A 72,089-nucleotide genomic window follows, 5' to 3' on the forward strand; every position below is an offset into this window, starting at 1 on the left:
ATTTTATTCAGAATTTATTCAGCATACTTAGTTTCATGAAGAAGATATCAAAGTATGATTTAATGGATTCATGAATCTCTAAATGTAGTTTTATGTTGTATTGTTTGTTTCACATTGCTGATTTTCTATGTGGATCTGACTACAAAGACTTAAAAATTATCCATATAAGGAAACATCTCTCCCTCATAAACCATCACTGTTTTTTCAGGGAATGCTTTCTTATGACCATTGCCTTCCCTGAGAATCTCATGACCATTTGCTGTGACAGCATTTTTTTCTAGTTTTTAAATATGTGAAATCTGGGGACACTCTTTATGGATAGGGCATCTATTCACTTGTGTAAGAAGACTAAACTAAGAACATCCAAGACAGTTAATAGAGGGAAAATGTCCATGTGGGAAACGTGGTTGGATCACAGAAGCTTGTTACCCAAAGAATTCCTTCTTTTCGGAAAACTCTCACTCATCTCACTGTTACCACCAGTTGTGAGAATATCCACTAGTTCTCTTTACCGCATGAAACATTCCAGATCATCCAAAGTTATCAATGAGAGATAGGAACCTAAGATTGAAGTTTTCCCTGTACTACCAATGCTTGAAAATCAGTGCTCAGTTTTATTAATGAGCCAGGGAATTTACTCACGACTCCTCTTTAATTGGAAGCCAAATACCAAGATTCAGGCAGCAGTAGAATGATCCAAATTGAGAGGGTAGAATAAGAAATCATTGAAAGGAGCCTCTGTCCTTTGGATTGACAGGCTTCATAATTTTAGCCCTTCTAGTGGGTATGTTGTGGTATCTTTGTGGTTTTAATTTACAATTCCCTGCTCTGATGACTAACGATGTTGAATATCTCTACACACGGTTATGGGCTGTTTGTATGTCTTCTTTTGTGAAGTATCTCTTCAAGTCTTCTGCCAATTTTAATTGGGTCATTTATCTTTTATTTTGGATTGTAAAATATTTATATATTTTGGATAAAGTTCTTTGGTCTGATGTATGCATTGGGAGTATATTCTTCAAATATATTGTTTATCTCTTCATTTTTCTAACTGTCTTGCAAAAAGCAGAGATTTTAATTTTAGTGAAGACCAATTTGTGAGTCATAAGACCATACTGATTTTTTTGCTACATTTTCTTCTGAAATTTTTACACTTATGATCCCACTTCAAAAGCTTTGAAGGTGGAAAAAATATTCCTATCAACAGCTTGTCTCTTAGACTTACTTTTCAATTATGCAGCATGTTAATTTTTTCTTTTTTAAATTTTTATAGTCACTTGTAAGACAATTAGAAGTCCTTTTATGACATGTTAGCTATTTGCCACTCTAAATGAAATATCTGGTGCCTTTTAAGGAAGTTTTATTTATTTTTAGAATTATCCTGGCTTTGATTAGGTTCTGGTAATTTTTGATTATAGAAATAATCCATTTTATCAGTCAGATTTATTAATATAATTTTGCATTAAATATGTTTTATCTTACTCTATTAGGTATGTATTATTATATCACCTTCCTCTACTCCAGATTTTTGTTTTTATGTATTAGTTGGATTTGAGTATTATTTCTCATATATATATGAGGAGTAGTATATATATATATTTTATATACTATATATGTATATTTAAATTTATATTTAATATATAATTATATTATATAATATATATAATTTTATATATATGAGAACATATATATATATTTTTTTGGATTTACAGGCTTCTTAATTTTAGCTATTCTAGTGGGTATGTTGTGGTCTCTGTTTGTGGTTTTAATTTGCAATTCCCTGAGCCTATGACTAATGAAGTTGAGCATATCTGCATATAGTTATGGGCTGTGCAGATATATATATATATACATATATATATATGAGAAAAAATATACATATATCATATGTAGGAGCACTAGCTCTTAAACTCATTTACCAATTCAACTCTTTTTCTCTTACCATCTAAATAGAAAAATGAAACTGTTTCTGAAGGTCGCTTTTCATTAGAATAAGCTAAAAAAGTAAATCATGTGCCATTTTTTTTAATATTTCATGTATGTAGACATATGTAGAAAACATCTTGGTTTTCAATTTAAGTATCAATTTCATTTAAAAATAATACCATTTATTTTCAGGAAATAAACTTTAATAATTATTTCAATTCAAGTGTTAGCATTCAAATAAATCTCACTAAATAAATAGAGTGAAATTGGCATAATTCAATGTGATATAGGGAAAACAGGAGTTAAGAATCAATAAGTTGTTCAGTTTGAGATCTCATCACTAAGTGATTTGTGGTACACTTATCTTTCTTCAATCTACATCAAACTCTATTAACAGGTAATGGGATTTTATAGATTCTTGAGAAAATAATAAGCATGTCCTGAGAGGTTTGAATGTATTTATTTATAAATCATTGTTTAGAAACTAGCTTAGTTTCAGCAAAATAATTTCTTGGAAATACATCATGGCTTGATGGTTGGAAAATGATTGGTTATTTTGAATTTTATAGTGGGGGCCTTACATTAGAAAAGAATAAGTTTTTATGTGAGTATTAATGACCAAAGTAGAATATCCAAATTAAAAAACAAAAACAAACACACACAAGAAAATGGCTTCCCTGGTGGCTCAGACTGTAAAGAATCCGCCTGCAATGTGGGAGATGTGGGTTCAATCCCTGGGTTGGGAAGATCCTATGGAGAAGGAATGGCTACCTATTCTAGTATTGTTGCCTGGAAAATCCCATTACAGAGGAGCTTGGTGGGCTATGGTCCATGGGGTCACAAAGCATCAGACATGACTGAGCAACTAACACTTTCACTTTCAAATTATTAAGGTGAAAAGACAGCCCTCCGAATGGGAGAAAATAATGGCAAATGAAACAAGTAACAAAGAATTAATCTCCAAAATATACAAGCAGAACATGCAGCTCAATACCAGAAAAACAAACAACTCAATCAAAAAGTGGGCAAAAGACCTAAACAAACATTTCTACAAAGAAGACATACTGATGGCTAATAAACAACTCAAAAGCTGCTCAGCATCACTCATTATTAGAGAAATGCTAATCAAAACCACAATGAGGTATTATCTCACACCAGTCAGAATGGCCATCAGCAAAACGTATAAATAATAAATGCTGGAGAGGGTCTGGAGAAAAGGGAACCCTCTTATACTATTGGGAATGCAAACTGGTATAGCTATTATGGAGAAGAGCATGGAGATTCCTTAAAAAACTGGGAATAGAATTGCCGTGTGACCCACCAATCACAGTGCTGGGCATATACCCTGAAGAATCCAGAACTGAAAGAGACAAATGTACCCCAATGTTCATTGCAGCACTATTTACAATAGCTCAGACATGGAAGCAACCTAGATGTCCATTGGTAGATGAATGGATAAGGAAGTTGTAGTACATATACACAATGGTATATTACTCAGCTATAAAAAGGAATGTGTTTGATTCAGTTCTAATGAGGTGGATTAGAACCTGGAACCTATTATACAGAGTGAAGTAAGTCACAAAGAAGACAAATACTGTATATTAATGCATATATATGGAATCTAGAAAGATGGTACTGACCATTCTACATGTAGGGCAGCAAAGGAGACACAGACAAAAAGAACAAACTTTTGGACTCAGTGGGAGAAGGCAAGGGTGGGATGATTTGAGAGAATATCATTGAACCATGTATATTATCATATTTAAAATAGATAACCAGTGCAAGTTTGATGCATGAAACAGGGCACCCAAAGCTGGTGCCCTGGTACAACCCAGAGGGGTAGGATAGGGAGGGAGGTGGGAAGGCAGTTCAGGATGGGGGAACACATGTATACCTGTGCTCATTCATGTTGATGTATGATAAAAACCATCACAATATTATAAAGTAATTATCCTCCATTTAAATAATTAAAAAAAGAAAAAATATCAGGCAACTCAAATAGTTTACTTTTAATCCATAATTTTGTGTACAGCTTAATTTAAAATTCCTGAGAAGTGCTTTGAATATCTTTCCATATCAATTATTTTTAACATATATTTTCCAGTTCTGTATGATTGTCATTTCTCAGTAATCTAAGAATCCCTTAGAGATATGAAATGCAGTAAAATTGTTTTATATTGTGGTACAAAGAAGATATTTAATTTTCTGAGTTTTCATAGTCAGGTATATTTAATCAAAGTTTAGGTAGAAGAGTGTCATAGTAAAAAAGTGGCAGAAGTAGTCAAGTTTTGAACCTTCCTGTTTTTTATAATCACCCTCAAAAACATAGTAATTCAGTTCATAAAATGGCAAAACAAGCCAACAATAGTCAAAACCCTAAATTGCATGGATGTTATTAAAACTAAGTGACAAAAGAAACTCCCAAATAATAGTACTTAGGGCCAAACTACTGATATATTTAAGATTCAATTGTATGAAAAATTGTGCAGGAGAAAGTGTGAAAAGCAAAGAAAACTATGGTGACCTTGAGAAACAATCTAACAACTAAGTCACAACAAAGTGTCTTCCCCAAACTAAAGGGTTCCCTGTCAGGGTGGAAATCATGGGTGAATCAACAGAAGAGCAAACTCTGTGGCCGTGCAGGCTCTAGGTAACTGTGGAGAGACTAGGAAAAGTTTGACCAACACCAGGTGGTTCCAACTGATGTTTTGAAAGTGCTAGTGTAAGCTTACACTATTACAATAAGCTTACGCATTGAAAAGAAATTGCTAAGAGTAGAATCTGGATTGACTTACAGAGACATTCTGGGCAGAAGGAAAAGAAGAGCTGCATAAAAGAGGGTACGTGAGACAAAGATAAGAAACTCTCAGACAGTAAAAGACCCAATTGCTGGGTAGCTCTAAAGGTAGCCCAGCAAATGTTGACAGCTTCTATTATTCAGAAAAATAATCAAAAGAGTAATCTTAAATCTCCCTATCCTATAGCAGTCAAAAAAATTTCATCTCATATGAAACAACATAAAAGGATTATGTTTGAATCCTACAGAAATTAATTAATGAAAACAGTAATAATAATGATAAAAAGACTGGTTTATAGACCATGAGAGTATGAAAGAACAACATGCACACAAAAAATGAAAATTTTATCACAGTACTTTGAAAAAGATATAAAAGTCATTAATGATAGAGATAATGAAAAAAGCTTAATTCATAATTAGGCAAATTCTGAAATGATATGATGTAATATAAAAAGACATCTAGAGAGAATTGATAATTGGGTTGTTTGTTTTTGTGATATTGAGCTGTATGAGATGTTTATATATTTTAAATGTATTTTGTGTATCTGTTAATTCCTTACCAGTCATATCATTTGCAAATATTTTCTGCTGTTTTGTATTTTCTCCCATTTAATAGGGTGTCTCTTTGTTTTGTGGATGGTTTCCTTTGCTGTGTGAAACCTTTTACATTTAATTAAGTCCCATTTGTTTAATTTTTGCTTTTGTTTCCTCTGCATTAGTATACAGATCCAAAAATATATTGCTGTGATTTATGTCAAAGGGGATTCTGACTATATTTTTCTCTAGGAGTATTTTGGTATCCTGTCTTAAACTTAGACCTTTAATTCACTTGAGTTAATTTCTGTAAAGGTAATGCCAAAGAATGCTCAAACTACAGTATAATTGCACTCATCTCACACACTAGTAGAGTAGTGCTCAAAATTCTCCAAGCCAGGCTTCAGCAATACCTGAACCGTGAACTTCCAGATGTTCAAGTTGGTTTTAGAAAAGGCAGAGGAACCAGAGATCAAATTGCCAACATCTGCTGGATCACTGGGAAAGCAAGAGAGTTCCAGAAAAACATCTATTTCTGCTTTATTGACTATGCCAAAGCCTTTCACTGTGTGGATCACAATAAACTGTGGAAAATTCTTAAAGAGATGGGAATACCAGACCACCTGACCTGCCTCTTGAGAAACCTGTATACAGGTCAGGAAGCAACAGTTTGAACTGGACATGGGACAACAGACTGGTTCCAAATAGGAAAAGGAGTATGTCAAGGCTGTATATTGTCACCCTGCTTATTTAACTTCTATGCAGAGTATATCAGGAGAAATGCTGGGCTGGATGAATAACAAGCTGGAATCAAGATTGCCAGGAGAAATATCAATAACCTCAGATATGCAGATGATACCATTCTCATGGCAGAAAGCAAAGAGAATCTAATGAACCTCTTGATGAAGGTGAAAGGGGAGAGTGAAAAAACTGTCTTGAAACTCAATATTATAAAAACTAAGATCATGACAAACAGAAGGGGAAAAAGTGGAAGCAGTGACAGATTTTATTTTCTTGGGGTCTAAAATCACTGTGGATGGTGACTGCAGTCATGAAATTAAAAGATATTTTCTCATTGGAAGGAAAGTTATGACAGCCTAGACAGTATATTAAAAAACAGAGACATCACTTTGCTACCAAAGGTCTGTATTGTCGAAGCTATGATTTTCCCAGTAGTCAAGTATAGATGTGAGAACCATAAAGAAGGCTGAGCACTGAAGAATTGATGCTTTTGAATTGTGGAGGTGGAGAAGACTCTTGAGAGTCCCTTGGATGACAAGGAGATGAAACCAGTCAATCCTAAAGGAAAATAATCCTGAATATTTATCAGAAGGACTGATGCTGGAGCTGAAGCTCAAATACTTGGCCACCTGACGCAAAGAGCTGATTCATTGGAAAAGACCCTGGTGCTGGGAAAGATTGAAGGCAAAGGAGAAGAGGGGTTTCAGAAGATGAGATGATTAGATAGTATCATTGATTCAATGGACATGAATATGAGAAAACTCCAGGAGATAGTGAAGGAAGAGGAGCCTGGTGTGCTGCAGTCCGTGGTGTCTCAAAGAATGTGAATCAATTATCAGAGAAAATGATAACATTCAAACATATAAATAAAAATTAAATTTAAAATAAATGCCTTCACACTGAATCCAAAAAGAAAAGTATCTCAAGAAAAATGCAATAAATTTAAAAAGAAAGAGGACAGAAAAAAATTAATAGAAAAATATTGTTTATATAAAAAATATTGCACCTAAAAAATCTCCGTGGAATGAAGAGTTTGACAGAGTTTTACAGCTTATAAAAAACCTAACCAAAGAAAAGAGAAGACACAAAAATAAGTTATTTCAAAATATAAGGCTACTTTACACAATTCTATGCAGACTCTTTTGAAAATCTACATGATATATATACTTTTCTGGAAAAAATGCTTTTCGAAGTGACTCTGAGATTAAAATTCTAAAGAGAGATTTAGCTTAGAAAATATAAAAATTAGAGTACTTCTCATCAAATTTCTCATTTCCAGGTAATTTCAAAAGGGATTTATCCCAATAAATAATTCCAATATTGCTTAAAATATTTGCACCAAAAAAGTAGGAAAAACACAAAAAGAAAACTCCAAGTTTTTTCTATAATGTGAATATAAATGTAATTCTAAAACTTGACAAGACTGGACTATAAAGAAAGCTGTAGGCAAATTTTATTCATTATGCATATTGATAAAAATAAAGTATTGGCAAACAGTCTACTGACCCATTAAAGATAAAATATCATGAGTTACTGGGGTTACTTCTAGTACTGCAAGAGTAGTTCATTATTTGGAAACTCATTAAGATAATTTGTTATATATAGTATAAGGAGAAAATTTTAGAGTGATTTAATTATATATAATAAATATGACAAATTTAAATACCTATTCATTTTGGAAAATGTAAATTGGTGTATGTTTCAATAACATAATGAAATACATAAACCATGGTCCCTAACATAGTCTTTTCAGTTCATTTCAGCTCAGTTGCTTAGTTGTATCCAACTCTTCGTGGCCCCATGGACTGCAGCATGCCAGGCTTCCCTGTCCATCACCAACTCCCAAAGCTTGCTCAGACTCAAGTCCATCAAGTTGGTGATGCCATTCAAGAAGAGAATCTCTCACTTACTGTGGAAATACTAAAGGCTTTACTTATGAAGTCAAGAATAATATCCCATCTCTCTTTAATACAGTATAGGGAGTATTACTCAATGTTGTTTTGAAAGTATCAGATTAGGAAAAAAATAGAGTTATATATTGGAAAGGAAAAAGTAAAGCCACCTTTATTTGAAACTGATATGATAATCATTCATATGTTACATTCTAATCAATAAGCTCAGCAGAATCAATGAAAAACTGTTCCAAACATGAAGAGAACTAGAAAAATTAGCAAGTTATAGAGCTGAGATTAAAAAATCAATAATTTTCAAAAGTAAAACAAAGGTCAACTAGAAGACATTTAGAAGTAAAAATCTCATGTAAGATAAAACAAATCAACAAATCATTTAACAAAGAACGTAACCTAAATTTAATAAGAGAGGGAGTATTAAAAAAAAAAAAAAGTAAAAGACTCTAGAAAGACACAAAGGTAGACTTCTGTGTGTTTACTTTGTTCTTGACATACCATGTTTTTGAAAGAAAAGTTGACAGTATAAAGATAATAATAAGGCTGATTGGCAACTTTGACAAAATCACAACTAACAAGTCTTTATGATGCTGTTTTTTTTTCTGGAGCCAGACAAACATATTGAAAGTATATTTATAGTAACAAGGAAATGTGCTTAACCTGGAAACCCATATAAAGATGAGAGATGAAGGGGGATAGCCTAGCTCTACTATACATTAAAATGTACATAAAAATTCTCATAAGAGTGTGTTATGTCACATAGAGACATGCACACACCAAAGAAGTGCAATAAAATTTTTCAGATGTAGGCTCAATTGCAAGGAGATATGTGCTCCTACTTATCATCATATCATCAGGAGAGAGAGGAATTTTTTATTCATGGATACTGTAATAGATGGATGATACAATGGACCCCAAATTTATATGTTGATATTTTATCCTCAAGATTTTTGTATTAGAAGATGGAGTCTTTGCTAGGTGATTAGTTTCTACAGGTAGAACCCTCATGAATGGGACCAGTGTCTTTATAAAAGAAAACTCAAAGAGATCTCTTACTCTTCCATCATCTGAGATTAAAGTGAGAAGATGCCCATCCATTAGCAGGAAATTAGGCCCTTAGTAGACAAGAAATCCATCAGCACAATGATCTTGGGCTTTCTAGTCTCCAAAACTGTGGGAAATAAACATTTGTCATTCATAAGTCACTTCATGTATAGTATTTTTCAGTAGCAGCATGAAAGAACTCAGACAGACAGTGAAATATGGCTCATTCTAAACGATAGAACTGTTTCCATAAGAGTCAGACTGTGTAGTGAAGAAAAAAAAAATCTTAGAAGATATTAGTCATATAATTTGGAAGTACATAAACTTTCCTAACTATGATTCTAAATTTAGATTCAATAGAGGAATCTAATATATATTACTACATTTAAACAAACATTCATGGCAATAGTAAAGACCAAAAACCATAACAAACTTTTTAAAAGATAAACAGAAAATTTTGGCCATAGATAACTGACAAAACTCTAATTTAATCCGTTAAGTTCAGCCTTGTTGCCTGTTTTTGTGTAGCCCATAAGCTTTGAACGATTTTTGCATTATTAAGTTGTTGACAAAAATCAAGGAAAGAATATGATACATGAAATTTAATTGTAATCCAAATGTCAGTGCCCTTAAGTGTTTTAGAAACACAACCATGTTCATTTTTTATGTGTTGTCTCTTGTTACTTTTGTGCTACAGTAGCAAGGTTAAGTGGTTTGACAAAGATACATTATTTATGAAACTTAAAATATTTAGTATTTGGCCCTTTACATAAAAAGTTGTTTATTTGCCTATCCTTGTTTTATAGAAAGGGATGGTGTTCCTAATATATAAAGATCTTTTAAAATAAATAAATACAAAGAAATACAGAAATACAAAGGATCATAAGAGAATACTATCAGCAACTATATGCCGATAAAACGGGCAACTTGGAAGAAATGGACAAATTCTTAGAAAAGTACAACTTTCCAAAACTGAACCAGAAAAAAATAGAAAATCTTAACAGACCCATCACAAGCATGGAAATTGAAACTGTAATCAGAAACCTTCCAGGAAACAAAAGCCCAGGACCAGATGGCTTCACATCTGAATTCTACCAAAAATTTAGAGAAGAGCTAACACCTATTCTACTCAAACTCTTCCAGAAAGTTTCAGAGGAAGATAAATTTCCAAAGTCATTCTATGAGGCCAACATCACCCTAACGCCACACAAAGATGTGTGACAAAGATGCCACAAAAGAAGAAAACTACAGGCCAATATCACTGACGAACATAGATGCAAAAATCCTTAACAAAATTCCAGCAAACAGAATCCAACAACATATTAAAAAGATCATACATCATGACCAAGTGCGCTTTATCCCAGGGATGCAAGGAATCATCAAAATCCACAAATCAATCAACGTAATACAGCACATTAACAAATTGAAAAATAAAAACCATATGATTATCTCAACAGATGCAGGGAAAGCCTTTGACAAAACTCAACATCCATTTATTTCCCCTAAAGTCAGGAACAAGACAAGGGTGCCCAGTCTCACCACTACTGTTCAACATAGTTTTGGAAGTATTGGCCACAGCAATCAGAGCAGAAAAAGAAATAAAAGGAATCCAGATTGGAAAAGAAGAAGTAAAACTCTCACTGTGTGCAGATGACATGATACTCTACATAGAAAACCCTAAAGACTCCTCCAGAAAATTACTAGAGCTAATCAATGAATATAGTAAAGTTGCAGAATATAAAACCAACACACAGAAATCCCTTGCATTCCTATACACTAACAATGAAAAAACAGAAAGAGAAATTAAGGAAACAATTCCATTCACCATTGCAACGAAAAGAATAAAATACTTAGGAATATATCTACCTAAAGAAACAAAAGACCTATATATAGAAAACTATAAAACACTGGTGAAAGAAATCAAAGAGGGCACAAATAGATGGAGAAATATACCACGTTCATGGATCAGAATAATCAATTTAGGGAAAATGAGTATACTACCCAAAGCAATCTATAGATTCAATGCAATCCCCATCAAGCTACCAATGGTATTCTTCACAGAACTAGAACAAATAATTTCACAATTTGTATGGAAATACAAAAAACCTCGAATAGCCAAAGTAATCTTGAGAAAGAAGAATGGAACTGGAGGAAGCAACCTTCCTGACATCAGGCTCTACTACAAAGCCACAGTCATCAAGAGAGTGTGGTATTGGCACAAAGACAGAAATATAGATCAACAGAACAAAATAGAAAGCCAAGAGATAAATCCACGCACCTATGGATATCTTATCATCGACAAAGGAGGCAAGAATATACAGTGGAGAAAAGACAATCTTTTTAACATGTGGTGCTGGGAAAACTGATCAACCACTTGTAAAAGAATGAAACTAGAACACTTTCTAACACCATACACAAGAATAAACTAAAAATGGATTAAAGATCTAAACGTAAGGCCAGAAGCTATTAAAACCCCTAGAGGAAAACATAGGCAGAACACTCTCTGACATAAATCACAGCAGGATCCTCTATGACCCACCTCCCAGAGTATTTGAAATAAAAACAAAAATAAGCCAATGGGACCTAATTAAACTTAAAAGCTTTTGCACAACAAAGGAAACTATAAGTAAGGTGAGAAGACAGCCTTCAGAATGGGAGAAAACAATAGCAAATGAAGCAACTGATAAAGAATTAACCTCAAAATTATACAAGCAACTTCTGCAGCTCAATTTCAGAAAAATAAACGACCCAATCAAAAAATGGGCCAAAGAACTAAACAGACATTTCTCCAATGAAGACATACAGATGGCTAACAAACACATGAAAAGATGCTCAACATCACTCATTATCAGAGAAATGCAAATCAAAACCACAATGAGGTACCATTTCACGGCAGTCAGAATGGCTGTTATTCAGAAGTCTACAAGCAATAAGTGCTGGAGAGGGTGTGGAGAAAAGGGAACCCTCTTACACTGTTGGTGGGAATGCAAACTAGTACAGCCACTATGGAGAACAGTGTGGAGATTCCTTAAAAAACTGGAAATAGAACTGCCACGTGACCCAGCAATCCCTGGGCATACACACCAAGGAAACCAGATCTGAAAGAGACACGTGTACCCCAATGTTCATTGCAACACTGTTTACAATAGCTAGGACATGGAAACAACCTAGATGTCCATTGGCAGACGAATGGATAAGAAAGCCGTGGTACATATACACCATGGAATATTACTCAGCCATTAAAAAGAATACATTTGAATCAGTTCTAATGAGGTGGATGAAACTGGAGCCTATTATACAGAGTGAAGTAAGCCAGAAAGAAAAACACCAATACAGTATACTAACACATATATATGGAATTTAGAAAGATGGTAATGATAACCCTGTATGCGAGATAGCAAAAGAGACACAGATGTATAGAACAGTCTTTTGGACTCTGTGGGAGTGGGCGAGGGTGGGATGATTTGGGAGAATGACATTGAAAGGTGTATATACATGTATATATAATATACATGTATATCATATATGAAACGAATCACCAGTCCAGGTTCGATGCATGAGACAGGATGCTCGGGGCTGATGCACTGGGATGACCCAGAGGAATGTGAAAGGGAGGGAGGTGGGAGGGGGTTCAGGATGAGGAACACATGTATACCCATGGTGGATTCATGTCAATGTATGGCAAAACCACTACAATATTGTAAAGTAATTAGCCTCCAATTAAAATAAATAAATTTGTGTTAAAAAATAAAGAAATAAAAAAACTTTAAAACAATAAAAAATTGGGAAGAGATTTTACAGAAAAAAATGCAAATAGTTGTGAAAATATGTAAAGATGTTCAGCACACACACAAAAAGTTAAAATTAAACTGGGAAGAGTGTAATATTGGCAATAATCCAAAGGTTTGATAACATACTCTTAGTGCCATAGTAGTGTCAGGAGAGTGTGTAATTTCCTCACTTCTGTCTCGCTGCAGCAAAGAATTGAAATGGAGGACCAGTATTACAGCTCAATTACAGCTCAGAGTTTTGTTAGGAGAGCAAAGGAAAGTACAACCTCGAGGCGTGAGGGCCGGCTGACCTCAAAGGAGAGGCTCGATCTCCTTTTGGCTTCCTCCTTTTATTCATCTATCTCCTTCCCCCCTTGAACCTGCGCTATGCAAATTGGGCAAGCCAAGAAGGGGGCATGTTTGTTTCCCCCAAAGTTCTCACTCCATTTCTTGGATTTTCTTTTGTACCATTTTTGCAGGTTTTTCCCTTTCTTTGTCTTTTAGCCATCACAATTTTGGACTCCTTTTTCCTCTTCTAACTACATAACTTTCCCTCCTCAAGATATGGGAGGTCCAATTCTTTGGGAATAGGGGCATCAAGGTCTCTTGGCTATTTGGCTACTTCCTACTGATCTGGGATGGCAAGGGGCAATTGGGCCTCCCTCTCTTGATAGTCTCAAGCCTCAGAGTCCTTATAGTTGTGTCCATCTAAGGGTGAGTGATATTTTCTGTGGCCAGGTATAGTTTTATATATCCTTGTTGAACTGGCACTGCATGTTGTAGTTTGTTGACCTGGGCAGGACAAAACGTGTTAGACAATTGATGATACATGGAGCAATCATGAGCAGCATCAATATGGTGATAACAGGCATTAGTAGGAGCATTAGCCAACTCAAAATCCCCCCTCACCATGAGAAGGATCCCCCAAAGAGAGATTGCAGCCACCCTGAGAACTCTCCAGCTCATTCTTTGAGATCCTGTAGGATCTGAATGTTTTTCTTGAGGACCGTGAGACTTTAACTTGGTTAAAGGTATTTATCCAGAAACAACACGTCTCATTCAAGATGGCTCAAGTCCCTCCTTGTTCAGGGATCAGGAGATCTATCTCCTGTCTATTTTGGAGTACAACCCCTGCCACGCTGTGTTGGCTTTTTAGAGCAATCCTGAGAAATCTTATCCCCATAAACTTAATTTTTCTGCCATCATTAGGATGGCAGTAATTTGTAGTCCTGAATAGGTATCAGATCTCCCAGGGCTTCACAGGTGTATTGAATGTCCTCTTCTGTTTTCTTCCACAGCTTGACTCGTGTGTAGTGAATCCAGGAGTCATGTTCTGGTACCTTGACTTCTGTGGGAGTAGAAAGTATTACAGGGTAGTGGCCCTTCCATATGGGCTGGAGTTGAACCTTTGGGGACCCATCTTTCTAGACTTTAATTAGGGCTTCAGTCCCTGGGGCATTTAGCACTGGCTATTTAGAATCTTTTGGTTCCTGGTTGATACTCCACAAGCATATATCCTGTTGGAATTGCCCAATGGCCATAGTATAAGACCGGAGGGTCTGAGCCTCTGGATCTAGGAAGACATAAACAAAAGGTCTCCCATATACCATCTCATAAGGATTAAGACCAACGTGTTCCTTAGGAGCAATATGGGTGTGGAGGAGAGCTATTGGTAAAGCCTCCTTCCATCCCAGGGACGTCTCCTGGGTTACCTTTTTGTCACTAATTTTAAGAATTGGTTGGCTCTTTCTACTTTTCCTGAAGACTGAGGACTTCAGGCACAATGGAGATAATAAGTAATAAGTAATGCCCAATGCTTTAGAGACTCCTTGGGTGACCTTAGAAGTGACCTTAGATGTTCCATTGTCACTTTGTAATGACCTGGGCAGGCCAAATCTTGAAATGATTTCATGGAGAAGTTTTTTTTTGTTTTTTTTTTTTTTACCACCTCCTTGGCCTTCTCAGTCTGGGTGGGAAAGACTTCAATCCATCCTGTGAATGTATCTATCATGACTAGTAGGTATTTATACCCTTGAGAAACTGGCATCTGGGTGAAGTCCATCTGTCAGTCCTCTCCTGGGTAGGTGCCATGCTATTGGACGGGCTGGGCCAGCTGGGGTCTTTGAGGTCCTTGGGGGTTGTTTAATTGGCAAGTGGAACAAGAGGAGACCATTTGCCTTATAGTTGTTTGGAGGCCTGTTTCTTTGAAGGACCTTTCTAGTAATCTTTGGAAGACCTTCTCCCCTAGATGAGTGGTGGCATGTAAGGAGTAAACCAACATCCAGTGGAGGTCCCCAGGCAGAAAAAGGAGTCTATCCTTTTGGAACCACCCCATATGATCTTGAAAGCTCTCAATCTTAGCTTTCAGAGTCTCACCTTCAGTATATGAAGGAGTTTCTGGCAAATTAGTCTGTGGAACTAAGGTGGCAACCCCTATTAGGTCTTGGTTCTGTAATGCTGCTCTCTTAGCTGCTTAATTGGCTGCTTGGTTCCCTCATGCCACTTCTGTGCTCCCTTTTTGGTGTCCTTTACAGTGGGAGACTGAAACATAGTAGGCAGATGGACTGCCTCCAAGAGTCTAAGGATCTGATCACCATACTTGATTGGGAAACTGTGGGTAGTCAAGTGGCCTCTTTCTTTCCAAATAGCAGCATGTGCATGTAGCACCAGAAAGACATACTTGGAATAAGTATAAATGGCTACTTTTTTTCCTTTTACCAGCTCTAAAGCTTGAGTCAGGGCTATGAGCTCAGACAACTGGTGAAATAACTGGTGGCAAAGGTTTAGCCTCTGTGGTCTCGAAATTGGAGACTACTGCATGTATAGCTCATATTTTTCCTTCTAAGACAAAGATGCTTCCATCAGTGTACAGGATTTCTTCAGGATTGGTCAGTGGATCTTCTGACAATCCTTCTCGGGGTTTTGTCCAATGGTCCAAAGCTTCTAGGCAGGAGTGAAAGGGGAGAGAGCCTTCGGGGGTAGGCAGGCGGGTAGCTGAGTTAAGAACCTCATAAGGGGATATAGTCAGGCCTGGATTTTCCATCAGCGCTACTTGATATCTGAGGATCCTTTGATTGGACATCCGTAAATGGCCTCTCCCATTCAGGAGTTGTTTTACTTGGTGGCTGGTAAAAATAGTTAGTTTGCCCCTAATAGAGAGTTTTAAAGCATCTTCTCTCAGGACTGCAATAGCTGCAAGATTTCGAAGGCAGGGAAAGATCTCTTCCCAATAAGGGAGTAGGGCACCCAGGGACCACCAGAGACTGGTGGTAAAATATCTGTGGGACATATTTGTCCATCCCAGCAACAAAGAAGTGCTTGGGTGAATTTTTTTGTAATTGTTTTTCCTATTGCACCCGAAATGGTACAGGTTTGAGGGGAGAAGGCTCTGGAGCAGGAGGTCAAGACAGAGTAGGTAGCCCTGTGTCACCACGAAATTCTCGGACCTACCTGCCACATCCAGTTTCACACTAGACTCCAGCCCCATGATGGTTATCTGTGACAGGTGGACTGGCTGGAGTGGACTGCTTCAGTCCTGTTGAACCATCGTGAGGGAAGGCTTGGCACTTGACTTTGAGGCTCTTGGATCCCGAGGTCAGAGTACTGTCCAGTGTCCCAACTGACGGCATTTTTAACAAACTGTTTTAGGAGACTTGTCACGGTTTGGACATTCTTTGGCCCAATGTCCTGCCTGTCTACAGATTAGGCATTTGCCTCATGCTTTGTCTTTCAAGGACTTAGGGTTGCCATAGGGCTTCTCTGGAGGGTGGCCAGCATCTGGGCTTGCTTGTCTCTTTCATTTTCTCCCTTTCCTGGGCCTTGGCCTCCCTCTTCTGTTCTCTGTTATAAAAGATATTGGTGGCTATCTGGACCATCTCATCTAAAGAGGCAGCAGGGTTCTGTTGCTGTAGCTGTTGTAACTTTATTCTGATGTCTGATGCACATTGGGACAGGAATTTGTCCTTTAAAATCACCTGTCCTTTGTAAGAGTCTTAAGTCCACATTGGTAAACTTTTGGAGGGCTTCTTTTAGTCTTTCCAGAAAGGCAATGGGGTTCTTGTTGGACTCCCGAGTTATAACTGAGACAGGGTACAGTCCCACAACCAATAGGCTTCCTTCTATTTCCATGGGTGGACTTTCTTAGGGGTGAGTGTTTCTGAAGTTTATCCTACCCAATACTGTTGCAACCAGAGAGCCAGGCATCCCCGGGTCAGGGTGCAGATCCCCAAGCAGGTTGAGTTGTGACAACCTCCTGGAGATCGAACCCCCAGGCAGGTTGAGGCAAGTTGGCCTCCCAAGGATTGGGTCCCTGGGCAGGTCGAGGCATGTCAACCTCCTGGAACCCTTGGATTGGTGGATCCCTGAGCAGGTGGAGGTGTGACAAACTCCCAGGGACCAGATACCTAGGCAGGTTGAGGATGCCCAGGCTGGAGTTGGGGGTCCCCAAGGTCTCCAGCATGACTAGTGCTGGGGAGTATTAAGGAGTTGTAATTTTAACTCTTTTCAGAGCTATTTGGAAGGCCTCCTCAGACAGTCATTTTGCTTTTTTGCATTCTTTTTCGTGGGGATGGTCTTGCTTCCTGTCTCCTGTACAATGTTATGAACCTCCGTCCATAGTTCATCAGGCACTCTGTCTATCAGATCTACTCCCTTATATCTATTCCTCACTTCCACTATATAATCCTTAGGGATTTGATTTAGGTCATACCTGAATGGTCTAGTGGTTGTCCCTACTCTCTTCAATTTAAGTCTGAATTTGGCTATAAGGAGTTCATGATCTGAGCCACAGTCAGCTCCTGGTTTTGTTTTGCTGACTATATGGAGCTTCTCCATCTTTGGCAGCAAAGAATATAATCAATCTGATTTCAGTGTTGGCCATCTGATGATGTCCATGTGTAGAGTCTTCTCTTGTGTTGTTGTCTATTTGTCTCTTACAAATAGCTATGAAAAGAAGAGAAGCCAAAAGCAAAGGAGAAAAGGAAAGATATACCCATTTTAATGCAGAGTGCCAAAGAATAGCAAGGAGAGATAAGAAAGCCTTCCTCAGAAATCAATGCAAAGAAATAGAGGAAAACAATAGAATGGGAAAGAAGAGAGATCTCTTCAAGAAAATTAGAGATACCAAGGGAATATTTTATGCAATGATGGGCACAATAAAGGATAGAAATGGTATGGGCATAACAGAAGCAGAAGATATTAAGAAGAGGTGGCAAGAATACACAGAAGAACTCTACAGAAAAGATCTTCATGACCCAGATAATCATGTTGTGATCACTCACCTAGAGCTAGACATCTGGAATGTGAAATCAAGTGAACCTTAGAAAGCATCACCACGAACAAAGCTAGTGAAGGTGATGGAATTCCAGGTGAGCTATTTCAAATCCTAAAAGTTGATGCTGTGAAAGTGCACTCAATATGCCAGCAAACTTGGAAAACTCAGCAGTGGCCACAGGACTGGAAAAGGTCAGTTTTCATTCCAATCCCAAAGCAAGGCAATGCCAAAGAATGCTCAAACTATTGCACAATTGCACTCATCTCACACATTAGCAAAGTAATGCTCAAAATTCTCCAAGCCAAACTTCAACAATATGTGAACCATGAACTTCCAGACGTTCGAGCTGGATTTAGAAAAGGCAGAGGAACCAGAGATCAAATTGCCAACATCTGCTGGATCATTGAAAAGCAAGAGAGTTCCAGAAAAACATCTATTTCTGCTTTATTGACTATGCCAAAGCCTTTGACTGTGTGGATCACAATAAACTGTGGAAAATTCTGAAAGAGATGGGAATACCAGACCACCTGACCACCTCATGAGAAATCTGTATGCAGGTCAAGGAGCAACATTTAGAACTGGACATGGAATAACGGACTGGTTCCAAATAGGAAAAGGAGTACATCAAGGCTGCATATTGTTTAACTTATATGCAGAGTACATAATGAGAAACGCTGGACTAGATGAAGCACAAGCTGGAATCAAGCTTGCTGGGAGAAATATCAATAACCTCAGATATGCACATGACACCACCCTTATAGCAGAAAGTGAAGAAGAACTAAAGAGCCTCTTGATGAAAGTGAGAGAGTGAAAAAGTTGGCTTAAAACTCAACATTCAGAAAACAAAGATCATGGCATCCAGTCTCCTCACTACATGACAAATAGATGGAGAAACAGTGGAAACAGTGGTAGATTTATTTTGGGAGGTTCCAAAATCACTGCAGATGGTGACTGCAGCCATGAAATAAAAAGATGCTTACTCCTTGGAAGAAAAGTTATGACCAACCCAGACAGCATATTAAAAATCAGAGACATTACTTTGCCAACAAAGGTCTGTCTATTCGAGGCTATGGTTTTTCCAGTAGTCATGTATGGATGTGAGAGTTGGACTATAAAGAAAGCTGAGCACTGAAGAATTGATGCTTTTGAACTGTGTTGTTGGAGAAGACTCTTGAGAGTCCCTTGGACTGCAAGGAGATCCAACCAGTCCATCCTAAAGGAAATCAGTCCTTAATGTTCATTGGAAGGACTGATACTGAAGCTGAAACTCCAAGACTTTGACCACCTGATGGGAAGAACTGACTCATTTAAAAAGACCCTAATGCTGGGAAAGATTGAAGGTGAGAGAAGGAGATGACAGAGGATGAGATCGTGGGATGTCATCACAGACTCAATGGACATGAGTTTGAGTAAACTCTGGGAGTTGGTGAAGGACAAGGAGGCCTGGCGCGCTGTGGTCCATGGCGTTGCAAAGAGTTGGACACGGCTGAGAGATTGAACTGAACTGAATCTTAACTCATTGCCAGTTTGTCCAACGCAGATGGGAATAGATACCATGATGTAAAGCAATCCAAACCTGTGCCCTGAGACTGGGTACCTGGTGAAATAGTCATAACCCTTATCCTCTTATCGCTCTGAGAGAATGTAAGTCACTGATTTCCTCCCCTAGTCCTTCATAAGAACAGTTTAGGGTATTTCCAATGGTAAACACTTCATTGTCATAGACCCACTTTAGCTAATAACAGAAGTAATGACAAAGGAGTTGGTTATCTGGTTCTGTTAGGGGGATTAAGTGTATTTTAATAATAAGTGGGGTGTTGCCTACAAGGGGTTAGGTTCCTGGTTATAAGAGTTAGTAAGTGGCTTAAGAACAAATTGATAAGAGGCAACAAACCAGATGTCCCATAAAAGTGGTGTGGAGATTTAATCCAGGAGTATGTTTGTAACTTTAGGAGAGGGTGATAAGTGTTTGTGCCCAAATGGCCTGAAGGGCTAACTCCCAAAGTGGCAAACATTATTCCTGGAAGTCCAATTACTCTTGAAGGAGTGCTATCAACAGATGGACTTCTAGCAGGCATTGTGTGCCTGTCAATTGCCCTGGTGGGTTCACTGAGAGATGCCATTGTTGCACATGTTGCAGGAAACATGAAAGATGAAGGTCTGAATATCTAGAGGAATTGGGTATCACTCAGTGTTTCCCTCCCCAGGGCCAGCTATTTTCTGGTTGTCCCTCCAGAAGATTGTAGAGGCAACACTGTGGGCTCGGAAGGGGCTCAGGAAAAGAGCATGAAACAGGAGGGAAGAGGGCAGGGTGCAACTTTTGAAAGAATGACATAGCCCAAGGGGATAACATAAACTGATTAAAATCAAATGGGTCCAGGATAGCAGACAAATCAAATTCAACTAAACCTTGATCCTTAAACCTTGAACCTTGATCTGCAAGCTGAATAACACACCCAGAGGTGCCATGACAGTTCCAAGGTACTGTCAAAAAACTAAGGAGTGGATGGTTCCCCAATTGTTGAAATGATCCTTGCCGGGAGCCAACACACGAGACCCTACCCATGACAAGGCCAGGAGGGAGAAAACCTGACGGACAAGGCAGATCAGGTTTTCAGGGATTTCGAAAAGCTGCCCCCGGCGCTCACCTTAAAGATGATATCTGTCTTTCTGATGCCTGCCTCAATGGACTACTCCCTAATTTCTCTGACACAGGCAGGAAGGCCTTCCCCGATCTCTTCCCAAATAAGAATCAACTTAGAACTTTAATCAATAAGTTTCCCAGGTGGCGGTATTTTATGAGATTATTCAGGGTGAAAGGAGTGTTTTAATTTAAACTCCTTTGCTGGTAGTTTGTTAGCCAAATGCATTTATGCCCTTGGTACTAATATGCATGATTGCTTATAATATCCTAATCATAAAATAGCATAAAGAACCTGATTATATAAAAGCCCTAATAGACATAGAGCCTTTTTAAGGGGTAAAGGAGTCCTGTTAGAAAACATAAGAAAAATTATTCTATAGGTGGTTACTGGGTTGAGATTTGCTTGCTGTGTTTTGCTTGCTGTGTTTTACTTTTAATGTGCTAAGGTAATGTTATAGAAACCATTGTTAATATAGTTTAAGATCTAGAGAAATAAGGACTTAGCCCTAGTGTGGTAACAATGAGATGGTTGTTAATTGTCAGCCAGGAGTGCTAGGCAGAGGCTGCCTCACTGAAGTCGCAGAGTCTGTATGGGCTAAACTTCTTAGATAAATGCAACTGACTAATTTTGCAGAAGGATTAATTTTTGTATTAACAAGGATATAATTCTACTCTGTACTATTTCCCTATGAGACTGCTACCATTCAGTTAAGGTCACCATAAAAACGGAAAACAGGTTTACATTCACCTGACCTGCATAAAATGTTTATGGCCCCAAGGCCAGAAGATCATGTGCTAAGAATTACTATAGAATTAGAAAGCAAAAAACATCCTGCTTTTCCTAAAAAACAAAATGATGTAATACTAATCCTGTGTAATCGTGAGTAAGCATCTTGTACCTTGAAAACGTTCTGTGAAAGGGTATAAAACCGGTTGTCAAAAAGTAAAACACAGACTTGGCCCTATCAAGGCTGGTCTCTCTCTCTCTCTCTCTCTCTCTTTCTCTCTCTCTCTCTCTCTCTCTCTCTCTCTCTCTCTCTCTCTCTCTCTCTCTCTCTCTCTCTCTCTCTCTCTCTCTCGCCGACGCCGTTCATCCTGAGGGTATCCCCTGTGTTAGAAAATGCCGCGGGAGAAAACAAAGCCGCCTCTAATGACCGGTAGTAAAGGCCTTTTATTGAGCCCCGCTCTTGGGCAGAACTCCCGGGGGTGGGTGAGTGAGGAGACAAAGGGAGTCTGCAAGGTATGAGGGGTGGGGAGGGGTTTTATAGTCCGGGCCGGGCGTCCAGGCCAGGTCTTTTCATATAAGGAAGAAAGCGCGGGCTACAGCTGTGGTCAGTGTCTGAGGGCTCTATGTTGGTACCTGATTGGACAAGGGTGCAGGGGGCCAGCCCCTGGAAGTTTAGCCAGCCTCCGGAATTCGCCTTGCAGCACTTTCCCGGGGCATGCCCCGACCTTTCATCCCAGCCTTTTAGTTATAGGACAAGGGGCGCCGGTTCTCTCTGGCTTCTTCCTGCTGAACGGGGGCGGCGAGGGGTAGGGTGTGGCCGGGATGACAGGGAGCGTCTGCCGTTAATTTTGTCACAGAGTGTCCGTTGGAAGCCCTTGGTACTGCTGTCGCAATACCATCAGCTGAACCGTGTTGAGCCGCTGTTTGACGAAGGCCAAGAGCTTATTTAAGAGACAGGGCCCGAAAGTTAAGAGCAACAAGAGGATTATGAGTGGTCCCATTAAGGTCGAGAGCAGGGTGGTCAGCCAGGGGGAGTTTTGGAACCATGATTCGAACCAACCTTGCTGGGCTTCCCGTTCTCTCTTTCTGCGCTCTAGTCTTTCTCTTACTTTGGCCATGGACTCTCTTACTACCCCTGTATGGTCTGCGTAAAAGCAACACTCTTTTTTGAGGGCTGCACAGAGGCCCCCTTGTTGTAAAAAAATCAGGTCTAGGCCTCGTCTGTTCTGTAACACCACTTCTGACAAAGAGGTTAGGGATTTTTCCAAGGCCATCATAGACTTTTTTATTCGTGCAATGTCTTCATCAATGGCAACTCTCAGGGTGATTAGACCCTGATGTTGTGTGGTCAGGGAAGCAATGCCCGTACCCGTTCTGGCCACCCCCAGGGCGAACAGTGTTGCTAGAGTAATAGCTGTAACGGGCTCTCTCTTATGTCTGGGAGCTGGGGTATCTTGGTCCCAAAAGTTGTAGAGGACCTCTTCTGGGTGGTATGCAATTTTGGGTACTACCACTACCATGACACAGAATTCTCTGCTCTGGTCGAAGACAGCCAAATGGATACAGGGCGTCAGCCCAGTCCGTGAGCATACCCACCACCCCCCGATTTCGGGAATGACGTAGGTCTTATCGGTGAGGTTGGTGTCATTGTCAGTCTGGGCGCACAGGGTTTGTTTATCTGTAGGAACCGTGCCTAAGCAGGTCCCCGAACCCCATACTTGTTTCATGGTAAGGCCCACCTTGCGGTCTCCCCAAGAGCACTGTGGTGGGTTAGAGAGAGTGGATAAGTTGTAGGTGGCATTTAAACCCACGGCCTCGTAGTAAGGTGGGTGTGAGGTGTAGCAAAGCCAGCAGGATTGAGTCGCATTAGGATTGGAGTGGTTAAGGGCCCCGTAGGTTTCTTTGATCAAGGCCCACAGGGGTTCTTGGGTTTCTGGTGGGTCTGTCTGGGTTAGCTGAAGAGAGGGGGTAGGGGTAGGCGAGGTCACAACATTTGTGGCATTTGTCCCTTGTGGTGAGGGGCGGGGGGGTGTAATAATCTGATTGGGCCCCATAACATGGGTCTGGGCGGGTTGTAGGACTTGCTGAACATACAATGTTGCGCTATTGCTTCCCGTACCATAGGTATCATATATCACTACCCCCCAGGACAGCCCGGAAATCCATCTATTTTCAGTCCGTCCCTGCTGTGTGAATGATAGTCAGATCTGGTCGCTGCATTGCCCTGGGTTGGAGGGTCGTCCCTGCCAATCTGATTTTGGAAGAGGACTCGTGAAGGACATATTGATCAGGTCTGGCCTGGTCACCGACCACTTCCGGTACCCATCATTGGAAGTGACACAGCCCCAGGATTTACAGTAGCAGCTCACCATTCCCCCACAGGTTTTTATGTTTTCTCGCTGATGTCCCGGGCAGGCATAAAACCCGAGAGACCTGACCCTACACTTGGAGTATCCTGATTGTTCGATTAACTTTGTAAGGTTAAAATATAAGTCCGGCCACCACTTATCTTTCGGTTGGGTGGCTGTGGTCCGGTTTAGCTCTTTGTAGGTCTCTCCATTTTTTAAGATCCATGTGACTTGAAAAGACTGGTGGGGGTTTTGGTAGGTGTGCTCTCCCTTTTTTAAGACCCCCAGTACCCCCAGAGTAACCCAGAGTAGAGAGTCCCGCATTGTTCTGAGGTTGGGGTGAAGGGGGTGTGGCGGACAATCAGCCCCGTGGGTCTCGTAGGGATGGAGCTGGTAACCAGGTCAGGGTGTCCCAAGGGAATAGCACCCCAGGAGTAGGAAGCAGATGGCTAGGTATGTGAGGGCCAGGGGGGCCACGGCCGCTAATCCAATGGCAAAAAGTATGGCCAGAGCTGTGATTGTTATCAGCCACAGCGGGTGATGCCAGGTCAGCATCGGATATCGGGATGTGGTCCCCCAATTATTTTGGGATTGACGACAGAGGGGTTCGGGTGATGGTCAGTTTGGTCGGCCCCGTGAGGGTGGAGCGGTAGACGTGATTGGGAGGAGGGGCCTGGGCCGGGGCTACCCCTGTCTCTGGGAGACCCGGGGGAGCTTGTTTGAGCCGGGTCAGGTGATATCAGGGCTCATGTCCCAGCAGTTTGGCTGCCGTGGGAGTGGTGAGGATTACAGTATGGGGCCCCGTCCAGCGAGGTTGTAGCAGGCGGGGACTCAAGGTTTTTAGCAGTACCTGATCTCCCGGGGCCAGAGGCTGAGTTGGCCCCTCGTCGTCTGTCGGTTGTGGCAGGACCCCGTTTGCGTGTTTTCTCAGCAAGGATCGTAGGAGGGAGAAGAGGGGGAGGTACCCCGCGAGTGGGGGAGCCTCTCCCTCTGGGAGGTGAGTCAGGAGATAGGGCCTGCCGTAGAGCAGTTCAAAAGGGGTCAAACCTGTTTTGGAATGAGGTGTGGTGCGAATGCGAGTGAACACCAGAGGAAGGAGGTCGACCCAAGACAGCCGCAGTTCTGAGGCAAGCTTGGTCAGGTGCGTCTTGATGATGCCGTTCACCCGTTCTACTTTGCCTGACGATTGGGGCCGATAGGGGATGTGGAGATGCCAGTCGATGCCCAGAGCCGTAGCCACCTGCTGGGAGATCTGTGAGATAAATGCAGGCCCATTGTCAGACTGGAGGGAGTTTGGCAACCCAAATCTGGGAAAGAGATGGGTCGTCAAGACTTCTGCCACCGCCGCTGCCGTCTCTCGGGCGGTGGGGAAGGCCTCGACCCATCCTGAAAAGGTATCCACCAAGACCAGCAGATAGCAGTAGGTTCGATGTCTGGGCATGTGGGTGAAGTCTATCTGCCAATCTTGTCCGGGCATATGTCCCCTTAGCTGGTGAGTCTCCTGTGGGGGTCGGAGTCTTCCTTGAGGAGAGGTGGAAGCACATGTTAGGCAGGAGCGGTGGACCGCATATATGGTCTGTCTGAGATGTAGGGGAGAAAAGACAGGGCTGAGAAAGGAAAAGAGAGCCCTTGGCCCGATGTGGAGGGTATTGTGGATTTGGGATATTATGGCCTTAGCCTGGCGCTCAGGAAGCACCAGTTTATTATGGAGTAGTATCCATCCCGACGGGTGCCTCTGAGCCCCTTCCTGTGCCAGCAAGGCTCTGGCTTCTTTGCTGGAATAATCTGGGTTGAGGGTGGATCTCAAAGTCAGCAAGGGCTCGGGGGCTTGTTGTAAGGTGATTTGTCGAGCCACTTGATCTGCCATATTATTACCCAGAGCGACACTGTCATGAATATTTTGGTGTCCCTTGCAGTGTATGATAGCGACCTCTTTGGGCAGAGATAAGGCATCTAACAGTCGAATGATGTGGGGGGCATTACAGATGGGGGATCCTTTAGTGGTCAGGAAGCCCCGCTCTTTCCAGATTGCCGCGTGAGAATGGGCAATCAAGAAGGCATATTTGGAGTCTGTGTAAATATTGGCACTTTTTCCTTTTGCTAGGTGTAAGGCTCTAGTTAGGGCTGTTAGTTCAGCCTTTTGAGAGGTCGTCCCGGGTGGCAAGGGCTGAGCCTCCAGGACTTCTCGGGTGGTTACCACAGCATAAGCCGCCCTTCGGTTTCCATCAAGATCTCGCTTTGAGCTCCCATCGACGAACAAAGTTAGCTCTGGATCTGGTAGAGGTTCGGAAAACAGGTTGTGAGGTGGTTGCATAAGGGACTCAAGGACCTCTGAGCATAAGTGGGCTGGGGGTTCTGAGGAGAGGGGGAGGGAGGGCAACGAAGAAAGCGGGTTTAATTGTGGAGAGCAACTCATGGAAACTTGTGGATTGTCCAAAAATACCAGGTGAAACTGCTGGAGCCTGGATTCGCTGAGGTCAGAGAGAAATCTAGAGGCTAAAAGATCGCCAAGGCGATGAGGTGAGAAGATGGTCAGGGGCTGACCATGAATCAGCTTTTTAGCATCAGCGTACAATGTTGCCGCTGCCGCTAGTGCCCGCAGGCAGGGGAACCATCCCCTGGCTGTGGGGTCAAGTTGTTTGGATATGTAAGCAACAGGCAGCAGTTCGGGGCCAATCGGTTGCACCAAGGCTCCAAAGGCTATCCCTCCCTTTTTATCAGTGTATAGATGGTGTGGATAGTTGGGATTTGGGAGAAAGAGAGGGGGTGCAGCCAATAGGGTTGAGCGTAAAGCATGGAAGGCCTTAGTCACTTCGGTGGGGGAAGACAGCGGTCCTGTGGGAGTCTCTTTAGCAGCGGCATATAGGGGTTTGGCCAGGGTGGCGTAGTTTGGGACCCAGTGTCGGAAGAACCCCATCAGTCCTAGGAAGGACAATATCTGGTCTCCGTTGGCCGGAGGACAGATGGACCTGAGGAGGCTACACCGATCTGCCGTCAGGGCCTTAGTGGCTAGATAGTGATTTGGAGGTGATTTGGAGGCCTAGATAGACAACAGAAGTCTGAGTCAGTTGGGCCTTGGATTGTGAGGCTCTGTAACCCTGGGAGCCGAGGAAATTAAAAAGAGTTGCAGAATGTTGTCGGGAGGTTTCTTCTGAGGGGCTGCAAAGGAGCAGGTCGTCTACATATTGGAGGAGGGTGCTAGGGCGGAGCGAGCATCTGGCCAGGTCTCGGGACAGAGCCTGTCCGAAGTAATGGGGACTGTCTCTGAACCCCTGAGGGAGTACAGTCCATGTGAGTTGGGTGGTCAGCTGAGTGTCGGGGTCAGTCCAGGTAAAAACAAAGAGGAATTGGCAGTCGGGGTGGAGTGGGATGGTAAAAAAGGCATCTTTGAGGTCAATGACAGTAAAATGAGAGGTTTTGGGAGGTATGGAAGAAAGGAGAGTGTAGGGGTTAGGGACAAGTGGATGGGCAGGGACCACCGCCGCGTTGATCAGGCGGAGATCCTGCACTAGCCGGTAGTCTCCTGAAGCCTTTTGAACAGGAAGGATGGGCGTGTTACAGGGGGAAGTCATGGGGATCAAAAGACCCTGTCCCCTGAGACGGTCGATGATGGGCTTTAGTCCCCTGAGGTTATGAGTAGACAAAGGAAACTGGGGCCTGGCTGGGAAGCAGGTGGGGTCTCTTAGCCGGATGAGGACTGGAGGGTGGTGCCGAGCCACCACCGGGACTTGGGTGTCCCAGACCTCAGGATTAACAGAAGAGGTTGGAGGGTCAACAAGTAACATTAGGAAGGCCCCTGAAGTGGGAGCCGATCCTGGAGTCAGGTGAAGGGTGGCCTTCAGCTTAGCGAGTATATCTCTTCCCAAGAGAGGAGTAGGGCAGGAGGGGATGACCAAAAAGGAGTGGGTAAATAGGCAGGAATCTAATTGGCAGGACAGTGGTTGGGTTTGGAGCGGACACGAGGGTTGGCCGTCAATGCCCATAACCGAAACCTGGGAAGGACGTAAAGTGCCCCCGAAAGAGGAAAGGACCGAATAGGTAGCCCCCGTATCAACTAGAAAGTTGATGGACTTACCCGCTACCTGGAGCGTTACCCTAGGCTCGGCTTGGGTTATTGGGGTCCCCGAGTCTGGGTGGCGTCAGTCATCATTGAAGCTCAGCAGTTCCGAGGCCGGAGGAGGGCAGGAGGTCTCCTTGGGGCGCTCTGGTCTCTGGCTCCTAGAGGTCGGAGCCCGAGAGGCCCGGGGACAGTCACTAGCCCAGTGTCCTTGTTGTTTGCACAACGGGCACGGCTTGGAAGGAGGCCGCGGATTGGGGCACATCTTGGCCCAGTGTCCTTCTTGGCCACACTTGAAGCAGGCCCCCGGAGGGGGGTTGTGGGGCCCCGAGCCTGCCGCTGGCCGGAGGGCTGCTACCAAGGCCTGGGTTTGCTGGTTTAGGAGGCTTGCCTGAAATTCGGCCTTTTGTTTGAGCCTTGCCTTTCGGCTGGCCTCAGCAGTTTTTTCATGGGCGTTATAAACTTTAAAGGCCATTTTTACCAGGTCTTGAATAGGGGTCTGAGGGCCATCCTCGGCCTTGGCCAGTTTTTTTCGGATGTCAGGTGCGGATTGGGAGATAAAACGATTGGCCAAGGTAGCTGCCCCCATGGGGGACTCAGGGGACAGTCTGGTGTATTGAACAAGGGCCTCAGTCAGCCGATTAAGAAACATGGCTGGGTTTTCGTCGGGCCCCTGAGTCACCTCGTCTAGTTTGAGGAGGTTTACAACCTTATGAGAGGACGTTTCCATCCCATCGAGGATACACTCTATCATATAGCGTACCCGCAGCTGGCCGCCACCCCCTTCCTGGTAGTTCCAATTAGGGTCAGTGTCAGGAACTGCCTGAGCTCCCGGGGGGCGCTCGGGGGAGGGGTTAGCACTGTGCCGCTGGTCGGCCTTAGCCCTGGCTGCCGTCCAAATGGCCTGCCTCTCTTCGGGGGTGGTGGTAGATCCCAGGATGACATATATGTCCTGCCATGTTAAGGCATAGGCACGGGTCAGACCAGTAAACTGCTTAATGTACTGAGTGGGGTTGGAGGAAAAGGATCCCAGCTTGGCCTCAATCTGTGCTAAGTCCTGGAGAGAGAAGGGGACGTGGACCTGGCCCAGGCCGTCGGCTCCGGCCACTTGTCGCAGAGGGAGTAGCGGGGTTGGGGGAGGGGGAGGGGAGGCAACCTGGGCTAGACCCTCAGCTCTGGCCACTTGTCGCAGAGGGAGTAGCGGGGCTGGGGGAGGGGGAGGGGAGGCCCCTGGAGGGTTGCTATGGGAGCGAGTGTGGGAGCTAACCGGAGAAAAGGAGGGATTGACGGGGGAAGAGGAGGATACAAGATAGGGTTAATGGCCGGAGAATCTGGGGCCTGCGGTGAAGCCTCAGGGGCAGGAACAGGAGCAAAAGAGGCCAGAGTAGGGTTAGAGGGGGAGGGGTTAGGAGGGGCCGGGTGGAAGGGGAGGGAGTAGGAACCGGAGAGGAAGGGGAGGGGGCCGTGGGAGAGGCGTAGGGAGGGGGGGGCCACCAGATCTTCTGGGGGAACAGAGAAAGCAGAGGACTCAGAGGCGGGAGGGGTTGGCTTAGCTCGGGAGGGTGGAGTCGGGGGGGCCATGGTGAGTAGGATCTGGCTAGGAGCACACGTAGTGCACAGGGTGGGGCGAGAGCGCAAAGCCCAGAAGGCCTGAACATAGGGGACCTCAGACCATTTTCCCGTTTTCTGGCAGTAATTATCCAAATCACGTAGGACGTCAAAGTCTAGTGTCCCTGTGGCTGGCCATTGTGAGCCATTATCTAGGGAATACTGAGGCCAGGCCTGTGAGCACAGAAAAGTGAGCTGCTTGGGGCGGATATCTCTCTTTAGCCCTAGAGTCCACAGGTTAGCTAGCAGGCACTCTAAGGGTGTGGAGTATTGGGGATCAGGTTTGGAGGCTGTCGATCCCATGGCGACCACGGGGTATGGAGGCAACCCCCGCTGTCCGAACGTCTTCGGACGAGTCAAGGGGAGCCGGAGGTCCGTGTAGTCGCGGGGAACGTCTTCCTCACGACCGCAGGGACCCGGAAAGGCTGAAGCTGGAGGTCTACTCAGCCACTGGGGACGTCTCCCCACCAGCTGGTAACCAGGAAGGCCGGAGCCGGAGGCCGAAGCCGGAGGTCTACTCAGCCGCTGGGGACGTCTCCCCACCAGCTGGTGACCGGGAGGGCCCAGTAAGTGCGCACTGGTTATGGGGCCCTAGGAGGTGATCACCAGGGAAGGCAGGCCCCAAAGCCGAAGGGACTTACCCCGTATCCTGCCATCCGGGGGGTTGGTCAGCCGCCTGGGTCCGGGGCTACCGCGGTGGTGGAGCTCGAGGGGGGCCTCAGCGGCGAGTGCCGGGGGCCCCTCAACCCGAGCCCCACGTTAGGCGCCAGATGTTAGAAAACACCGTGGGAGAAAAAAAAGCCGCCTCTAATGACCGGTAGTAAAGGCCTTTTATTGAGCCCCGCTCTCGGGCAGAACTCCCGGGGGTGGGTGAGTGAGGAGACAAAGGGAGTCTGCAAGGTATGAGGGGTGGGGAGGGGTTTTATAGTCCGGGCCGGGCGTCCAGGCCAGGTCTTTTCATATAAGGAAGAAAGCGCGGGCTACAGCTGTGGTCAGTGTCCGAGGGCTCTATGTTGGTACCTGATTGGACAAGGGTGCAGGGGGCCAGCCCCTGGAAGTTTAGCCAGCCTCCGGAATTCGCCTTGCAGCACTTTCCCGGGGCATGCCCCGACCTTTCACCCTGGATCCTGCCGAGGCTGGACCCTGGCAGATCTCCCCACTCATTAGCATAGGAAATTATCCAGCCCATAAAAAACTAACCACACCACATTTCATGGCCACCACACTCACCCACTGTGCTGGCCCACACTCTTGGAGTGTGCTTCTCTCTGAATCCAAACAAATCTACCTCTTACCTATCGCTGTATCTCTCACTGAATTGTTTGCAATGAGACATCATGAACCTGAGTTTCATAGGTCCTGAAATCAGGCACCATGGGTTTTGGCCATGTTTGAGTCCCTGCCTGACATGATTGAGTGACTAAGCATACATAGCACAGAGTCTCTGCCACATGAGTTTGAGTCCCAATCTTAAGTAAACAGTTTCAAACACAATTTTCAGAAATGGAAAGATGATGACCTGCCCAATACTTTGTAAACAGTGGCATAGATGGAGAGAGGAGTTGAAGGATGGAAAGAAAAAGCAGTGGGCAAAACGTTCTGAGGAGCCCCTTTCATAACTTGCCAGAAAAACTGCTGAATGCCTGACCTGTGCCCACAATTTTCATTGGCCCGATCTTTGGCCCAAAGGAGATTAAGGACAGAGGAACCCTCACCCACTTGGTCAACAGCTACTAAGGCACAGCAGATAGTAGAACCTTTGGGACACATTGGGGAGTAGCCCCTGCCAGAGTCCTCAGTTGCACCCACTGTTGCTGGCCTGTTCACGGGAGCTTCGAGGAAACAAGAAATGAGAGGTTATAAAGGAATTAAAATTTTGTTAGTCATATGTCCTTCCAGCCATAGGGGTGAGGACCTCCTACCTTTAACTGGAGGTCTTTTGGAATCTGAGACTGAGCCATGTGAGCTTTCTGCTGAGTTTGTTTTTGCTGTCCTGGTTGCCAGCACACTGGGCTTCTTGTCACTTCCACTGCACTGGGTTTTCTTCATGTTCAGCTTCCATCTGTGAACTGTCTCCGAATTGGGCTTCTGCTGTGCTTGGCTTCTGCCTCGTGGGGGCTGAGCTGAGATTGCTTCAGCTAGGTTACATCCGGGTCACGGCAACAGATATGTCAGGGGAGTGTGTAATTTCCTTGGTTCTGTTTTGCTGCAGCAAATATTTGAAACTGCAGACCAGTGTTACCGCTTGATTACAGCTCAGAGTTTTATTCAGCAAGCAAAGAAAAGTACACCCTCGAGGTGTGAAGGTGGGCCAATCCCAAAAGAGAGGCTCAATCCATTTTGGCTTCCTCCTTTTATTCATTTGTCTTCTCCCCCTCTTGAGCCTGCCCTATGCAAATTGGGCTAGCCAAGAAAGGAGCATGTTTGTTTCACTTAAAGTTCTCACTTCAGTCCTTGGATTTTTTTTGTTCCGTTTTTGTGGGCTTTTCCTTTCTTTGTCTTTTAGCCACTGCCATTTTGGACTCCTTTTTCTTATTCTAACTACCTAACAGTAGGGAAGTAAGTACATGAATATATTGCTTAAGTGCATGCAAAATGTTACAATCTAAATCCCTAAAAGAAAGAATTTGGCAAAATCTTAAACATTTTTTTTTTTTTTGTATACTTTTATCTCTTAACCCAGCAATCCTATGTCTAGTAATTTATCCTACCCACATTGGTATGACTAGATATATGCACAAGACTCATTATTACAAATCTATTTGTATTAGCAAAGGAATATAAAACAGTTTTGTGTTCATTGTTACAGATCTGCTCCAACAATGTTGATGTAGTGCTGAATGGAGTAATTTGCAGTTGTAAAAACAATAAAGGACATTTCCAAATACTCCTACTGTGGGATCTCCAAATTATTCAGTGAAAACAGCATGGTGGAGAAAATTGCATATATTCATATTCTAATATATATTTATTTGTCTCTCCGTCTAACAAAGTGGATTCATATACATATGCTTCTTAAATATGGAAATGTTACTGAGTCCAAGCTCACTTTGTTTGCCGAACAATAGGCCAAAGAATCCGAGAGATGAGGTATTGAGCAAGGAAGAAACTTTAATCGGGGAGCCAGCAGACTGAGAAGATGGTAGGCTAGCACCTCAAGATAACCATCTTATCGGGGTCTGGATGCCAGGTTCTTTTATAGATCAGAGAGAAAGAAGCAATGAGAAACTAAAGTCAAAAGGCAGAATAGAGAGTGAGATGCAGTGGGGAAGTAAAGTGAAAGGGTCTTCAGTCTTGCAAAACATCTCCAAGGGAGTGTCCAGCCTTCAGAAGGGATGTGTTAGGGAGAAACTATCTTGCCATGAGCTGAACAAAGGCACTTTAGTTTACAGTCAGTCAGAAAGGCAGGGTCCTCCAGGCAAGCCATTGAGTATGATTATAATAATAAAAGCAAGTCAAAGAAACAGTTTCCAACATGGAGTCAGAATTGGCTTCCTCCCTGTAACAGAAATGCAATGATAAATTAAAAGGTGTAAATAAATTATAAAGGAAAATAGACATAATAGTAGAGGAGAAAGCAAAAAGGAACTAGATTTTCCTGAAGGTAACTTGTTTTGCAGATTTTGTTTTTGAAAGCTGTACATCTGTGCTAAGTCACCTCAGTCATGTCTGACTCTTTTAGGACCCCAGGGACTGTAGCTCTCCAGGTTCCTCTGTCCTTGGGATTCTCCAGGCAAGAATATTGGAGTAAGTTTCCATTGCCTTCTCTAGGGGATCTTCCCAACCCAGAGATCAAACCCATGTCTCTTATGTCTCCTACATTTGCAGGTGGGTTCTTTACCACTTGTGCCACTTGGGAAGTTGTATGTATTTTACATAATTATAAAACAAAATTTAGTTATAGTGATTCATAAATAATAAATGGAAAAATAATAGATAACCATAACTGTATATCAAGGGATTACTTTATTGCATTCCAGATGGTATAAACTTGAGGACAAAAAGGCATCTTAAAATGTATTCTGCAGTGATTGTGTTGGTATAATATTGGGATTGCAATTCTGAGACTGTTTGTATTGTGTGATGAAGCAAAAAACGTATTAGATTGGTGCCATTGAGAAATGAGATTTTCAGAATGGGAAAAAGAAGAAATATATACAAGATTAAAGAAGTTAAAATTCCAAAAATTCTAAGTTTAAACTGGAATTAACTGTGTGAACTCAAAAAGTGTTTTATCAAAAACTATTACCTGGCCTTTTTCACTGAAAAGGTCTGGAAACAATGACTGTAAGGTTTAGAAACAATGTCTGTTTCCTGAACCTTTTCACTAAAAAGGTCTAGAAACAATGACACCATAGTGCTTGGATTGTGGTCTCTAAATATCCTGCCTCACTGAAAGGAACTAGGACTCTGAAGAAATGTCTGATTCCAGATCTAGGAAATTCCAAATGCATCTGGAGAATTTTCTCATTACCATGAAAAAAGGAAGCTATCAACAAGTTCTAAATTGGGTCAAAGGCTCAGGAGCCAACTTATCTCCAGTCCATTGACCAAATTTGGATCACTGAATATGATTACAACAATAGAAACTGATTAAAACATTTCAAATGCACTTTAATCCACAAGTTCATAATCATAATAAAAAAAGGACAATGCTCATTAACATATTTGAAGGATGCTAGGAAACCAATTCATTATTTTTGAAAACCTGACAAATAGAGAAAGAATAAAAAAAATTGTCTGATTTCCCTTTACTATATAAACTATAGCTCCAGGATAACCAAAACAGTTATGGGGAAGTTTATTTTTACAGAAGCAATTCAGATAGTTGGGAAGTTTGGATGAAAATGTTAACTCCATGGAATGCAATTAGCAAAACCCAGCCTGTATGAAATCCAAAGGGCAAATGACCTAGTTTCTTCAAAGAGCAGATTGCAATGGGGAAAAAGGCACAAAATGTTGGAATTTGCCATAGTGGCAGAAGGATGGTCTGACTTTTCTGATTCCACTATGTGCATTGGCAAAGGGTATTATGATTTTCCTTGCCATACTAGGTTTAGAAGTAAATATTGAAGAGTTTTGATCCAAATTATAGAACATATTTGGAGGTGGTACTTTCTTGGCTGTGCCCTGATATAACTAGAATAGTTACATAGACTGGCATCTGTTTCATGGATACTCTGGGAGTCCTGGCAACTGTCATTCAGATGGACAGCATATCAAGAATAAAAGTGTGGCATAGAGGTTTCTAAAACAAAATAATTTAATTAGAAGTAGCAATCATGAAACAAAGATTTAGGATCGTACGTGTGGTTAATTTTAGTTTGGTTCTTTGCTGGAGTATTTTGTTGACTAACTGACATGCATTAGATACAGTAAGAGAGTTTTAAATCAATCAGTACACAAAATCAAACACTATTTTATAGGTATATGGCCTGCAATCTACTATTTACCTTTTAATTATACTTATTTTTAATGCAGAAGGAAGCTTTTTTTTTTTTTCATTTATTTTTATTAGTTGGAGGCTAATTACTTCACAACATTGCAGTGGGTTTTGTCATACATTGACATGAATCAGCCATGGAGTTACATGTGTTCCCCATCCCGATCCCCCCTCCCACCTCCCTCTCCACCCGATTCCTCTGGGTCTTCCCAGTGCACCAGGCCGGAGCACTTGTCTCATGCATCTCACCTGGGCTGGTGATCTGTTTCCCTATAGATAATATACATGCTGTTCTCTCAAAATATCCCACCCTTGCCTTCTCCCACAGAGTCCAAAAGTCTGTTCTGTACATCTGTGTCTCTTTTTCTGTTTTGCGTATAGGGTTATCATTACCATCTTTCTAAATTCCATATATATGTGTTAGTATTCTGTAATGATCTTTATCTTTCTGGCTTACTTCACTCTGTATAATGGGCTCCAGTTTCATCCATTTCATTAGAACTGATTCAAATGAATTCTTTTTAACGGCTGAGTAATATTCCATGGTGTATATGTACCACAGCTAGAAGGAAGCATTTTTATAGTAACTTTAGAATCTGTGGTTATGTCATTGTTTTACAATCCCAAGTTATAGATGGTAGAAATGGTCTTCTGAAAATAAGTGTCTGTACACAGTCCAGTTCCTGTAGGGTCTTAAATTTATCCTACTATTGTTTTACCCTTCCTCCAGCCTCTTGTCTAACTAGAGGCTATTAATGGGCCACATACTGGGAAATGGATATCAAGAAAAGCTAATCGATTGCTAGAAGAAGATTAAGGAGATAAGATCATAAAAATTCCTTTATCTCTTTATCTTAAAAATCTGGAAGGATTGAGCCAGATGAAGGATACAAAATTAAAAAAAAAAAAAAAAACTAAAGAAACATGCCACTCCCACCCCCCCAGGAGATCTATCTTTTTAAATAACCTCATTATTTTGGAATAATGGTTGAATTACAGAGAACATACAAAGATAGTGAAGAGTTCCCCGCATTCTCCTTGCCTATTTCCCCCCATTGTTAGCATCTAATATTACTGTGGTTCTTTGTCACAATGAACACTGAGATAGATATATTACTACTAACTATTCAGTTCAGTCAGTTCAGTTGCTCAGTCGTGTCCGACTCTTTGCGACTGCCTGAATCGCAGCACGCCAGGCCTCCCTGTCCATCACCAACTCCCAGAGTTTACTCAAACCTATGTCCATTGAGTCGGTGATGCCATCCAGCCATCTCATCCTCTGTCGTCCCCTTCTCCTCCTGCCTCCAATCCCTCCCAGCATCAGGGTGTTTTCCAATGAGTCAACTCTTCGCATGAGGTGGCCAAAGTACTGGAGTTTCAGCTTCAACATCAATCCTTTCAATGAACACCCAGGACTGATCTCCTTTAGGATGGACTGGTTGGATCTCCTTGCAGTCCAAGGGACTCTCAAGAGTCTTCTCCAACACCACATTTCAAAAGCATCAATTTTTCAGCACTCAGCTTTCTTCACAGTCCAACTCTCACATCCATACATGACCACTGGAAAAACCATAGCCTTGACTAGACGGACCTTTGTTAGGTTGGTACAAAAGCAACTGCAGTTTCAGATTGTGAATTTTAAATAATTGTAACTAGGCTCAAACACATCTTTATTAATCAAAATAGAAACCACTACAATTAACACATTCTTGCCAATGAGAAATAAATTTGTTTATTCCTGTAACATAAAAATATGTGCTTCAGCATTCAGTGGACTCTTGGACAGCATTTTCTGCCTCCTGCTGGCTATGGAAGCATTTTCCCTGCAAAAAGTCGCTGAGATGCTTGAAGAAGTGGTAGTCAGTTGGCAAGAGTTTGTGTGAATATGGCAGATGAGGCAAAACTTCATAACCCAATTTATTCAATGTTAGAACAGTTGTGTGATGTGTGGTTGGGCACTGTCATGGAGGAAAATTGGGCCCTTTCTATTGACCACTGCCAGCTTCAGGCATTGCAGTTTTTGGTGCATCTCATTGATTTGCTGAGCATTACTTCTCAGATGTAATGGTTTTGCTAGAATTCAGAAAGCTGCAGTGAATCAGATCAGAAGCAGACCACCAAACAGTGACCATGATCTTTTTTGGGTACAAGTTTGGCTTTGGGAAGTATTTTGGAGCTTCTTCTCAGTCCAACTACTGAGGTGGTCATCACCAGTTGTCATATAAAATCCACTTTTCATCGCATGTCACAACCAAATGGAGACATGGTTTATTATCGCTGCATAGAATAATAGAAGATGACACTTCAAAATGATGATTTTTAAAATTTTGGTCAGCTCATGAGGCACCCATTTATTGGGCTTTTTCACCTTTTTTAACTTGCTTCAAATGTCAAATGACCATAGTATGGCTGATGTTGAGTTCTTTAAGTTCTTGTGTAGTTGTAAGAGGATCAACTTTGATTATTCCTCTGTTTGTCATAGTCAACTTCCAGTGGCTGGCCACTATGCTATTCATCATGAAGGCTCTCATCTCCTTTGTGAGACTTCTTGAACCACCACTGCACTCTATATTTGTTAGCAGTTCCTGGGCCAAATGCATTGTTGATGTGAGTTGTCTCCATTGCTTCACAACTCATTTTGAGCTCAAATAAAAAAAAATCACTCAAATTTGCTTTTTGTGTTTCATTTCTATAGTCTATATACAAAATAAACAGCAAGTAATGTCATTAGCAAAAAAAAAAAATAAAATAAAAAACCATAAAGTGAGAAATGTGCAACGTGCATTAAAATTATATGCAACATAACCATATTTATTTAGAATGTATTCCAATAACAAATGGCAAAGTTCAACAAAGCAAAACTGCAATTACTTTTGCACCAACCTAATACATTCTCAAATTTATTTGGATTTCACTGGTTTTTATATTGATGCCCTTTCCTAATGTAGTCTTTCTGTTTTACATTACACATTACTATATTACATTTAATTGTCATGTTTCCCCAGTAATGTCACATCTGTGATGATTTCTCAATCTTTGCTTATTTTCATAACCTTGGCAGTCTTGGGAAGTACTGGCCAGCTGTCCTGTAGAATGTCCCTATAACTGGGCTTGTCTGTTGTTCTTGTGTCAAGACTGGAGTTGTGAGTATTTGGAAAGACTATAACACGGGTCAAGCACCCTTCTTGTCTCATGATTTGGGGTTGATACGTAATATTCACATGACATTTCTGGTTATGTTAACCTGTATTGCTTCATCACAAAGACAGTGTTTTTCAAGTTTTCACACTGTAAAGTTACTGTTTTTCCCATTCCCTACTTTACTCTTTGGAAGTGAGTTACTAAATCTAGTCCACCCTTAATGTTAATAAGGAGAGAGAATTAAGCTTCACCTAAGGGATCTCTTTTACTTAATAGACATATTTTCACTGAATTCAATTATTGTTCAACTATTGTTGAAAAGGTTTTCAATAAATGTGGAATAATTCACATTTCCTTCTACCTCCTCTAGACCAGGAGATCTATTTGAGGATGTTCATTGTCAGATTATTTGTAAAATTGAAATGTTGAAAGTATTTAAATGCCCATAACTATGAGAGTGATAAATTGTAGTATCTTCAAACTGTGAAGGATTATAGGCAGTCACAGTTAGGAACAAATCTATATTAATTAACTTTGATTGAGTTAAAAACCATATTAAAGTTTAAAAAAGTTAGAATGAGGGATACAGTAACATTTAGTTATATAAAGATTTAAAAGCACACAGTACAGTACTATATAGCCTTCATGAAGATATGTTTTTTTTTTTTTTTTTTACTTTACAATATTGTAGTGGTTTTTGTCATACATTGACTTGAATTAGTCATGGATTTACATGTATTCCCCATCCCGATCCCCCCTCCCACCTCCCTCTCTACCTGATCCCTCTGGGTCTTCCCAGTGCACCAGGCCGGAGCACTTGTCTCATGCATCCCACCTGGGCTGGTGATCTGTTTCACCCTAGATAATATACATGGTTTGATGCTGTTCTCTCGAAACATCCCACCCTCTCCTTCTCCCACAGAGTCCCAAAGTCTGTTCTGTACATCTGTGTCTCTTTTTCTGTTTTGCATATAGGGTTATCATTACCATCTTTCTAAATTCCATATATATGCGTTAGTATACTGTAATGGTCTTTATCTTTCTGGCTTACTTCACTCTGTATAATGGGCTCCAGTTTCAACCATCTCATTAGAACTGATTCAAATGAATTCTTTTTAATGACTGAGTAATATTCCATGGTGTATATGTACCACAGCTTTCTTATCTATTCGTCTGCTGATGGGCATCTAGGTTGCTTCCCTGTCCTGGCTATTATAAACAGTGCTGCGATGAACATTGGGGTGCACGTGTCTCTTTCAGATCTGGTTTCCCTGGTGTGTATGCCCAGAAGTGGTATTGCTGGGTCATATGGCAGTTCTATTTCTAGTTTTTTAAGAAATCTCCACACTGTTCTCCATAGCGGCTGTACTAGTTTGCATTCCCACCAACAGTGTAAGAAGGTTCCCTTTCTCCACACTCTCTCCAGCATTTATTGCTTGTAGACTTTTGGATAGCAGCCATCCTGACTGGCATGTAATGGTACCTCATTGTGGTTTTGATTTGCATTTCTCTGATAATGAGTGATGTTGAGCATTTTTTCATGTGTTTGTTAGCCATCTGTATGTCTTCTTTGGAGAAATGTCTGTTTAGTTCTTTGGCCCATTTTTTGATTGGGTCACTTATTTTTCTGGAATTGAGCTGCAGGAGTTGCTTGTATATTTTTGATATTAAACCTTTGTCTGTTGCTTCGTTTGCTATTATTTTCTCCCAGTCTGAGGGCTGTCTTTTCACCTTGCTTATAGTTTCCTTTGTTGTGCTAAAGCTTTTAAGTTTAATTAGGTCCCATTTGTTTATTTTTGCTTTTGTTTCCAATATTCTGGGAGGTGGGTCATAGAGGATCCTGCTGTGATTCATGTCGGAGAGTGTTTTGCCTATGTTTTCCTCTAGGGGTTTTATAGTTTCTGGTCTTACATTTAGATCTTTCATCCATTTTGAGTTTATTTTTGTGTATGGTGTTAGAAAGTGTTCTATTTTCATTCTTTTACAAGTGGTTGACCAGTTTTCCCAGCACCACTTGTTAAAGAGGTTGTCTTTTTTCCATTGTATATCCTTGCCTCCTTTGTCAAAGATAAGGTGTCCATAGGTGCGTGGATTTATCTCTGGGCTTTCTATTCTGTTCCAATGATCTAGAAGATATATATTTTTAAGAAGATGTCTTTGAATGAATGATATGTTTTTAACTCAAGATAATGAAAACAATGAATTCATCAACAATTAGAGGATATAAGAAAAAAAAATGAAAGTGAAAGAGGAGAGCGAAAAAGTTGGCTTAAAGCTCAACATTCAGAAAACTAAGATCATGACATCTGATCCCATCACTTCATGGCAAATAGATGAGGAAATAGTGGAAACAGTGGCATACTTTGTTTTGGGGGGCTCCAAAATCAGTTCAGATTGTGACTGCAGCCATGAAATTGAAAGATGCTTACTCCTTGGAAGGAAAGTTATGACCAACCTAGACAGCATATTAAAAAGCAGAGACATTACTTTGCCAACAAAGGTCTGTCTCGTTAAGGCTATGTTTTTTCTGTTAGTCATGTATGGATGTGAGAGTTGTACTATAAAGAAAACTGGGCAAAAAAGAATTGATGCTTTTGAACTGCGGTGTTGGAGAAGACTCTTGAGAGTCCCTTGGACTCTCCAACCAGTCCGCCTTAAAGGAGATCAGTCCCAAATACTCATTGGAAGGACTGATGTTGAAGGTGAAACTCAAATACTTTGGTCACTTGATGTGAAGAACTGACTCATTTGAAAAGACCCTGATGCTGGGAAAGATTGAAGGCAGGAGGAGAAAGAGACGACAGAGGATGAGATGGTTGGATGGCATCATGGACTCAATAGACATGGGTTTGAGTCAACTCCAGGAGTTGGTAATGGACAGGGAGGCCTGGCATGCTGGAGTCCATGCAGTTGCAAACAGTTGGACATGCCTTAGCAACTGAACTGAACTGAACTGAAGCAAAAAAAGAAAAAAAAAGTAAACAGTTGTTTCATGTGAAATAATTTTACTGAGGGCTAGATTTCATCAAAATAATGCAGTTTGGTGGCTTTGAATTTAAATTTCTTCTATAGCATGAACAACATTTTTATTTTAATTCTTGGCTCTATTTCCACAGATGAAGAATGATGAAAATTCTGAATGCTTCACAGGATGACAAAAGTACTCAATTTTTGTGTCTATGGTAATTTAGGTGTGCATATCAAAGCTCTTTTACAGTACTTAGTTTATTGTAACTGGTGGATTCTAGGACTGTTCAGAGTTGAAAGCCAATTATCATTCACATCCTCTTCTCTGTCCTTTCTCCCTCTTTCTGTCACTGCGCAATCCTCTATGTTGATGTTTCTGCAACCTCTTCTTTACAACCCTGGTTTACTGGCTAGCAGAGCACACCTTCCACTGCCATCTTATATCCTGATTTTTACTTTTGCTCTGGTTTTTGGTTGGTTTGTTTTTGTGTTGTTTTGTTGTTTTACTTTCACTTCTTAAGCCTCAGTATCTTGATTTCAATTTTAATCACCCCTATTTAGGAACCTAATTCTTATATGGCTTGGTATTCTTGACCCTAGCTCTAAATAGCATCACCATGGTTTACTAGTGCATATAAACCTGCTTCCATCTTTTGTGAAATTGTGACTCAAAAATATCCATATATGTATAATAGTTTACAAAATAGCTATTGTAAAGATCATATATAGAATCAAGGAACTGTTAGAATGAAATTCATAAATAAAGTCTTCAGGAAGACCACAGCTGAAAGGTGGTTCTGGATTTACAAGGCCTCTAAGGAATTTGACAGTAGGATTTGGATTTTGGTCATAGCAAGACTCAAGACTGTCAACACAATTACTTCATTCTGTTTCATTGACAAGCAACTTACTTCTTATCTTACCCCATAGTTTAGTTTTCTCAGGCTACATACATGGCTTTGATTTTCCCAGTCTCTGATTTTTCTGCATGGTATTTTCAAGCTTCTTTTCTTAACTCCAACTGGCAAAATCTCCTCATCTTCTTTTATTTTAAAGCAAGAAAGTGGGACAGGGGTAATGGCACACATAAGCTTTGAGAGATTGCATACGGGCACGTAGCCCACAGCCCAGCTGAGCACTGACTGTCCTTGAGTTAGGCTCTCCTCACTTGTTTGTCAGCTGCCTGTATGCAGCAGAACAGGTTGTAAGATATTCCTTCTTAGCGGTAGCCTGAGGAAAAATCCGTTTCCCTTTTAAAAGGTGAACTGGGCAGTAATTACAAACAACCCAACTATGCTGGCACACACCTTTCCTGACAAGTATCATGTCTTCAAGTTGTATATGTGGAAAATTCTTCCATGTTGTCTGTGTATCAGTAAGTTGTGCATATCCCGATTCTAGTTATTTTCAAAGATTTTGAGAATATCCATGATTGGAGTGAATAGATAGAATGTGATATTGCATGTGGTGTGATTTGAGGACCACAGAAATGCCTTCCACCTACCCTTCAACCCCCCCCCCCCCCAAATCTTTAGTTTTTCTTCTGTTGGATTAAGATTCCCTCACACCCTTGGGCTGTGGAGTTTAAGAGTACACCTATCAAGATAGTAAAAGCTTCCTGACAGAGGGGGCTTGCTTTCTTTTTCTTTCTCTCTTTGCAACCATATATTTCAGTGCTCTCCTGGATTATGTTTACCATATGCCACACTGTTTACTAGTAGCTTCCTGGTCTGAGAACTACTGAGAACAGAAATTTCATTTTACTTATCTATATGTGCTCAGAATTTTATTACAGTGCTTAGCATATGAAATTCACAGTAAATGTGTGTTGAATTGAATGCAATGAAAGAATAACTAAAGAATCTGCAATCCCTCACTAATGCTTTTAACAAGATTTAATTTAATAGATTAGCTATCCGAGTGTGCGTGGAGAAAAAGACCAGGGTAATTAAGTTTTGATGGGCTTCATGTAGACAGGTCTGAACTCAAATTCAGAGAGGGTTGTTCCATGAGCGACTTTTAAAATCCTTGGTATGGCAGGAGATATTCAGAACTAGGAAACAGTTGGGGGTCAAAATAAAAGGAGATGGGAAATATTTTAATTTTTAAAATATTTTTAATATTTTAATTTTAAAACTATTTAATATTTTAATTTAAATTTTAAAAAATATTTTAAATTTAAAGCTACTTTTAAAAAGTATTTTTAAAAACTTAAAGGTATTTTTAAAAAATATAATTTTAAAGCTATTTAAAAATTCTGAGGTCTTGGTTTTATTAGGAATTTTCAAGTCCAGAGATTTTAATATTGAAATATTTTCCCTAATTAAGCTTCTTTTTTTTTTTTAATAGTTCAGAAAGTATGTGCCAACAATCACAAAAAGAATTATCCATACTGATAATTCTGGAGTATTGATAATTTCCAGGCTATTAACAAAGCTCAAATAGGGCATATAAAAAAAAACACAGAAATAAACAATTTCTTTAAATACACAGGAAATTGACTTTGATTTTTTCTTTGACTTATTTTGGTCTTATTTTTTTTTTTTGGTCTTATTTTTTTATTGTTGTCATTGTGCTTGGTTTAAAAAAGGGTGGCATGCCCATATACCAATCCACTTTTCCAAATCAAGACCCCAATTAAGTACTATTGATAGGTTTTACAATTATTATTATTTCAACAAAAAGTTAAGACATTAAATTTTCTTTGCTCTGTCAGATGTTGGTAGTGTTGTTACTGTGGATAATCTTTAATTATTTAGCACTGTTTATGCTTGATTAATGTATCACTGATAAAATTTGTTAAATAATGGGCTAGGTGATAAACGGCTGCTCTTAAATCTACAATATAAAATGAAAAATATTCTCATTTCTGTAAAAAAAAAATTATACTTTTACCAATCTGTTTTGTTTATTTAAATATAACAATGTCATTTCAATGTCATCAATTTCTACCTTTGATAATAATTTATTTACTTTTTATAAAGATTAATCTCAGGTAAGAAACTATATGTGTATGCTTTTGAAGTTCTTTGGAAAAATCTTCTTTTGTGAGTGAGAATGCAACCTCTTCAATCACCAATTATATTTTTGACATTGAAGAGCTCAAAAAGGACACAGTATTCTTTTGGAAAGGAACTGATATTGGATGTTGAAAGAATCATTTCCCTAGCTAACATCTCTACATTTATTATTGTAAAAGCAATGCATATACATCAAAGGGTTATATTTTAAATACTACAAAATAGGGAATAAGCCCTTCAAGCTTTAAGATATTCATCTCTGGAAGTATCTATCATAAAATTGTTAGAAAAATGTATTGATGAATTGAGATAAACTTTCTGGAAGATATTTTAACCTTTACTTCAGAAAGATTCATACTTTTTAATCCAATAGTAAGCATGGCTCTCTTTTATGTAAAAAGAAGTCAAAAGAGCTTATTAATTTGTTTGTAGTAATTTCAGAGTAGTTTAAAAAATGTCAAGGGATTGACAACTCATCATGTTACAAATATATACTCTTTCAGGATCAAGCATTTCAAGAGTGCTCAGTGTTTCCTACTTATGCGCCCACTTAGTCCTAATAATATGCTTTCTATCTCCATTACTTCATTAAAACTTTTTACCAAAGAACTCTTAATTATATGAAGTAAGGACTCATTTCCCTTATTGTCCTTAATGTTTTTGTGACTGGGAGACTTAGAAGTTTTCTGCCTTTTTGGGAAATATCTTCTCCCTCGCCCTCCAGAATAGTATACAGCACTGTGCTTTCATCTCCCTGATTCTTCATGCTCCCAAGTAAGCATCCTTTCTTTTAGTTCTCTGGGAAGGCTTTCCTTCAGAACTTTATCTCATTTAATTATTGCAACTCTACAGGGTGTTTCAGAGCTCAAGTGTTTGTTTCCCTAGTGTTTTAACACTTAGAAGCTGTTTTTTTTTTTTTCATGCTTTTTTTGCTCTCTTGTCCAACATGTGTGCAGCTTAGAAATTAGCAAATGCTCTGAGTGAGTAATCTGGTAAATATAAGACTCTTTATTAAGTTTATTAACATTTTATTAAGTTTCCTTTCTCTTAGGGATCCTGGTCCTTCAAGTTTTAACTTCCTTGGTTGTATTCTGTTGTGTGCAAAGCTATTTTTAAAATTTTTTTTTATTAAATTTCATAACAGTTCTGAGTAGAATATTTGGTCTGATCCAAGCTGTTCAGTCAAGACTGGAAAGGAAAGTTCTCAACACTGCCACTCAAGTGGCAATCAGATAACTCTATCTTATTGATCTATGATGAGATCAGATGATTGTGCCAGGTTATATACCAATACAGCTTTTTTAGAAAGTCTTATATATTTCCTACCCTCCAAATATCAACTGAGTCAAACAGTTGATTTCTATTCCTTGCATGCCTTAGTTGATTTACATTTTGGCATAAGCTTCTTATCTCATCACAGATTGTAAAAAAAAAAAAAAACAAAACAGTTCACTGACCAGCTGTTTATGGACTTCACTAGTTACAGGATCAGAAAATGAAGCACAGGATAGCCAAGTTACTAGCTGTATGCCAGTAACTTACTGTCTAATTTGTTGAGGGTTCTCTTTTGTTGAATGTCTATCCTGAGACAGAAATTTATGAGTTCAGCAAAGCTCTAATAACAACGTATAATTATTCTTAAAATTCTTGGTAATTTTTACATTATTTCAGATTAAAAAAATATAATGGAAGAGCTTTCCTTTCTCCTGTCACAAAGTCTTGTTCCTTCTTTCTGAAACACATCTCTATACTGCAGTGTCAATGTTAGTCAGGACTTAACCTCTTTTCACCAGTATCTTACAAAACTCTCACAGTTTAAATTGTTCATATTCTGATTGCAGTCCTTCCCTCTCCATCTTTATAATGAGCCCTAATCTGTCTCCTGAGTTTGCCTTGCATATTGTGTACTTGTATGTCTTCTGCAAGTACCTTATTCTCTATGTATCTTATTCTATGTATATCTAAACTGAACTCTTTATTTACTTTCCAAATCCCAAACTTATTTTCTTACTAAATAGCTCTGCTATCCATTTTCTTAATCAAATTAGAACAAAAATAATAATGACATCATAGCTATAGTCCTTTCTCTCCTGCAACTCCTAACACTCTCCCAATTCCACTTGCATCTACCTCCTAGATATTTCCTAAATTTTTCCTACTCTTCTTACTCCCTATTCTCACTAAAGTAATTAAGACTATGTTCTCTTACTTATCTTGCTAAAATGCTCTCAAAAGTGTTGTCCTTAAGTAAGTTCTTGCATTTCTTTCCATCAACGTATAGCAAGAGAAATATTTTAAAATTCAAATGTTATTATATCATTCAGTTGCTCAATGTTCTTCAATGCATTATCAGTGGAGAAGAAATCCAGTTATCTTCATTTGTCTTCTATGACCTTCATTTAACTTCCAACCTCCTTATTTCCCATTCACATTTTATCTTTTAGTCAGGCAGATTTTCTGTCCATTTAAAGACAAATGCTACTGCATCTAAGCCTTTTATTTCTTTCTAGGGCTTTTTCAAAATGGGCTTTCTGATTATGGTATCTGACTCTAGCTTTACTTCCAGATTAAAATAATCTCTTTAGGCACATCTAGAACACTATCTGTAATATGAACCATACACTCCCATCATATGGGATACTAAATTGTATTGGTTTGGCCAAGAAGTTCTTTCAGGTTTTTGCAGGATATGGCAAACTCGAACAAATGTTTTGGCCAACCCAATATTTGTTAATTTACTAAGTCAATGCATACCATGAAATGCACATTAAATAAGAATGTAATATACTCAATAAGTTAATCAAAATGTAAATAAAGTTATATCTTAGCTTTATGTATTCAGAGAATATTAAGAGAGCTGGAGATTTTCCAGGAAGAGATCAGGAGTTTGACAAACTCCAAATCTCACTACTCATTGCCAGAATAACCTGGTCTCAGTTGTTTTCTTTTCATTATTTTTCATTTCCTGCTGCTATTAATTGAATGTAATTTCCAGAGGATTACCAGCCAAGGAAGTCCCCATTACAAGTATGCTACAGAAGCAAAGAAAGTAAAACTTACTTCCTTTACTATTTTTTGTTTATTTTGTATTTTTTTAAACAAAATACAACCTGATTGAGATATCATTCATATACCATCCAATTCACCCACTTAAAATATACAATTCAGTAATTCTTTTTAGTATATTCGCAGAGCAGTGCAACAATCACTATTACCTAATTTTAGAATATTTTTGTCCCCACTAAGTGGAATCCTGTACTCATTAGCAGTCATTTCCTTTGCCTCACCCCACCTCACCAATTCATTCTGAGGCCACTACTAAGCTAATATCAAAACAAGTCTAGGTAGGCTAAATAAAGGCCTCCAAATAGATCTAGCTCCTAATCCCTGAAACCAGTAAATATTATCTTATATGGAAAAAGAGACTTTCTGATATGTTAAAGTTGAGATGAGGACATTCTCCAGGATTATCTGGGTAGATGCTAAGCTGATCACAAACGTACTTACAGCAAGAAAGCAGATGGAAACAGAAAATGATGTAATGATGAAAGCAGAGAGCTTTGAAGATGTTATGTTGATAGCTTTGAAGATAGACAAAGGGGCCTTAAGCCAAAGTATTTATCTCTATAAGCTGGAAAAGGCATTGAGACAAATTCTCCCCAAGTGCCTTTGGAGGGAGTGCAGTCCTACCAACAGCATAGTTTCGGCCCAGTGAAATTGATTTTGGACTCCTGGCCACCAGAACTGTTAGGAAATAAATTTGTGCCATATTAAGCCACCAAGTTTGTTATGAGTTTTTAGAGCAGTTAACAGGACACTAATATAAAGACAAGACATCACAAAAAAAGAAAATTACAGGCTATGTTTTGCAGGAGATCCAGGTTTGATCCCTGGTTTGGGAAGATTCCCTGGAGAAGGGAATGGCTACCCTTTCCAGAATTCTTGCTTGTAAAATTCCATAGAGAGAGGAGCCTGGTGGGCCACAGTCCATGGGGTTGCAAAAAGTTGGACACGACTGAGCATCTAAGCTCTCACAGTGTCATACTTAGTGATGAAAGTCTGAATATTTTCCCCCTTTAAGATCAAGAACATACAAAGATATCTGCTTTTACCACCTTTATTCAAATTGTACTAGAAATTATAGCTGGAGAAATTTGGCAAGAAAAATTAATAAAAGCATCTAATTGGGAAAGGAAGAAATAAAACTTTCTTTAATAGATAAAAATGTCTTGCACATAGAAATTCTTATGGAATCCACCTGAAAACTATTATAATTAAAATTCTTAACTTAATATGTATAAAAATGACTCAAAATTATTTTAAAATCATGTTAATTACAATTGTCTACATTTTTAAGGGTTTAAACAGTAAAAATTAGACTTAAATCTAAGATCATTTCCTCAAAGAGTATTTATGTAAAGAAGAAATATATCATTCGATGACCTTATAAACAAACATTTTTTGTAATTAAAAGTTTGAAGACTTACACTGTCAGACATCACAGAAAAATATGAGTTACAGGAGTTAGATGAATTTGATAGTTTCAAGTGATTTTTATCATAAGTCCAAAATCTAAATGAAAAGTAATCTCAACAACAAAAAATAAGTCATAATAGGGTTTAAATTTTTTTTTTTTTTTTTGCCCAAGTGCCAACCATATGGATGTGTGTAAACACTTGGTTGACTAACTCTTCTTCCACATGTCTTTAAGTCATGTGGCCATAACACTGTCTACCATGTTAAATAATGGAGATGCACTTTCATGGGAAAGGCATTATAACTATAGATTTGAAATCCAGGACTAGAACATTCATTCTCCCTGGTCTAAAAGTAAAACTTGAAAAATGTCACTTAACTTTGTCTAACCTTTAATCAAATGATAGTAATGATTGTTCTTTACCTGTATCAAAGTAACAGAAACTGGGCATGTATGAAATATTTTAAGCTGTTTAGAAAAGTACTTGATACATTCCATGTAATAAAACATTAATCAGAGGGACTCCATTTGATTTAGAAGAGTTCATTTTATTTTATGGCATTTGCCTCATTCATTTTTTTTTTTCCTGAGAAAATGAGAGATTTGTTGCCTCTTACATCTTTACACCATAGCAAAAGGTTGTTTTTATTTATTATATTCTATATGTACTTATTTACATCCAATCTTGCTCATAAAGGACAAAAGATGCCTCATTTCATCAAGATAACTACCAATATTTGAGAACTTAATTACTGGCCAGAAACTTTAAAAACCTTGTTTTGAATCCTTAGTATAGCTACATGAGATAAGTAATATTTCCATTTTACAAATCAGAGAGGTGGAGTACACAAATGTTAAGTAAATTTTTAGGTCAGACTGAAGTTAATTTCAAGGAAGGGCAAGACATTTATAAGGCAAAAGGCCAACTTGTCTACACAACATCTTAGGAAATTCTCAGTGACGACAAGTTGTGCTGTCAAGATTGTCTTTGTAGGCCCACTGGTTGCAGCCTAAAGTCATCTGAGTTATCTTTTAGAGAGGATACTAAGTAAAAATATAAAGTAAACAATGAGATGTATATTTCTGAAGCTCAGATTAGAAGAATGAATTGGAGATGTAGTAATTGGTCACCAGACTTTCAACTCTCTTGCACTCGTGCATGCTAGGTCACTTTAGTTGTGTCTGACTCTTTGTGACCCTATGGCCTGCCAGTCTCCCCTATCCATGGGATTCTCCAGGCAAGGTACTGGGGTGGGTTGCCATGCCCTCCTCAAGGGAATCTTCCTGAACCGGGGATTGAACCCATGTCGCTTATGTCTTCTGCATTGGCATGCTGGTTCTTTTCCACTACTGCTACCTGGGAAGACCTTAAACTCTCTTACTTCCTTTGGAAACAGAAAACAAGCATATTTTTCCCAAATTGTTTTTGGAAAATGTATAAATACAAAATATAGAGAAATATATTAGAAATAAATTATTAAAGCAAATCTCAGATTAACCCAATATAAACTTTATATAAACCAAAATTTCATTTACCCATTTAAACTTCATTAAGATTTATATCTTTTATCTTAATGACCATGGCTCAGATCATGAACTCCTTATAGCCAAATTCAGAATTAAATTGAAGAAAGTAGGGAAAACCACTAGACCAATCAGGTATGACCTAAATCAAATCCTTTTTTATAATAAAGTGGAAGTGACAAATAGATTCAAGGGATTAGATCTGATATTCAGAGTGCCTGAAGAACTATGAACAGAGGTTCAGGATATTGTACAGAAGGCAGTGATCAAGACCATCCCCAAGAAAAAGAAATACAAAAAGGCAAATGGTTGTCTGAGGAGGCCTTACAAATAGCTGAGAAAAGAAGAGAGGCTAAAGGCAAAGGAGAAAAGGAAAGATACACCCATTTGAATGCAGAGTTCCAAAGAATAGCAAGGAGAGATAAGAAAGCCTTCCTCAGTGATCAATGCAAAGAAATAGAGGAAACAAATAGAATGGGAAAGATGAGAGATCAATGTAGATGTGACTGCAGCCATGAAATTAAAAGATGCTTGCTCCTTGGAAGAAAAGCTATGACCAACCTCGACAGCGTATTAAAAAATAGAGACATTACTTTGCCATCAAAGGTCCACTTAGTTAAAGCTATGTTTTTTCCAGTAGTCATGTATGGTTGTGAGAGTTGAACTACAAAGAAAACTGAGCGCCAGAGAATTGGTGCTTTTGAACTGTGGTGTTGGAGAAGACTCTTGAGAGTCCTTGGACTGCAAGGGACTGCATAATCCAACCAGTGCATCCTAAAGGAAATCAGTCCTGAATATTCATTTGAAGGACTGATGCTGAAGCTGAAGCTTCAATACTTTGGCCACCTGATGTGAAGAACTGCCTCATTTTAAAAGACCTTGATGCTGGGAAAGATTGAATGCAGGAGATGAAGGGGAGGACAGAGGATGAGATGGTTGGATGGAGTCACTGACTTGATGGACATGAGTTTCAGCAAGCTCTGGGAGTTGGTAATGGACAGGGAAGCCTGGCATGCTATAGTCCATGGGGTTGCAAAGAGTTAGACATGACTGAGTGGCTGAACTGAACTGAAGATTTATGTACTCAAAATAGGAAATTGAAAAAATAAGTAGAAACAAGTCCCTTTAAAGTTGGGAAATTTCATGTCCTTGTTGAGCTATGCCTGCAAAATAACTAAAAAGCTATTTATAGCTCCTTTACAAACATCTCCCCACATAACATTACACCATGGGAAAAGAGTGGAAGCTGCTGAGTCATGTCTGACTCTTTGTGACAGCATGGACTGTAGCCCACTAGGCTCCTGTGTCCATGAAATTTTCCGGGCAAGAATACTGGCGTGGCTTGCCATTCCCTTTTCCAGGGTATCTTCCCAACCCAGGCATGGAATGGGTTTCTCTTGTTTCTCCTGCTTTGGCACATGGATTCTTTATTGATCTGAGCTACCAGATTCCATAGATGTAAATAAATTGTTGACATTTATCACTTTGCTTAAAGGAAGGCAATTGGGATAGCTACATAAAATAGTTTACTGTTATTTCATCTACCCTGATATAAATATCTCAAACTAATAAATGTCCTTTAGCTTCTTTCCCTTTAGCTTCTAAAGGCAAAGGGGAAAAGGAAAGATATACCCATTTGAATGCAGAATGCCAAAGAATAGCAAGGAGATAAGAAAGCCTTCCTCAGTGAATAGTGCAAAGAAATAGAGGAAAACAATAGAATGGAAAGACAAGAGATCCCTTCAAGAAAATTAGAGATACCAAGGGAATATTTCATTCAAAGGTGGGCACAATAAAGGATAGAAACGGTATGGACCCAACAGAAGTAGAAGATATTAAGAAGAGGAACACTGGGATGACCCTGGGGGGTGGGATGGGAAGGGAGATGAGAGGGGGGTTCTGGATGGGGAACACATGTGAGCCCATGGCTGATTCATGTCAATCTATGGCAAAAACCACTACAATATTGTAAAGTAATTAGCCTCCAATTAAAATAAATAAATTAATTTTTTAAAAAAGAGGTGGCAAGAATACACAGAAGAACTCTACAAAAGACATCTTCATGACCCAGATAACCACGATGGTGTGATCACTCACCTAGAGCGAGATATCCTGGAATGCAAAGTCAAGTGGGCCTTAGGGCCCATCACTAAAAACAAAGCTAGTGGAGGTGATGAAATTCCAGTTGAGCTATTTCAAGTACTAAAGGATTATGTTTTGAAAGTGCTGCACTCAATACACCAGCAAATTTGGAAAATACAGCAGTGGCCACAGGACTGGAAAATGTCAGTTTTTCATCCCTATCCCAAAGAAAGGCAATGCCAAAGAATGTTCAAACTACTGTGCAATTGCACTCATCTCACACCCTAGCAAAGTAACACTCAAAATTCTCCAAACCAGGCTTCAACAGTAGGTTAACCATGAACTTCCAGATGTCCAAGGTGGATTTAGAAAAAGCAGAGGAACAAGACATCAAATCTCCCAAATTCGTTGGATCATGAAAAAAGCAAAAGAGTTTCAGAAAACCACCTACTTCTGCTTCATTGACTACGCCAAAGCCTTTGACTGTGTGGATCACAACAAACTTTGGGAAATTCTTAAAAGAGATGGGAATACCATAGCACCTGACCTCCCTCCTGAGAAGTCTGTGTGCAGGTCAAAAAGCAACAGTTAGAACTGGACATGGAACAACAGACTGGTTCCAAATCGGGAAAGGCTTACATCAAGGCTGTATATTGTCACCCTGCTTATTTAACTTATATGCAGAGTGCATTATGTGAAATGCCAGGCTGGATGAAGCACACGCTGGAATCAAGATTGCTGGGAGAAATATCAATAACTTCAGATATACAGATGAGACCATCCTTATTGCAGAAAGCAAAGAAGATCTAAAGAGTCTCTTGATGAGTTTAAAGAGGAGAGTGAAAACGTTGGCTTAAAACTCAACATCCAGAAAACTAAGATCATGGAATTCAGTCCCATCACTTCATGGCAAATAGATGGGGAAACAGTGGGATCAGTGACAGACTTTAATTTTTTGGGCTCCAAAATCACTGCAGATGGTGACTGCCACAATGAAATTAAAAGACACTTGCTCCTTGGAAGATAAGCTATGACCAACCTAGACAGCATATTAAAAAACAGAGACATTACCAACAAAGGTCCATCTATTCAAAGCTGCGGCTTTTCCAGTAATCATGTATGGATGTGAGATTTGTACTATAAAGAAAACTGAGCACCAAAGAATTGATGCTTTTGAACTGTGATATTGGAGAAGACTCTTGAGAGTCTCTTGGACTGTAAGGAGATCCAACCAGTCTATCCTAAAGGAAATCAGTCCTGAATGTTAATTGGAAGGACTGATGCTGAAGCTGAAACTGTAAGACTTTGGGCACCTGATGCAAAGTAGTGACTCATTGGAAGAGACCATGATGCTGGAAATGATTGAAGGCAAGAGGAGTAGGGGATGATGGAGGATGAGATGGTTGGATGACATCACCGACTTGATGGACATGAATTTGAGCAACCTCCCGGAGTTGGTGATAGACAGGGAAGCCTGAGGTGCTACAGTTCATGGGGTCACAAAGAGTTAGACACGACTGAGTGACTGGACTGAACTGATTAACTTTCCTGATGGTTTACTGGTACTGATCTTCCCTACTGGTATTTTCCCTGTGAATTTCTCCTTGAAGTGTGTGTTTGGTCTCTAACTTCACAATGCTGTATAATCAGGCACATTTGAAATCATTTAAATTTTGAGATCAGGCTGAGGTATAAAATATGCTATTGAATAGAATCACGAGATGGCATGATTTGAGCTATTTATGCCTATTTTCAGTAATATATTCCTACTCACCTTCCCCACTGAATAAGAAAGGATAATGAAATATGTTTTTGAAAAGAGTGTAAGAAATCTATATAATTGATCATGGATAAGATTAGAAAATAAAGATTTCCCATACATGGAGACAGTTTAACATTCTCAGCATTAGTCTGCAAGTGTTTTCTTTATAGCCATTAATACATGCCAAAGACAAGATGTTCAATACCTTGTTTTAATTGCATATAGGTAAATGAGAAATCTCCATGTGGAGACAGCTGCCAAGTTAATTATTCTGAATATTCACTCTCATTATATAATTCTAATCAGAGAACTTTAGTTGCTTCATTATCTTAATCTATCTGAAGATATGTTATATGACTTTCTAACTATTTCCTTTTGGCATATCGAAAGTGACTGTGAATTTTTCATTCAATTATGACCTCAAGGGAGGACCTGTATCTTATTTACCTAACATAGTAGACAAAGAATACTGAAATTTTCTGCTTTTCCTCAAACTTATCAAAACCTTTTTAGGTCAAGTTCAAATATTATCTACTACTTCAAGCTATTTTTGTTTCATTTTTAATTTTTGGTATTCACCTTGAGATTTCATTTATTCTCATAGCTGCTCTAATTTATGTACAGTATATCTTATATCATTGGTAGATTATAAGTTTCTTGTTGGTAAGAACTCCAACATCTTTGTGCATAGCCCAGAGTATTCAGTGTAGTGCAATGTGCCTAGTGCTTGCACGCTCAGTTGCTCAGTTGTGTCAGACTCTTTGTGACCACATGGATGGTAGCCCACCAGGCTCCTCTGTCCATGGAATTTTCCAAGGAAGAGTACTGGAGCAGATTGTCATTACACACTCCAGCGGATCTTCCTGACCCAGGAATTGAACCTGTGTCTCCTGCATTGGTAGGTGGATTCTTTACCAATGAGCTCCCTGGGAAGTCCCAATCATGTACCTGGTAGGTATTAAGCAAATATTTGATAAATTTAACTGAAAGCAAATATTGCCTTTACACTCAAAGATATAAAAATATAACCATGTAAGTTGCCTGATTTAATCTCCTTTAGTATCTCTCCTCTGCTGTTGACTTTCAGTTTAGTTCAGTTCAGTCACTCAGTCATGTCTGACTCTGCAACCCATGGACTGCATCGCGCCAGGCCTCCCTGTCCACCACCAACTCCCGGAGCCTCCTCATGTCCATTGAGTCAGTGATGCCGTCCAGCCACTTAATCCTCTGTCATCCCCTTCTCCTCCTGCATTCAATCATTCCCAGTGTCAGGGTCTCCCTTCCAATGATTCACTACTTCCCATCAGGTGGCCAAAGTATTGGAGTTTCAGCTTCAGCATCAGTCCTTCCAATGAATACTCAAGACTGATTTCCTTTAGGATGCACTGGTTGGATCTCCTGGCAGTCCAAGAGACTCTCAGTAGCCTTCTCCAACATCACAGTTGAAAAGCATCAATTCTTCATCACTAAGCTTTCTTTATAGTCCAATTCTCACATCCATACATGATTATTAGAAAGACCATATCATTGAATAGATGGACCTTTGTTGGTAGAGTAATGTTTCTGTTTTTTAATATGCTAAGTTGGTCATAGCTTATCTTCCAAGGAGCAAGTGTCTTTTACTTTCATGACTAAAGTCACCATCTACAGTGATTTTACCCAAAATAAAGTCTGTGACTGTTTCCACTGCTTCCCCATCTATTTGCCATGAAGTGATGGGACCAGATGCCTTGATCTTAGTTTCTGAATGTTGAGCTTCAAGCCAACTTTTTCACTCTCCTCTTTCACTTTCATCAAGAGGCTCTTTAGTTCTTCTTTGCTTTCTGCCATAAGGGTGGTGTCATCTGCATATATGAGGTTATTGATATTACTTCTGGCAATCTTGATTCCAGCTTGTGCTTCATCCAGTCCAGCATTTCTCATGATGAACTCTGCAGATAAGTTAAACAAGCAGGGTGACAATATACACCCTTGACGTACTCCTTTCCTGATTTGTAACCAGTCTTTTCTTCCATGTCCAATTCTAACTGTTCCTTCTTGACCTGCATACAGATCTCTCAGGAGGCAGGTCAGGTATTCCCATCTCTTTAAGAATTTTCCAAAGTTTTGTTGCAATCCGCATAGTCAAAGGCTTTGGCATTGTCAGTAAAGCAGGTGTAGATGTTTTTCTGGAACTCTTTTGCTTTTTCAATGATCCAATGTATGTTGGCAATTTGATGTCTGGTTCTTCTGCCTTTTCTAAATCCAGCTTGAACATCTCAAGTTCATGTTTCACATACTATTGAAGCCTGGCTTGGAGAACTTTGATCATTACTTTACTAACATGTGAGACGAGTGCAATTATGTGGTAGTTTGAGCATTCTTTGGCATTGCCTTTCTTTGGGATTGGAATGAAAACTGACTGTTTCCAGTCTTGTGGCCTCTGCTGAGTTTTCCAAATTTACTGGTGTATTGAATGTAGTACTTTCACAGCATCATCTTTTAGTACTTGAAATAGCTCAACTGGAATTTCATCACCTCCACTAGCTTTGTTTTTAGTGATGCTTCTTAAGGCCCACTTGACTTTGCATTCCAGGATATCTGGCTCTAGGTGAGTGATCATACCATGGTTATTATATGGGTCATGAAGATGTTTTTTGTATAGTTCTTCTGTGTATTCTTACCACCTCTTATTAATATCTTCTACTTCTGTTAGATCCATACCATGTCTGGCCTTTATTGTGCCCACTTTGCATGAAATGTTCCCTTAGTATCTCTAATTTTCTTGAAGTGAGCTCTATTCTAGCTGCACTCTGTTATCAGTTCTAATTCCTTGAATGTATTTCTCACTTCTACTGTATAATTGTAAGGGATTTGATTTAGGTCATAACTGAATGTTTTAGTGGTTTTCCCTACTTCAGTTTAAGTCTGAAATTGGCAATAAGGAGTTCATGATCTGAGCCACAGTCAGCTCCCAGTCTTGTTTTTGCTGACTGTATAGAGCTTCTCCATCTTTGGCTGCAAAAAATATAATCATTCTGATTTTGGTATTGGCCATCTGGTGATGTCCATGTGTGTAGTCTTTTCTTGTGTTGTTGGAAGAGGATATTTGCTATGACCAGTGCATTCTCTTGGCAAAACTCTATTAGCCTTTTGCTGTTGACTTTAGCTAGATTTATTCCATGTGAAAAGACACAACAGTAGCTTTTGTAATTTAGTTAATTTTGTCATTATTCAGGTATATTTTGGTAGTGATGGGAACACCAGATGTTAGTATTATCCTTACTGTGTGACAGGGTTGTTGAAGTTGAAATTATGGCTTAAATGGAAATGAATCTTAAACTGTAAAGTGATGTCCAAACATCAAGTATTGTGATTGGCAGACCCACATTCTATATCAGTAGTGTTTCACTTCTTGATTTACCCTCAAATTGGAGCCAGTGAGGTGTGAGACAAGGTATCACATACCTTGTGTATGAGTGTCGACTGTTATTTCTTAATTCCTACCAGTTCAAATGTGGGTTGGTAACTCTTGTGAAGGACAGGAATGCCTGCCTGTGCTGTATGTAGTATATGGGGTCGCAGAGTCAGACACAACTGGGCAACTGAACACCAACGACTCACTAATAGAACTTCTCTGGTAACTCAGCGGTAAAAAATCCATCTGCAGTGCTGGAGATATTGACTTAATCCCTGGGTTGGGAAGATCCCTTGGAGAAAGAAATGGCAACTCACTCCAGTATTCTTGCTTGGAAAATCCCATGCACAGAGGAGCCTGGTGGGCTCCATGAGGTCGCAAAAGAGTCAGACACCACTTGGCAACTAAGCAACAACAAAACACACAAATAAGCAGAAAAATGAGATTATTTCTCTCAGTAACCATCCACTGCCCTTTAAAACAAAGAGTTATAGTTGATTTTCTCTGATTTCTCAGCAGGAAGTAGCAGAAATAAAAGTAACATTCCTGACCTTCACAATGTTATATAACCTGTGAAATTAAATGAGGATGATAGAAAAACGGGAGAAAACAAAGTGTTTGCCTAGTTTTGTAGAAATCCGGAAAATTGGGTAAATATTTTTAAGTGTGATGAGACATGACAAAATAGAGAGAAGATATTACATCTGCCATCTTTTAGTCAGTTTTTTTTTTTTTTTTTTTTTTTACTATGACTCACTTTATAAAAAAGCTCTAGATACATGGGTTCAAACAAACAAGAATTATTTTTCCTGTTGATGACAATATGTTTATAATCAGCAAATAGATGAAAACACTTTCAGTAGCAGCAGACACCTGTTCACCTAAAAATCCATCTGTCATTTGGGGATGGGGTTAATTATGTATTGACAAATATTATGTCAATATTAATATAGCTTTATGATCTTGAAACCCCGTAAATGCATTACCTTAGTGCTTTTTTGTTAATATTGAAGAATAATTAGGGCTAACAGTAATCTCTTCAGTGACTCAAAAGTGGCTACTGGCAAAGCTGATAATCTTTAAAAAAATAACTGTCCAACATGCCCCTCCTAATGAAAACTCTCTCTCACACACAAAGCTGTTCAAATATCACATAATTAAAGGGTTCTTATGGAGATTTAGCCGTTGATTCAGTCTACATAGACACTATTTATTCTTTACATTTAAAAAATCAATTTCAAATTTCTCTTCTTTTAAGGCTTCTCTATTTTGTTTAACCTATTTTCTTTCAGACTGCAGGTGTGGCATGCCCTCTTATTCAAAGCAGTTTTATTTCTAAATTCATGTGACAATTTTTTTTTTTAAATTCAAGATCACTACCTATTTTTCTCTGTAAAGTAGCAATTGCACAGCAGTACTGGCTTCTTGAAGAAGATTAATGGTATCTTGTTGACATAATGGCAGAAATGGGTCAGTTATGCCCTATATGAAATGGAGCAAAGTGACAATATGTAAGTGTTCATTCTTGGTCAGTTAGAGTTGTACAACATTAAGGAGACACTGAAGGTGTTAGGGTAGCATAGGCTTTTAATTCTCTGGTTCAGTGTTTCCATTGCAAAAGATACTGAGACTATGAAAAGCACTTAGTCATTAGAAAGTGTTGTAAGTTTATGATTTATTCATAGATGACATTCAGACTATCTAAATGTTAAAACTGCTTTGCTGAATTAGCACAATAATTTTGAGAAAAATCTTTATTTGACTATAATAAATATTATATTAGACTTGCTTATTATTTCCATCTGTGAGTGTAAAAGCTAAGGACAAAAATAAGTGTGCCTAGGGTTGGAAAACTGAAAAACTAACCAGTGATTAATCATAATTTAAAATTCATTCTAGTGAAACTTCAACTTGATCTTGTTACTTTTCTGACTTTCCTGGTAAATTTTGAATGGATGAGAGTAGGTGCCATTCATTTCTATGTCTTCAGAACTTAATGCAGTACCAGAATATTATCAGTAGAGAACAGCTATCTTCCTATCTTTTATCTATGTAAGATATTTCAGGCAGCCATTCTAAAAGGCATCTGAAAAGGGCATTTCAGAAAGTTTCTGAAAAACTGATAATTTCTTTATGGTTTACAATTAAGTGTTCACCATATTTAATGCTCACAGGGGAACTTGCACTTTTTTTTTTTTTCCAGATTGGTACCACTATTGTTTCTCCATGACTAATATAATAATGTACCTAAATGAGAAAATAGAAGAATATTGCCAAAAAGTTTAATTAGCTTATCTGATTTCTTCTGGGAAAACTGCCATCAGTTTAAACATGGGCTTCTTAATATAATAAACCATTAGAAGCAAGTATTGACAAAGATTATAGTTTGAGAGATATGTGAGAGTACTTATTTTAGACCCAGATGATTTCACTCTTTCTCTTTTAATTTAAATTTTATTTCTGAGGCCTAATTATGAAAATATTTGTGATGGGAAATAGTGTGTTAAATAATCAGAAGCCATAAATCTCAATTTATCACAAGACTGTCATTCAATCTAATGAAACTGTTTTAGGCAGTATACATAGAACAAAAAAAAATCTATTAAAGAAATTTCCTATCTTTTCTTCAGATTTAAAAATGATCAAGGGCCTATTATTTGGATTTTTGTCTGCTAAATTCTGAGCACTGAGGAAAGAAGGAGTGAAGAATAGTTAGGACAAGTCCCTTGACTATAAAAGGAATTTATCACTTGCTTATAAAGGAGTAGGAGATGAGGACATGCTTCTGGTTTGTTTAATATGGATGTAATTGGGACAAAGATGATAAGGGGTTATTTGTGTGCCAAGATATAGTAGGGCACACTTGAGGGTGGTTTTAGAAAAGCTAGGCATGGAGGAAAAAAAAAAAAAAAAGCCTAGAACTTGTCCCAAAGGCATAATTCTTAGCACAACATCCTGATGTAGTACCTCTTAAAGTAAAAATACTTGTGAGAATTTAAATAAAGTAGCAGAATGCACAGATATCAAAGAACTCAATGTTTGATATTACAATGAAATCCATATTCTCAATTTTTGAGTAAGAAGGGCACTACACATTCTCAAGATATGTCCTTTGACTAAACAGACAAAACCAAGTTACTCAATTGGATCTATACAATACATTTATTTACACTTGAAAGATAATTTTACTGGGGACACAATTCCAGGATAACAGTTATTTTTCTCTCAGCACTTCTGCCAGTCTAATCGTCTTTCCTTCCTAACTGATCTTTCTTTTCATTTGGGCTGATTTAATCCTCTTACCTAACGACTCTGCAGTTCTGCTAGAATTTGCTTAGGCATGAATTTCTAATTATTCTACTTAGAATATAATATGATTTACATATATATAGATTTAAGTGTTTCAGTGGCTTTGAAAACTTCTCAACCTGTATCTTCTAGTATTGCCTGTCCTCTAACCACTCTAATCTCTTTCTTGGACTGTGATTTAGGTGTCTTTAGAACTTCTCAGTCTGTACTTCATATCATTCAAAACTTGCTGTCATACTTTGACTCTATCTATGATGCTACATTTTTGTGAATTTCTTTAGTGCTAAGTTTCAGTTCAGTAATTCTCCCTTTAGTTGTATTAATCTGATGCTTAAATCTAGTCTTTGAATCAAAATAATTTTAAACTTTGAAATTTAATGACTTTTTTTTCCATCTTCCCAGTCAAATTGATAATCACCTGTTGCTTTCTCATACTGTGATTTGATTATTTACTTTTTAGCATTTAACTTACTGTTATTTGTGCACCATAATTACAGTGTTTGAGTATTCTGAATCTGACTATATACTTACCATACAGTGAGTTTTAGCTTTTCTATGTTTTCATGTTGCTAAGTAGCATCCTTTCAACTAAAAGAACTTTATTTAGCATTTCTTGTAAGGCAGATCTGGTAATGATGAACTCTCTTAGCTTTTGTTTGAGAAAGTCTATTTTTCCTTCATTTATAAAGGACAGCTTTGCCAGGTGTGGTATTCTTGGTTGGCAGGCTTTCTTTTTTGTGTGTTTGTTTGTTTTAATTAGTATTTATATATCTCACTTTATCCTGGCCCGCAAGTTTTTTGCTGAGGAATTTACTGATAGCCTTATGGGGGTATCATTATGTGTGATGAGTCACTTTTCTTTTGATGCTTTCCAAATTATTTTATATTCTCTTTCTGGTAATTTGAACATTAAGATTTGTTCTTTCTTCTTATTCTCAATCATGGTGACTTGTTTCTTGTGGGTTTCTTTTTGGCACTGAGTTAATATTTCTTGATCTTAATCTTATAGGCCTAGATTGGTCCATGTATTTTTTCCAAAAAGGATTTTCCTTTGTTTCTTCTGGAAACCAAGTTGTACTTAGCTTCGATGTTAGATTGTGTTCCTCAGGAAATAGATTTAGAAATGGAGATTTGCAAGTAGGAGGTTTGTTTTGACATGTTGTTGAGGACAAAACCTGTGAGGGAGAGAGGGAAGCAGGATGGGGCAGAGAGAGAAGTTGAACAGTGATGCAGTTTTGGCCTATACTTCAGCTCATCCCACTATGTTTGGAGAACATGTAAAAGAGCAACGCAAAGTAAAACAACTTTATGTAATGCAATTTTGCTACATTAATAAAATTGAATCTCCAATCATGTAAAAATTTGAACATTTTGCTAACATTCAGCATAACTTATTCAATTATAAATTGTTTTGTGCTTCTTTTATATGTACTGCCTGCATAACACTCATTAAACAAATTCTTTTTGTTTTTGGTTATTTTTTGAAATATTGCTTTGAACACCTATCTGAGCATGGAAAATTAGGAATAATAGATGCCTTGGGAGATTATTAGCAGGACCAAACTAAGCAAATGGCTAAGTCCCTCCATCTTTTCTCAAGACCAAGGCTAATTGAACTTTTGTCTTTAGATGTCTCAAAAATCCAACACGCTGTGATATCACCTTCTTAGAAAATAGGAAATGAAAAATAATCTTGCAGTGTGTCACCTTGTTTTATGAAAATAGCTTTGCCTTCAATATTATTATTTTTATATATGGGAGACCCTCAAGAAGGTACACTTGGAAAAATAAGAATCTTCATATATAGTTATGAATAAAAACTAATGCATAACCCTTTGAATCTCAGTGTTAGCTTCCTGTAACTGCATTCTAACCATAAATTGAATTTATTTCTAATTGTCCTGTGTAGATACTAGCTTCAGGGTAACACCATATATCAATGTGACTTCTTGTCTCCTTATTTGGGCATTTTCAAACTAGACTATTTTCCTTATGGAAGAACTTGACTCTGTGGAAAGTTAGCATTCATCTTAATGGACAAGCCCCTTAGTCTGAATACTCTACTAGCTACTATGCATCTAGCTTTCATTACCCTATTACTTGTCTTACCTTAATGACAGTCAGCAAAGGGTGAACATTATTTTTATTCATTCCCATTTTACAGTTAAAGAAGCCCAAGGTCACACAGCAATAAAACTTCCAGAGTTTGAACCTCAGTCTGTCTGTATCTCTCTAGCATTTTTTAGATGGCTATGTTGTGTCTGGTGTTGCACTCATATATTTACATTATTTATTCATTAAACTGATTCATTCATGCAACCACTCTTTACTGAACTCCCTCTCAGATATTGTTTTAGGCACTAGAGATACAATAGTGAGAAAAAAATAAAATCCCAACTTACATGAATTTAAGAGATGGAAAGCAATTATTCAGATGAATATTTACTGTGCCAGTAATGATTAAAGTCATGAATAAAAGTAAAGCAAGGAATTAAAGAATTCTCAAAAATTCTCAGCAAATCAGAAAGTATCTTTGTTTCTTAGAGTCAAGACACTGAGAAATCAAATACCTTCTCCAGTATTAATCAGAGCTTGTAAATGACCAATAAGATTGGATTTTTTTTAGATTTTATTTTATTATTTCTAAGTCTATTTTTAATTGGAGGATAATTACTTTGAATATTGTGTTGATATCTGCAATACACAGCATGAATAAGCAATAGGCATACATAGGTCTCCTCCCTCTTGAACCTCCGTCACACCTCCCTCCCCATCCCACCCCTCCAGGCAGGTGGATTGGATTCTTTGACTGCCTATTTCCAGAATCTCTGACCTTTGCACTATTATGCTCATTCAATGTTTCCCATCTTATTCCTCTCTGATTCCTTTGTGTTTCTTCAGTCCTCTTCAAAATTTCCACTCCTACAAAGATTTGCCCCTTTCTTCCCTGCGAAGAGTGCTTTAAGGTATTTCCCTTGTGAACCAGTGAAGTTGCTCAGTCGTGTCCAACTCTTTGAGATCCCATGGACTGTAGCCTACCAGGTTCCTCCATCCATGGAATTTTCCAGGCAAGAATACTGGAATGGGTTGCCATTTCCTTCTCCAGGGGATCTTCCTGACCCAGGAATTGAACCCAGGTCTTCCACATTGCAGGCAGATGCTTTACCATCTGAGCTATCTATTTTCCTTGGGAGAGTACAAAAAAGAGCTTGCAAATGAGGGAGAGCTCAGAACTAAACCCAGTATGAAGAATAATTCAGTAGCATGGCAAGCTTGTTTCAAAATGTCTACCACCCACTGCCAATACTTTCCTCTTCCTTGAGTTCTCATGAATGTCCATGACTGCTTAGGGAACTACCTATTCATCTCTTTGTGTTTCTCTTTTCTTATCCTGTGCCGGCTACAGCCCATGGGGTCACGAAGAGTTGGGCATGACTTAGTGACTAAACAGCAATAGCAACAGCTCCTTTCTAAGGTGTTTCAGAAAATAACAAAATTATTAAATTTATAGTATTATAACGTGAAAGGGCTTAATTCCATAAGACTCCAAAATAGACTGAATTTTTAGAGTTGACTTCAGTGTTCATCATCTGAGTCGATACCTAGAAAAATTCCTTCACACATATAAGGAAGCCACAATTTTGTCAGGAAATGATTATTTATCTCATGAGATCACAATATAAGTATCATTGACTTCTGTGGGATTACTGAATGAAAAATATTTAAACAATAATATCAATATGTTCTTTCATATGTAAATTCTGTTTTTACCTGTTCTTTTCTTTCCTGAAGTGTCCTATTCTCAACATAGTAAATTCGTCAAATCCTTCAAGATTGAACACAGATTAAATAATCTTTCTCCATACATCTAAAGGCTTTTGAACTTAGTTCTGTCACAGACTTATAGAATGTATCACACTGCATTGTAATGACTGTTTTAGTTATGAGTTCCTTTTTAAGTGTACACACACACAATGACTAACCTAACTATACTTTCAATAGTAGAATAGAGTTTTGAAAAAAAATTGTGTAAGATCTTTCTTTCACTATACTCATGGGAGATTTATTTTTGTTTCTGCTTTTAAACTTTTTAAAAATGAATTTATTTATTTTAATTGAAGGCTAATTACTTTACAATATTTTAGTGGTTTTGCCATACATTGACATGAACCCACCACGGGTGTACATGTGTTCCCCATCCTGAACCCTCCTTCCCACCTCCCTCCTCATCCCATCCCTCTGGGTCATCCCAGTGCACCAGCCCCGAGCACCCTGTCTCATGCATCAAACCTGGACTGGCGATTCGTTTCACATATGATAATATACATGTTTCAATGCCATTCTCCCAAATCATCCTACCCTCGCCCACTCCCACAGAGTCCAAAAGACTGTTCTATACATCTGTGTCTCTTTGCTGTCTCTCATATAGAGTCATTGTTACCATCTTTCTAAATTCCATATATATGTGTTAGTATACTGTATTGGTATTTTACTTTCTGGCTTACTTCACTCTGTGTAATAGGCTCCAGTTTCATCCACCTCATTAGAACTGATTCAAATGATTTCTTTCTAATAGCTCAGTAATAGAGTGACATATACTCTAATAACTGAGTATATGTACCACAGCTTTCTTATTCATTCATCTGCTGATGGATATTTAGGTTGCTTCCATGTCCTGGCTATTATAAACAGTGCAGCGATGAACATTGGGGTACACGTGTCTCTTTCAGATCTGATTTCCTTGGTGTGTATGCCCAGTAGTGGAATTGTTGGGTCATATGGCAGTTCTATTTCCAGTTTTTTAAGAAATCTCCACACTGTTCTCCATAGTGGCTATACTAGTTTGCATTCCCACCAACAGTGTAAGAGGGTTCCCTTTTCTCCACACCCTCTCTAGCATTTATTGCTTGTAGACTTCTGGATAGCAGCCATTCTGACTGGCGTGAAATGGTACCTCATTGTGGTTTTGATTTGCATTTCTCTGATAATGAGTGATGTTGAGCATCTTTTCATGTGTTTGTTAGCCATCTGTATGTCTTCTTTGGAGAAATGTCTGTTTAGATCTTTGGCCCATTTTTTGACTGGGTCATTTATTTTTCTGGAATTGAGCTGAAGGAGTTGCTTGTATAATTTTGAGAGTAATTCTTTGTCAGTTGCTTCGTTTGCTATTATTTTCTCCCATTCTGAAGGCTGTCTTCTCACCTTGCTTATAGGTTCCTTTACTGTGCAAAAGCCTTTAAATTTAATTAGGTCCCATTTGTTTATTTTTGCTTTTATTTCCAATACTCTGGGAGGTGGGTCAGAGAGGATCCTGCTGTGATTTATGTCGGAGAGTGTTTTGCCTATGTTTTCTTCTGGAGTTTTATAGTTTCTGGTCTTACGTTTAGATCTTTAATCCATTTTGATTTTATCTTTGTGTATGGTGTTAGAAAGTGTTCTAGTTTCATTCTTTTACAAGTAGTTGACCAGTTTTCCCAGCACCACGTGTTAAAGAGGTTGTCTTTTCCCCATTGTATATTCTTGCCTCCTTTGTCAAAGATAAGGGGTCCATAGGTGCGTGGATTTATCTCTGGGCTTTGTATTTTGTTCCATTGAACTATGTTTCTGTCTTTGTGCCAGTACCATAGTGTCTTGATGACTGTGGCTTTGTAGTAGAGCCTGAAGTCAGGCAGGTTGATTCCTCCAGTTCCATTCTTATTTCTCAAGATTGCTTTGGCTATTCAAGGTTTTTTGTATTTCCATACAGACTGTGAAATTATTTGTTCTAGTTCTGTGAAAAATACCGTTGGTAGCTTGATAGGGATTGCATTGAATATATAGATTGCTTTGGGTGGTATACTCATTTTCACTATATTGATTCTTCCAATACATGAACATGGTATATTTCTCTATCTATTTGTGCCCTCTTTGATTTCTTTCACCAGTGTTTTATAGTTTTCTATATATAGGTCTTTTGTTTCTTTAGGTAGATATATTCCTAAGTATTTTATTCTTTTTGTTGCAATGGTGAATGGAATTGTTTCCTTAATTTCTCTTTCTGTTTTCTCATTGTTATTGTATAGGAATGCAAAGGATTTCTGTGTGTTGAAATTATATCCCGCAACTTTATTATATTCATTGATTAGCTCTAGAAATTTTCTGGTGGAGTCTTTAGGGTTTTCTATGTAGAGTATTGTCATCTGCAAGCAGTGAGAGTTTTACTTCTTCTTTTCCAGTCTGGATTCCTTTTACTTCTTTTTCTGCTCTGATTGCTGTGGCCAATACTTCCAAAACTATGTTGAATAGTAGTGGTGAGGGTGGACACCCTTGTCTCGTTCCTGACTTTAGGGGAAATACTTTCAATATTTCACCATTGAGGATAAGTTTTCTTCTGGGTTTATCATATATGGCTATTAATATGTTGAGGTATGTTCCTTCTATGCCTGTTTTCTGGAGGGTTTTTATCATTAATGGATGTTGAATTTTGTCAAAGGCTTTCTCTGCATCTATTGACATAATCATATGGTTTTTATTTTTCAATTTGTTAATGTGGTGTATTACGTTGATTGATTTGTGGATGTTGAAGAATCCTTGCATCCCTGGGATAAAGCCCACTTCGTCATGATGTACGATCTTTTTAATATGTTGTTGGATTCTGTTTGCTAGAATTTTGTTAAGGATTTTTGCATCTATGTTCATCAGCGTAGTTTTCTTTTTTTGTGGCATCTTTGTCAGGTTTTGGTATTAGGGTGATGGTGGCCTCATAGAATGAGTTTGGAAGTTTACCTTCCTCTGCAATTTTCTGGAAGAGTTTGAGTAAGATAGGTGTTAGCTCTTGTTTAAATTTTTGGTAGAATTCAGCTGTGAAACCGTCTGGTCCTGGGCTTTTGTTTGCTGGAAGATTTCTGATCACAGTTTCTATTTCCTTGCTTGTGATGGGTCTGTTAAGATTTTCTATTTCTTCCTGGTTCAGTTTTGGAAAGTTGTACTTTTCTAAGAATTTGTTCATTTCTTTCAAGTTGTCCATTTTATTGGCATATAGCTGCTGATAGTAGTCTCTTATGATGCTTTTAAACTTAGTTTTAACTTTTATTTTTTTATTTAACAAAGTAGCAATTGTATTCTTTTCTCTACATGATGCTAAATTTTCTCATATTGGTATGCACCTTAGAAATTTGGTCAAATTGTTAACATTTATGAAACACTATTTGCATTTAAAACATTGTTTATAAAGATGATGTATACATGGTTTCCTACTTTCAATATCTCATTAATGAAATCAGAAAACTGAAAATACTCATTTCCCTAAAGAAAAATACTTATTTCTCTGAAGGAGTTTCACCAATACTTTACTGTTATCAATGATGCCATCTGTTTTCAGACTCATTCTTTGAAGCAAGAATTATATTTTAATTGAAGCCATTATTAACCATGTGCAAATGAAAAAGCTATAAATTTCAAAACAGATTGATTACTTACACTCCTTTTACTGAGTATCAGGAGCAATCAGATTTGATACAAAGTGATGTTACAAAATCATTTATGTCTGTTTCAGAAACTGAATGGAAAGTATAGACCCATGTATTTATTATTTTTTTTTACTAATTCCTTCTGGGAGATATGATAGTCTACAGGTGTATACACATGGTACTTTCAAATTTCTCAAGCTTTTTAAATATGTTCATGGTCAAGTTAACAATGCTTTATTTGGGGAGATTTATGAATTCCCTTGAAATAATGATACTGCTCCGTATCTATCAATGAACAATTTTATTATAGAACATTATGAATACTTTACTGAAATTAATATTTTAGGTTTGGTGAAGATCAGTGACTGATTAACTTCCCCTCAGACTCAGGGCTTTTCAGGATTGTTGTTCAGTCCCTAAGTCGTGACTGACTCTGCAATGCTATGGACTGTAGCATGCCAGACTTTGTCCTTCACTATTTCCTGGAGTTTGCTCTAATTCCTTGCCATTGAGTCAGTGATACTGTCTAACCATCTCATCCTTTATTGTCCTCTTCTCCATTTGTTTTCAGTTTTTCAGAGGATCAGGGTCTTTTCCAATGAGTTGGCTGTTTGCATCAGGTGGCCAAAGTATTGGAGTGTCAGTTTCAGCATCAGGCCTATTAATAAATATTCAGAGTTGATTTCCTTTAGGATTGACTAGTTTGATCTCCTTGCAGTCCAAGGGACTCTCAAGAGTCTTCTCCAGCACCACAATTCAAAATCATCAATTCTTTGTCACTCAGCCCTATTTATGGTCCAACTCTCACATCCGTACAGGACTACTAGAAAAATCATAGCTTTGACTAGAGGGATTTTGGTGGCAAAATGGTGTCTCTGCTTTTTAATGCATTGTATATGTGGGTCACAGCTTTCCTTCCAAGGAACCAGCACCTTTTATTTTGATGGCTGCAGTCACCATCCCCAGTGATTTTGGAGCCCAAGAAAATAAAATCTCTCACTGCTTCTGCTTTTCCATTTCTATTTGTCATGAAGTGATGGGACCAGATGCCATGATCTTAGTTTTTTTTTTTTTTTTTAATGTTGAGTTTCAAGCAAGTTTTTTCACCCTTCTCTTTCATTTTCATTAAGAGGCTCTTTAGTTCCTTTTCACTGTCTGCCCTTAGATGGTATCATGTGCATATCTGAGGTTGATATTTCTCCCGACAGTCTTGATTCTAGCTTGTGCTTCATCCAGCCCAGCATCTCACATGATGTACTCTGCATATAAGTTAAATAAGCAGAGTGACTATATACAGCCTTGATGTACTCCTTTCCCTATTTTGAACTAGTCCATTGATCCATGTATGGTTCTAGATATTGCTTCTTGACCAGCTTATAGGTTTCTCAAAAGACAGGTAAGAATTGTTAAGAATTCTCCTGTCTAAGAATTGTTCACAGTTTGTTGTGATCCACACAGTTTACAGCTTTAGCACAGTCACTGAAACAGAAATAGATGTTTTTATGGAACTCCTTTGCTTTATTCATGATCCAGTGAATCTTGGAAATTGATCTCTTGTTTGCCTCTTCAAAACCCAGCTTGTACATCTGGAAGTTCTTGATTCACACGCTGCTGAAGCCTTCTTGAAGGATTTTGAGTATTACCTTGCTAGCATGTGAAGTGAGTGCAATTGTGTGGTAGTAAGAACATTCTTTGGCATTGCCTTTCTCTGGGATTGGAGTCAAATCTGACCTTTTCCAGTCCTGTGGCTACTGCTGACTTACCAAATTTGCTGACATATTGAGTGTAGCACTTTCATAGCATCATCTTTTAGGATTTGAAATAGCTCAGCTGAAATTCTGTCACCTCCACTAGCTTTTTAGTTATGCTTCTTAAGGCCCACTTGACTTCACACTCCAGGATATCCAGCTCTAGGTGAGTGATCACACCTTGTGGTTATTTGGTCATTAGGACCCTTTTTGCATAGTTCTCTTATGTCTTCTCACCACTTCTTCTTAATCTCTTCTAATTCTGTTAGGTTCTTACTATTTCTATCCTTTATTGTGCCCATCTTTGCATGAAATGTTCCCTTGGTATCTCTAATTTTCTTTAAGAGATCTCTAGTCTTTCCCCTTCTATTGTTTTCCTCTATTTATTTTCATTGTTTATTTATTAGGGTCTTCTTACCTTTCCTTGCTATTATCAGGAATTCTACTTTCAGTTGGGTATATCTTTCTGTTTTTCCCTTGCCTTTTGCTTCTCTTCTTTCCTCAGCTATTTGTAAAGTCTTCTCAGGCAACCACTTTGCCTTCTTACATTTCTCTTTCTTTGGGATGGTTTTGGTCACTGCCTCTGTACAGTGTTATGAACCTCTGTACATAGTTCTTCAGGCACTCTGGCTCCCAGATCTAATCCCTTGAATCTATTAATCACCCCTACTGTATAATCATAAGGGATTTGATTTAGGTCATACCTGTGTGGTCTAGTGGTTTTCCCCACTTTCTTCAATTTAAGTCTCAAATTGGCAATAAGGAGTTCATGATCTGAGCCACAGTTAGCTCCAGGTCTTGCTTTTTTCTGACTGTATAGAACTTCTGCATCTTGGCTGCAAAGAATATAATCAGTCTGATTTTGGTATTGACTATGTGGTGATATCCATGTGTAGAGTCTTCTCTTGTGTTCTCGGAAAAGGGTGTTTGCTGTGACCAGCATGATCTCTTGACAAAACTCTGTTAACCTTTGCCTGTTATTCTGGGTATCTCTTGACTTCCTATTTTTTGCATTCCAATACCCTATGTTGAAAAAGACATCTTTTGTTTTAGTGTTAGCTCTAGAAAGCATTGTTGGTCTATACAGAACCACTTAATTTCAGCCTCTTCAGCATCAGTGGTTGGAGCACAGACTCAAATTAATGTGATTTTGAATAGTTTGCCTTGGAAGCAAACCGAGATCATTCTGTCATTCTTGAGATTGCATCCAGGTACTGCGTTTCAGGCTCTTTGTTGACTATGAGGGCTACTCCTTTTCTTTGAAGGAAGTCTTGCTCATAGTAATAGATACAGTGCTCATCTGAATTAAATTCACTCATTCCTGTCCATTTTAGTTCACTGATTCCCTAGACGACAGTATTTAATCTTTCCATCTCCTGGTTGACCAAGTTCAAGTTACCTTGACTCATGGACATAGTATTTCATGTTCCTATGCAGTATTGTTCTTAACAACATCAGATTGTACTTTCACCACAAGACACATTCACAGTCAGTTCAGTCATTCAGTCTTGTCCAGCTCTTTGCAACCCCCAAGGACTGCAGCATGCCAGACTTCCCTGTCCATCACCAACTTCCGGAGCCTACTCAAACGCATGTCCATTGCGTCCCAAATGCCATCCAACCATCTCATCCTCTGTCGTCCTCTTCTCCTCCCGCCTTCAGTCTTTCCCAGTATCAGGGTCTTTTCAGATGAGTCAGTTCTTCACATCAGGTGGCCAAAGTATTGGAGTTTCAGCTTCAACATCAGTCCTTCCAATGAATATTCAGGACTGATTTCCTTTAGGATTGACTGCTTGGATCTCCTTGTGTTCAAAGGACTCTCAAGAGTCTTCTCCAAGATCATAGTTCAAAAGCATCCATTTTTCAGCGATCAGCTTTCTTTATAGTCCAGCTCTCACGTCTGTACATGACTACTGGAAAAACCATAGCTTTGACTAGAGGGACTTTTGTCCACAAAGTAATGTCTCTGCTTTTTAGTATGCTGTCTAGGTTGATCATAACTTTTCTTCCAAAGAGCAAACATCTTTTAATTTCATGACTGCAGTCACCATCTTCAGTGATTTTGGAGTCCCCCCAAATAAAATGTCACTGTTTCCATTGTTTCCCATCTATTTGCCATGAAGTGATGGGACCAGATGCCATGATCTTAGTTTTCTGAATATTGAGTTTTAAGCCTGCTTTTTCACTCTCCTCTTTCACTTTCATCAAGAGGCTCTTTAGTTCTTTGCTTGTTGCCATAAGTGTGGTGTCATCTGCATATCTGAGGTTATTCATATTTGTCCTGGCAACCTTGAATTCAGCTTGTACTTCATCCAGTCCAGCATTTCTCATGATGTACTCTGCATATAAGTTAAATAATCAGGGTGAGACATCCACAACTGAATGCCATTTCTTAG

Source organism: Cervus elaphus, chromosome 11 (genome assembly GCF_910594005.1).
Source record: "Cervus elaphus chromosome 11, mCerEla1.1, whole genome shotgun sequence".
NCBI lineage: Eukaryota > Metazoa > Chordata > Mammalia > Artiodactyla > Cervidae > Cervus > Cervus elaphus.